Genomic DNA, 72,089 nt, shown 5'->3' with positions numbered 1-72,089 from the left:
GAGCTCAACCTCTCCAACCACTCTTTGTATACAATTTTTCTTTTTCTTCTTCTTTTTTTTTTTTGTTTTTTTTTGTTTTTTTTTTGAACCAATTTTCACATAACTAAATACAAACATGAAATACCCCCACACTTATTCTTTTGCCAAACTCCTTCAAAGTACTTCACAAACATTTCTCATAAGACAATCTCACATTGCTCACTAGCTAGCTTGGAAAGGGTAAGGAAAAATGTTTAAGGTATAAGGGCAGACATATCTGGTGATAAGAAATAAAAGGCTCAACATATACGGCTCAAATTGGCAATCTAATGATATCATTTTTCTTTAAGAAACATGCTTATTTGGGCCATGGTAATAAACCTAATGCCTCTATCCTTTTCAAGTTCATGCAATCAATGACAAACATTTCGAAAGATCGTTACGTAAGTTTTAGAGATGTAAGTCACATAAGTTCATCACACATGAAAGAATATGAGTGTATGAAAAATGCACACACTATCAATAGGCTCAAAAACTCACATAGGTTGTATATAGTCACTATGTTCATATACGAAGCTTTAAATCATGCTTTAGTTTCACATCAACAAGGCTACATGCTTTTGGTTTTTCAAAGATGATTAAACATGTACAAAACTAACAAGAGAATAAGGAATTTCACACAATACATGCTTACTAAGTTCTTGATCACCGTGGTTCAAATTCAATCCAATTATATCATTGGGTTGGGAAACTAACAAAAATCTAATTCAAAACAATAAAGAAAATAAGACTATTTTTGGATTTTCAAAATTTTCTCTTTTTTTTGGGGTTTTTTTTAGAGTTAACAAAACTAATTAAGAAAACAAAAAGCAACAACAAGGAAACAAATGAAACCAATTCTTAGTCAAAGGGACGAAAATTTTCAATTTGGTCATTTTTCCAATCCTTACCCCCAAACTTAAACTGGACATTGTCCCCAATGTCAGAAAACACAATAATGCATAAAATAAAAATAAAATAAAATAGTAAGAAACAAAATAAAGCATTTGGATTAAAAACTTCCCCAATTTGTAGTAAAAGCAAATGATGACCCCCAAACATCAATTCTGCAATCAACTCCAAGGGTGGACATAACCAAATGTTCCAACACATGATGCTCCGCAAAAGACTCGTAATATGGGTTGAGTATATGCCCATTCACTTTTAACACGTTTCCGGTCTTCGTAGGAAGTTAGGCCAATGCTCTTGGACCTTTGAGTATGCATATACTACAAAGAGTACCTGAAATAAAAACAAAAACAAAAACACTAATTAGACAAGAAAAGAAAACAATAGAAAAATGAGTAATTGGAAATAACAATCCCCGGCGACACGGTGCCAAAAATTTGATAGGATTAAAAGCACACCACAAAGTAGCACACAAATGTCCTATTGATTTTCCTTATCAACACTAATATTTGTCAATTGTAGCATATGAAAATAAGGGTCTTTCCTGCAGAAGATTGTTTTATCTAGCTACTTAAAATGTCACAAAAACTGGGCTGCTGTCCCTACTGGCCAGCCACCGAAAAATAATTATTAGACTGACTTAAACTTATCTAAAGTCTACAAAATTTTATATGCAAACACTAGACACACAGAGCTACACTCACACAAATTTTTGGGATTTTTGGAGTTGATTTGCTATTTAAATTAAATCAAACAAAAACAGAACAGAAACAGATTTTAAATAGTTCACAAATTAAGAAAAACGAGTTAGGGGAATTGCTATCCACCACCAAATAATCATACAAACATGTTAAGTTTCATTCAAATTCATTTTATTTTTGGATGAAGATGCTCAAGTTGGCTCAATGTTAGAACTCAACCTATTACTCTTTCTTATGTGGTATGTTAAGAGAATGGCGTTTTCAACTTAACTTAGTCCCTAACATTAGAATGGCGTGTTCATAGATTTAACAAGTAGAAATCATTAAGAACGAAAAAAGTTTAAGTCATCACAAGGCATCGTAAGTACTGACAAGGGCAGAGACACATATGTTAATCGCAATTAACAAGTACTACTCTAGAACATATGTAGGTCCTCATTTGACAAGGGCAGACACACACATATTCATAGCATTAGAATCCTAGATATGCTTACTAAGTATGCATCCGTAGAGAACACATAAAGAATTCATCAATGAGACTAGTAGTGAACCAATTTTTATTCATTCATAAAAGTAATTCAAACGAAATGTCATAACAAATTTGCAATCATATTCGGGGCTTCAAAACAAAAGATAAAACAAAAGATAGACTAAAGCTAGACATGAGTTTGAGAAAATAGCACCGAAAGAAATAGACTAAAGCTCTCTCTTTCCTTCATTCCCCAACATTACTTTTAAACCAATTCTTGCTGCATCATTTTCTTCTCCTTAACTGACCCACTAATAGCCATTTAGTGATGACAATAATTGAGAGGAAATGGTATAACAATTGTAACTCCTTAGGTAGCCTTTATGCCAATTACTCCCACTTAATCCTCATCTTTAATTTCATTTCCTCTGATATTTGAATAGGTGTCAGCGGGTTTGTTCTTAATTGCATTAGTTTTGGCTGCTAGATTTATTGGATTTATTGCTTTCAATGCTTTCTTGTCAGTTACAAACTGCTCAGCCTCTTAGGAACCTTTTAGTGTTAAAACGGCCATAACTTCTTCTAGAAAAATGATATTAACAATCCGCGAAATGATCCAGAAAATAGACATCCGTAGATTTCCAACCATATAAGGCTCATTCTCTAATTCATTCTGAGTTGTCCGTAACTTTCTTCCAAAGTCAGCTGACCTGCATAGGCAGTTTTGACGAATTTGTTACTTAAAATCCCACTTGTGCTATTTTTCTTTTATTTGCTTGACAAATCCTACAAAACACAAAAGCAAAGTAAATAACTAAACAAATATAAGGAACTAGCTAAGAAAAGACAAGTGAATTTAATATAAAATATATATAAATATAAGCTTATCACATGCATGGTCATCTATACGTACTGAAAGTAAAAGGTTTATGTTTTACTTACGCGCCACACAAGTTATCTTTTATCATTAAAAACTATTTTTTAGTAAAACAATTTTCGTAATAATTCGAATCTGGGAGTTAATTTGTATTTAAGATGGTCAAATTTAACCAAGGGAGTTTAGTGGATTTAGATTGTGTGCTTGTTTTCAGAGTAGCGTCTTCACAATTCATAAACCATACTGTTATAATGTTTCATGGAAAAACAATGATAAAGGAATGACAATTAAGTGCTAGCTATATGAACCTAAGAACTTATGATTCCATATGCAAGATGCAATGAATCAAAGGCTCACAAACAAACATGTCAATCCTAGGTTTGTTTGATTGACTTCGCTCTGAACTCCACGTGTTTGTTAACCTTCTTAGGAAAAGGAAATAACTAAGCCACTTAATTATTTTGTTAAAGAAACAAGAACTAGCCAATCCACTTTTAGTATAGACAAAACTATGTGACATCCTAAGTAACATCCTAATAGTTTTTTTAATTATGCATACCGCAATATAACATACTTTGTGAAAAATATATAACATACTTTGTGAAAAATATAGACAAAACTATGAATTCCGTCAACACACTAAAACAAGCAAGATATGATTGAGTCCAAAGCAAAATTCAAAAGCACCAATCCAGTTTCAATAAAGCATGAGAACAGAGGGTAATCACAGCTACAATCAACTCAGATTTAGTTCACTATTTGATGCCCGTGTACAATAATAAGCCAAGAAAATATTTTTCTTTTAAATGAAAACCGTGAATTACCTGAACCTTCACTTGCTTCTTCCCTTGCGCGGTAGAAAAGTTCCTGGATGACTACAAATACAAATGCGAAACAATTAATCCACATTCTATAAATTCGACTAAACTTCAAATAATGGCCTCGTAAAGCTTATTTTCCCAAACCTTTAAGAGAAACACACGCACAGATACACAGTGTATATACTGCTAAAGATGCGTTTGGTCGAAAACAATGTGAAAAGAACAAATTAATTAAATATTAATCAGAAATTTTCATCCTTTCAAATTTCTAACCATCCTAATAAAAAATTGTGTCCCAATAAAACACATTTTTCATTATCTAGAAACACAATACGAATACATATTTATAATCAAAACTAATTAATAAATTAATCAATAACCCAAGATTCCTAATTCAAACCCTAAATCCTTAACCCAGGATTCCCAATTCAAACCCTAAATCCCTAACCCAGGATTCTTAATTCCAACCCTCAATGCCTAAATGTTATGTAGATGCGAGAGGGAGAGTGTCAAAGAGATAAAGCAACAGAGAGAGTGCGACAAAGGGAGATAAGGAGACACTAAGATAGTGAGTCAGAGATAGAGAGAGAGGCTTGAGTTCGGACAAAATTGAGAGAGAGATTGACTGATTCTGAGATAGAGAGAGATAGAATGAAGGCGCCGAAATAAAAACGCACCCAATTTTGGCAAAAAAGATCAAATTTTTACATGTTTGTCTGACTAGGGTGTTTAAATTTTCGCGCGCCACCACTTTTTTTTTTAAATGAATTTTTAAATATTTGTGCGACAAACATTTTTAAAACATCATCGCGCATATATGTAAATTTAATTTATTTTTTGGTTTAAATAAATAAATATTTTTTTTAATTAATTTTGTTACAAATTTTAAGGGAAACTTTTGTTTGTATACAAAACAAATACCATTCAATAAACATCATTACATTTACATCACAATTTTTCATTAATCCTCATCTGAACTAGAATAAATATCATCACTATCGTCAGATTCAGACTCTCATTCCCCCTCATCTGTAGGCACCTCAACATCGTTGTTCGCACACTTAGGTGCATTGTATCGTGGTAAATCCCTAAGGTCAATCATAACGGAGTCGATCGGTATTTGGATTTCAAGACCTCTGGCTACCTGATATAATTCTTGTACAATAGTCATATCCCGCAATGTATATGCACCAAGTTCGGTTGAAGTCTCTAATAGTTGGTCAGCAAAGTCACCATAATTGTTATTTGCAGCAGGATATCGGTCTGGAATATCATACAGCCCTATTTGCTTAATCTTTTGAACTATTTTCCATCCCCTCCCGCCTTTAGGGTCATCTATATAGAAAATTTGTTTGGCCATCGTTGCCAAAATGTAGGGATCATCGTTATACCAACATCTGTTAGTGTTGATCGATAGCAAACCATCGTCTCGCTTAACACCTCCAACCCTACGTGTTTGCAATGTTGCCGACACCTGGGATATATACCTATTTTGCGTACAAAGCTTGTCATCGCAATCAGCTATCAAAAACTTGATGCCATTTACATGACAACCGGAGTACAATTCTACGCTTAGGGGCCCAATAGTCAAGTTGTACAATTCTTCAGTGTAAGCGAGCGAATTCATTTCCTTCAATTTCTTCACCTAAATAAATGAGAAAAAGTTGTCGTGTTAGTTTAACATTTACAATTATGCAAATAACTCAAAACACAAACTTACATTTTCACGAAACCATCGAGGAAACAATTCACGATGTTTTTTGGCATATAAATGTGAAGGATGCTCCCGCTTCATCAACTGTTCATGCTCATCTAGGTAGGTAATTTTCTCGTCACAATTGTTAAGTACAAACCAATGTGCTACTTCCATATCCATTTTGTCAAACGACTCCCTTCTGATTGGTTCGTAAGGGTCATGCAATTTGGGCAAAAAACAAAAAAAATTTCACTTCTCACACCACCGTCATTATTGCATTGTTGTCGGTTGAATGTAGTCTCAATGTCTTGCAGGTACATTGCACAAAATGTAGGCAATTCAAATGTGACCCATGCCTCCGCGATTGATCATTTGGGCTTTGCCCTGTTCCGTACACTCTTTTTTAATTCACATAGTAGTCTGCATCAATAAACAAAATATCGTATAAAATTAGTCAAATCATACATACATCACGAACTAAAGTATTTATGGTGATTATATATCTTTCTATCGGGTACATCAATAGATAGTTGACGGGTCTGGCTAAAAGTGTCTTCTCTAGCAAGTGAATCATCACGTGGATCATGCTTGTGAAGAAAGTTGGAGAAAATATTTGTTCAAACCTACATAACATTTCCATAATATCATCGCACAACTGTTTAATATTGGACTTACGCAAAGATCTTGCAGTTAATTGAGAAAAATATCTCACCAACAATATAATCGACTTCACCACATCTTCGGGCAAGAGGTGTTGAATTCCCACTCGGATAAGGCATTGAAGTATGACATGACAATCATGACTCTTAAGGCCAGAAATTTTTCCTCCATCCACGTTTGCGCAACGACCGATGTTTGAAGTATACCCATATGGAAACTTTACAGAAGATTGAAACTGCAAAAACTCTTTCCTCTTATCCAGTTTCACCAAGAACGATGCGAGCTTCTTTTTGGCTATGTCTCCATTCCTCGTCATTCATAAACCTAGCCTAATGCCTATTTTTTCCAGATCGATCTAAGCTTTTATTGTGTCCTTTGTTTTTTCCTTGATGTCTAGTACAGTTCCGACCAATGTATCAAACACATTTTTCTCAACATGCATTACATCGATGTTGTGTCTCAATTTTAATTTGGACTAGTACGAGAGCTCGAATAACCTCGTCTTGTGTGCAGTTGAGATGTGTGTATGGTTTTGTCATATTTACAGATTTGCCCAACAAAGCAAAATCCAACCGATTCACGTGAGCCAAAATTTCATCGCCAAACCAATCTTTGGGCTTGGCCGAACCTCTATGCCGTTGAAGAAAGTTGTCTCGTTCTAATGCCACTCTTGGTCCTATGGCAACCATCTACGATACCCTAGGTAACAAACATTTTCCGCATGCCAACTAGACATTGTGTTCTCTTTGCAAACTGGGCATGCGTAATAGCCCTTAGTGCTCTACCCAGACATCATAGCGTACACAGGAAAATCGTTTATAGTCCACATTATGGCTGCTCTCAAAGTGAACATCTTCCCGGTAGATTTATCGTACATGGGAACACCGTTTTCCCATAATTCTTTTAATTCATCAACCAACTATTGTAAATACACATCAATAGAAGTGCCCGGATCTTTGGTTATTAACAACGTCATCATCATATATTATTTTTTCATGCACTTCCAAGGCAACAAATTATACGGAATTACGAAGATTGGCCAATCTAACGTATTAAACCCGTCTGTCGCAAGTCCCAATCTAATGTTCCGAGACTCACTTGACAAATCGAGGTACAAACGATCAAACTCTTTCCAAGCCTCCCATCTGCAAGATGCCTTTTAACATCGTCATCCACCCGTCTGTCCTTATGCCACCTGTTGCTTGCAGTATGCGTTACCATATGCAATCGCTGCAACCTGGGCTTTAATGGGAGATAATGCATAACTTTTTGTGAAATCTTCGTTCTTCTATTCTGAAAGGCCATTTTAAACGTGACTCATTACATATAGGGCATTTATCCAACGCTTTATTCTCTTTGTAAAACAAAATGCAATTATTTTTGCACAAGTGAATTTTTTCATATCCTAATCCAAGACCACTCAACACCTTCTTTGCACTTTTATAATCTTTAGGAAGGCAATTGTCCTTTGGAAGCATCCTTTTGAAAACCCCCAAAAAGTAATCAAAACACTGATTTGACAGACGAAACTTTATTTTGCCATGCATCAACTCAACAATGGCCATAAGCACCAAAAATCCTTCGCAACCGGGGTATAATTCTTGCTTGCCATTTTAATAGGTTTTCATATTTTTCAAATGCTTCACTATCCATGGTGGGAGGGATGTCATCTTCTACTTCCTCATTCGTATTCAAACTAGCGGTTGGAAAAACATTATTGATAATGTCCATAATTTGATCATTTGGCTCCACAACAGATTCAACTACATCCACAACTCGAGTAATGTGGGAGGATGAAGTATATTGTATCTGTTCTCCATGATGATTCCACGTAGTATAGGTTTCCATTATCCCATTTCTGACTAAATGGTATCAAACAGTTTCAAAATATTCAATCATTAAGTTGTTACACTTTCTACAAGGACACAGAATTTGAGTTGAACCGCGGTTGTTTGCAATTACGAAATCAACGAACTTATTTATTTCATCCAAATAATCACAGCACATTTGTTAGGATTATGTATCCACTATTTGTCTATTTCACTTGCAAACAAAAAAAATTTACAAGGGTTACAACAACTTCAATTATGACACACCACCTTATGCCTCCGGTATGGGCCCTATCTCATTTGAAAATGCACAATTTCGTGCTGTAATTTATGGTTCCAACACATTAGAGTTTGATCGTGGGAAAATTTCGACAGCATCTACCCGTAGTTCTTCAAGTGCATGAAGTAGATACAAAAAACTACAATGCACCCAAAGAACGCAAAGAGATGCTACCACAATTCCCACGTTCAAACTCAAATGTGTGAACCGCAAAATACAACATGTAACTATGCATTCTCAAACTGTCCAAAATTTTGGGACAATTCAAGAATTAATTGGACCACAGTCATACTTTCGCATCCATTTGTGAAATCTAACTAATTCTCAAACGAAAAACTAAGCTCATATGAACATTGCAAACCTTTTTTTGTACATCCATACAAATGTTTGCATACAAATACATAAATTCACAACACCTATAAACTACATACAACACAATTTAAATGAATGGAAATTAAATAAGGTAGTTAAGAAAACTTATACCTCCAAGTGTTTGAAACTCCTGCAGAGGAAGTCAGCTATTGCAATTGTTTTGTAGCTTCTACCTTCCTAGATTATGGTTAAGTTTAGTAAAGTGAAAGACTTTGCACGACGAAAGCATAGTCGCGCAAAACCATGCGCTTCAACTTTTTGCTGCCATCCATCTACGCTTTGCCGTGTTTTTATAACACATTGTGCATTTTTATAAATATGTATCTTACTTTTTCTTTTTTAACCTTTGTTTTTCGAAAAAAAAAAATTAAAAATTTTCAAACCATATAAATACTTAATAAATCAAGTTTCATTATACCATTTGTGCATAATTAATTAATATACATATTTATTAAAATGCATTAATTTTAGGGAACTTTAATGAAAAGTTCTCGGTACTGTTCACTTTAACGAAAAACCACATTTTTACACTAAAAAGTCAATCCTGGTACTATTCACTTTACCTTTTATTTTGTCTTATCGTTAAAACTCAAAGTTTTCAAGTCATTTTCATTAGTTTTCCTTTAATTTTATTCATAATAAACATTAAGCACATATTTAATTAAACTCTTCATACTAAAAAAAAATTAAAATTCAGAACGAATTATTAAATAAGAAATAAAATTAAAATAAAAAACATATTCTACTCATCCGCCGATAGTTCTGGCTCTTGCGGTACTTCTGCCACGAGTTAATTATCAAGCTTCCACTCCTGGAAACGCGACTTGAACATGTTGTCGATAGCCTTCATCATATTCAGGTCACTTTTGTCAATGTCCCAATTGGGCTGTCATGCAAAAATCAATAAATTAAAAGCTCACTATTATATTACATTTAACAAACATTATTATTTAACTAATAAAATTAACACATAATCTAACTCATCAATCATGCGCATCTTTAGCTCATCGGGGATGGCACTCCAAGACTCCTAATTTGTAGCACATTTGGTATGCACCAATGCTCCAACGTCAGACCAAAAGTTGGCACGCTACTCTAACTTCACAACCCCTATTACTTCGTCAGCAATGATTTGGTAACTACTGTGATCATAAGTGTGTTAGACCCGTACCGCAACAAATTTCTTATTGTCAATTCACAAAATATGTTTTCATAATACTGAAGCTAAATAAAAAATTTATACAAAATGCAAAATTTACAACACAAACCTTGTCCGAAACCTTCGCCATCCGTTGTTTTTGACAAACGCGCACCACTATTGGCCATCATACCAACAATCAAAGAACGAATTGATTATAATCTACAGACTTGGTAAGCGTTTCCGAAATGAATTGTGAAGAATAAGGAGAGCAGAAGCGCACATTTATAGGAAGTTTAGGGACTTTGCGCAACAAAGACTTTGTCGCGCAAACATCTGCACTAAATATGGTATTGATTTCTCTTATTTAGATGCACCAAATAAGCTGACCTAAAACTGAACGCCATTTGTGCGACGAAGACTTTGTTGCGCAAGGTTTTGCACAACGACAAGCTTTGTCGTGCAAACGTTCTACCGACGAACATGATCAATTGTAATTATGAAGTTTACGTAAACATAGATATCCATGTTTACGTAAACTTCATAATTACAAACAAATTTTCAGTTATAATATTTATTCTAAAAATAATTAAAACCTTAAATAAATTGATATTATATTCCATTAAATTATTAAAAAAATCAAACGGGAATCAAAATTTAATTAAGTCCAAATACAGAACTTATAAATAAAAACCTTAACCTTAATTATTGTCCTAAAAACATAAATTTAAAACTACTAGTTCGATAGTCCTTCATTTTGCTCGACATCATAACACTACCGCTTGTAACCTCCCTTCAACGTCGCCTCCATCAACTTCATCAACTCTTCGTTCATATCGTCATGAAGAGTATACTTACATTGTTACACATATATGCAAATAATTAATTCCAACATATAACAAAAAATTTCACAAAATTAATTAATGATCCATCAATAGTATACTTACTAATAATTCATCCATCACCACCTTCTTCACATTCTCGGGCACATATTTCCAAGAACGCCACTCAGCAGTAAGACAATTATTCCACATGGCTACACCAACCGCATGCGCGAACTCCAGATGTGACCTCAAATCATACAGGTTGGCGGGCACACTCTAATCCTTGTTTTTATCCTTCATCGTAGCACCAACAGAATTATGAAGAATAAGGAGAACAATATTGTGAAGAACAAGGGAAGCAGAAGTGCATATTTATAGGAACGTTAGGGCCTTTGAGCGATCAAGGCTTTGTCGCACAAAGACCCGCACTAATACTGTCTAGATTCCTCTGATTCACATGCAGTGAACGGTCTGACTCAAAACTAACTGTAACTTGCATGACGAAGCCTTTAATGCGCAAGTTTTCCTCTGATTCCCATGCGTTGAATGCTTTACCCCAAAAACTGAACGAGCTTTGCGCGACGAAAGCTTTGTTGCGAAAAGGTTCCGTGGGAAAATCTTCGTCGCTTATTTTCGCGCCAAAAAAAAAAAAAAAATCACCCGCGGTTTTCTTGCTAACTTTGCGGGACGAAGATTTTTTTTTCTTTGCGCAAAACGTCTTTGCGCGATGGATTTTGCTTTGTCGCGCACATAGTTTTTCCTACTAGTGTAGCCCATTGTGAGGCGTAGCCCCTCCCTCACCCTCTTAGTATAAATCATATCATTTGATAAATATATATATATATATATATATATATGTAATCTAACACCATGTTTTAATTAAAATTTTCAATCTTTTCCAGTGGCTTTTGTTTTTTTTTTTTTTTTTGAACAAACGATATTATCTACACTAAGGGGAAGGGAATGGCTAAGCCTCACAATGTGTTAGCAATCATGTGGTTCAAAATCGTCTTTGATGAGAATCGAACCTAAAACCTCTCATTTACAAGTGAAGAGGAATATCACTAGACTAATAGGCTAAAATTTAAAAGCTGAATTTTAGTCCTTAAAATGATTACTTTTACATAAATACTGCAAGTAAGATTAAAAACTAATTTTAATCCTTTGACTCATGTCCAAATCAACATTTATATTTCACGTCATATTTTATGTAATTTTACCATGTTTTTTCTTCCTATATAACCCCCAAATATTGCTATTAAATGGTTTTACAATTGAATGAATTTTTGTTTTTTAATTCAAAATGAGCATCCGGCAATTAAAGATGCAACATCAAGGGAATTAGAGATTAGGCTTCTGCAATTGAAAAAGAGATTAGGCAATCATCTATATATTGGCTGATTTCTTCACATACATCTGGTAATTACGATTTTTCCCTTTTTTCTCATCATTTGCATTAGGTCTCTCTCCATTTTCTTTCTGTTGGTTTTGAATGGCATATGGCTTGTGTATCTAGATGAATGCCAACAATTTGCAACGAAGCGAATGGGTTCAACTTCAGTAACTTTTTTTTGTGGCATTGTGCTTGTGATATTTCTTTTTTTTATTTTTTATTTTGTGTTGGTTGATTTTATTATCAGGTTTTGATTATTTTGTCAGCGTGTGAATTGTTGAGTTGGAATTAGGATTGATCTATTGCATCTGTATTTGATTAGGTACGCTAAACGATTAGGTACGATAATTTAGATAAATTCGATTAGGTACGATAATATAATATAGATATATTTGATTAGGTATTATAATTTAAGTGCATTCAACTAGGTATTATAATTTGGCCCAGGATCTTCGCCGGATCCTTCTCTGCGGATCCACTGGGAATCAACCCATCCGAACCGTTCAGCTCATATCCTACGGCCCAAGTTTATTTTGAATATTTTTTTTTTTTCAGCTTCCGTTTCTCACTCTCCCCCCTCCTTGGTCCCCAAACCCCTCGGCATTCTTTTGTCTTTGCCAATTCCAAAAGGCAAAAAGGAAGGATTAATCAAAGAATTAACCCATCAAACAACCCAAAAGACTTCTCATATACCCAATAATTAATCCATCAATTTCCCAGAAACCACAAATAAAATCTTTCGCGCCTGCGGTGGTTTCAATCAAGAATAGGGGAAAAATTAACGGAAATGGATTTGGGAAAATTTTCAAGGGCAAACTCCATAGATGAAGAATTCGAATTCTGCAAATCGGTCCGATAGGCATATCATTCGGACGGCTTCATTTTCCCCTTCGATCCATCGGCCGGTGACCGATCCGGTCTTCGTACACCATCATCGCCGGTGGCAGCGAGAGGAAGACGGGCCTGCTGGTAGCGAGGGCGAGGGTAACGAGGTCTGCGCTGAACCTTTCCCTTCGTCCCCCAAACCTCTACTGAGGAATACTTGGTCTTGAGGGCAAGCTCGCAAGGGTTGCTGGGTACTGAGAGGTACTGAGTTTTGGGGTGAGAGACGAGGAAAGAAACCAGCAGGAAGAGGCAGCGCCGCGGGCGCCTTCCTTCCTCGGGACATAAATTGAAAATATTAGAGGCCGCACGATTTGCATCTGTTTTGAATCAACGACTATGATGATGTGGTCCGTTGGCTCCGTCTAGAAAACATCCGGATGGGATCTGTACCCCTATGATTTAAGTGTGTTTAGCTAGGTACTAATATTTAAATACATATATTTTTTTTGTGTATTAAACGCGGTGCGATACCTTTGACTTTGTGGTGACATGAAAAATCTTTCCAGGCATTCTAAGCATGGAAGAAATCAAGCATAAATTAATCAAAGTCAAAATTGGACCCTAATAATGAGGAACCATACCAAGAAGGTCGACTAATTAATTATAGGAGCACAATGGGAACAAAAAGAGCCATTAAAGAGTTTCAAAACACCAAAATATGAGTTATAATAGTCATGATGACATGGAGGACTAAGATCAAATATCGTCACTTATTACTAAGGTCTAGTAGTATGTCTATTCATTTATAAATAAGAAGTTATAAGTTTGATTCTCTTTTTTTTTTTTTAACAAACCATATTATCTACATTAAGGGGGAGCAGATGGGTTAGCCTCACTGTGAGCTAGCAATAATGTAATTTAAATTCGTCTTTGGCGAGAATCGAATCTAAGACCTCTTACTTACAAGTGAGGAAAAATACTACTAAACTGTAGTACTAAGTGGCTAGATTCGATTCTTTAAATCACATTATTAATGGCTCATTATGAGATTTAATCTAATACAAGGATTAAAATTCATTTACCCCTTATTTTATTCACTTTGCAAATACGGTCGCAGTAATTGACACATTAGGTTACAGTTCATTTAGTTCTTGAGTCCATTCAATATTTGAGCCACTTCAGCAAGAGACTTGGCAGACGATCCCTCTTCTGCCCAAACCAATTTGGCTGCCTCTTTATACTCTTCCATTTTCTTCCTTAGCAATTTCCCTTCATCTCCTTCAATTAGGTCCCTTACATACTTAGCAATATCTTGGCTCCCCACTATGCCTTTCTCATCCGCTTTGACCCCAAATGCAACTTTCAAACCATCAACTAGTAGCACCTTATTCATTCTTTGCTCTGCATAGAGCGGCCAAGCAATCAGAGGCACACCATGCACGATGCTTTCTAGTACCGAGTTCCACCCACAATGGGTCAAAAATCCCCCTGTCGACCCGTGGCTCAGCACTTGGACCTGTGGCGCCCATGATGACACAACTAAGCCAACATCTTTGGTCCTCTCCAGAAACCCATTTGGTAGAAACTCAAACGGGTTCTCCCCGCCTTTGACAGTAAAGTAAGAAGCATTGTTAGCTGTCTCGTTTGGGCTCCTGACAACCCAAATGAATCTCTGCCCGCTCAATTCAAGCCCTAAGGCCAACTCATTCAGTTGCTCTTGTGACAGTGTTCCACCACTCCCAAATGAAACAAATAGAACTGACTCGTAGGGTTGCTTATCTAGCCACCTCAAACACTCATTTGCATCTAACCCATCTGTTGAACTGGTTTTTATAACCGGTCCAATGGGATAAACCCGTGGAAGACATGGACCTGCCCATTTTTCCTTGAAAGCCTTGAAAGCACCAGGTTCCAAGTCCGCAAAGCTGTTGACCATAATCCCGGCAGCCGACCTGCACTTCTTGAAAATATGAACTACAGCTTTATAGACCGGATTGGACCGATCTTGAACAGGGTCTAAGAAATCTCCACCTTGGATCGGCACACAACCAGGAAGTAAAACCGGTTCGGGCAAGTCCCTGTACTCGCATGAAGTGGTCTCGTCAAGATGTGGCAAATGAAATAAAAGCCATAAACCCATAGCGTTAGCAGAGAAGAAAATATAAGGGGACAAGTGGAACTCATTGGCCACATCAAATGCCTCCGCACCGAAGACATCAACAACAAGTGCAACTAGACGAGTTGACTCGTTTAGGACCTTGAGTGAGTCGCGAAGAGCCAAGAGGGATCGAGTCAAGGTTAGTGTGATCTTGGTCTCGATCATGACGTCGGCAGGGAGGTCATGGAAGCTTACAGGAGGGAGGAAGATGTAGGAAATGGACTGGGAATCGAGGGCTTCAAGGACTTTCTTATGGGGAGCCAAGTGCGAGCCGTCGTTGGGGATGATGAATGTGATGGAGAAGTTGTGCTGGACGACGAGTCGTTTGGCTAACTCGACGAGGGGAATGAGGTGGCCTAGGCCTGGAGTTGGGACGATGGCAACATGCGGTGGTTTGATCAGTTTATGGTGGTCGTTGTGGTGGTGGTTGCTGCTTCGGTGGCTTCGGGTGTCTAATGCCATGGCTCTAGGGATTTTAGTGTTCAATGAAATGAATGCATGGAAGAAAAAGAATATTTATTAGGAAAATTGTGGAGAATAATTGAGAACAATGTGGCCGTTGACTTGTAAGTCTATTGCGATCAATTGTATTTGTAAGAGGTTTTAAATTTGATTTTCGACAAATGAGAAGTTAGACTACATTATCATGGCTGACTCATTGTGAAGCTTAACCAATTTCTTTACCCTAGATAATACTGCTTCTTTGAAAAAAAAATGCCCCTTCTTGTTAATATATTGAGTTTGGAATTTTTGGTGGCGTAGGTAAGAATTAGGTGTGAATATGATAAAGTTGATGGGGCTCACGACGGAGAGAGTTGTGTTTGTATTTGTGTTTTTTTCTCTTGATGGGGCTCACGACGGAGAGAGTTGTGTTTGTATTTGTGTTTTTTTCTCTCGCTTTAATCTCAGTTTACTACTCTAAAATTTCATGGTTTTCAACATTTGGTACATGAAATTTTTTTTATCCTAGAGTCATACATCAAGTTTCAATTTTTGAACAATCTCATACATATGTTAAGCTGACTGTTAAGTCAGCTGTTAACTGATGACATGGCACCCATGTGGAGAATGACAGGATGCCATATGTCGTTAAGGGTCCACGGGGATCCTTAACAACATGTGGGCCATATCATTCTCCACATGAGCGCTACGTCATCAGTTAACGGCTGACTCAATAGTCAGTTTAACGGATGTATGAGACTATCCAAAAATTGAAACTTGAGGTACGACTCTGAGATAAAAAAAAATTCATATACCAAATGTTGAAAACCACGAAACTTCAGGGCAGTAAACTGATATTAACCTTTTTTTTATTTTTATTTGTTTGTTTCTGTTGCCTTTTATATTTCGAGAAAACCTTTCATGCTTCTTTAAACAATTCTATTTGTGATTTTTTATTTTTTATTTTACAAATTCTATTTGTGATCTTTGTATATCTGTTTGTTTGTTTCTTTCGCTGTAGTTGACGCTTCCCTCTCAAATCTGACATCACTGCTAACATCATGCACAAGCACACGTGATACCTGTTGCGGAGGTAATGAAATATAGGTAATTTGGGATAATAAATGTCGATATAGGTAGGTGTATTTGAATCATTTGATACTAAATCTGGCAATTCTTTACACAACCTATTAATCAGACTCAAAATTATATGAAAATAATGAATTTTAGGTCAACCGTTAACTAATTTGATCATTATCAGGTCACATGTTTTTTTGTTAAGTATATCGATATTTTTATACTAAGAAGAGAGGGAGATCGGCTAGCTATATGATATGTATGATGATGGTGAAAATAAATCACCAATGGACTCAAGATATCAACGTAATTTAATTAGATATAAGTCTCCTCAAAGACTAATAGTAATAATATTCATACGCATCGACATATAATAATAACTTTAAAACATATTGTTTTGAAGGGATCCACTCACAGGTAAACAGAGTGCCCATCCTCAATATGCTTATTGCCTAACTCCCTTTTAATCTCAAAGTCACATGTGATTTCATTATAAGCTACTATAAGCTTTAAATTGGACTTTACAAAGTATTGTCTAAAACTACTATTTAGACCTCAAATTAGCACAAATGGAACGTGCCACGTGATTCAAAACATCAAAAAACCTAACGTTAGGTCTCGGGTCTTGCACATGCAGCCGCACACGCACCACCATGTGCCGTGACAGTGGTGTCACGCGTCAGGGAGCGCACCGCTGTGCTCGCCGTTGCCAATGCATGCGCCAATCATCGATGAGAATCTAAAATGATAATAGAATATACCTTTTCTGTCGCTGAATTTGGTTAAATCTAATGGAATAGTAGGCCTCGCTGTTAAAACTAATGGTGGCCACTGCCTTTCACTGCCGTCTGTCGCTGGCAAGTCACCGGAGATTGTAGAGAAACCCAGAAAATGATCAGAGGCCTCCCTAGTTCGATGTTTAACGAATTCCAAGCCAAAGTTCATTAATACAACTCAAATAACATGCATGAGCTTACCCCACATATTAGAGGTTGAAAATTAAGAAAGTGCACCAAGTAGCCAGAGATTGTAGAGAAACCCAAAAAATGATCAGAGGCCTTCCTAGTTCGATGTTTAACGAATTCCAAGCCAAAGTTCATTAATACAACTCAAATAACATGCAGGAGCTTACCCCACATATTAGAGGTTCAAAATTAAGAAAGTGCACTTAGACCCGCTTAGGTGTTCGCCTAGCCCGCTTAACCTATCTACGCACCTGCCTAGGTTGTGACTCTTACTTACACAAAAAATCGATAACTTTCATTTTGCATTTTAATTTTTCAAGAAAGAGACTTGTTGAATACTTGGATAAGCACTCATTATATGTTTGTTCCCCATGTTTTCAATATGCTCAAATACTTTATTATTTATACGACATTTTATTTTGCAATTTATATATCCTAATATAATTTTGTGTGTTTTTTAGGTATAAATAAGTATTTATTTATACAATATATAACAAATTTACTTAAATCCGTCTAGGTTGCCTAGGCGTTAGGCCCCAGCCTGTCACCCGACTAGTGTCGTTTAGCGTCTTTTAGAACCTTGATATTTTCAATAGAGTGCTTCACGAGTCCGAAAGAATTTTACAAATTTTCTACTTTTACTTTTGTTTAGTTACGCTTTTTATTTATTTATTTATTTATATATTAAATTATGTGTTTCTTTATAAATATAAATATATATATATATATATTTTTTTTTTTTTGTGGTTTGGTATACGGCCTTTTAAACTTTTTTTTTTTTTTTTTAATCTGGGAAAAGTAATTTGGCGACTTTCTTTTTATTTCTTCTGCCCAACTAAATAGATATCATTTACGTTTATTTTCGCATGCACTCAAATTCATGGTTGTGGTTGGTGACAGTCCATAATTCTAATCATGGGGGTCCTATGTAAAAGAAAATAGTGCCCCATTGTGCAATTTTTTTGAGGATTTTCAATTCGACATCAAGCACTTTGTGTGCATGTCATTCTATGCCAAGTTATTATGTGTTTGTGCTAACATATATCGACATAGAGTGTTCTTGAGTGACCTTAGTAGTTTTTTGAGAATCCCCTGTTGAGTGCTATTGAGATGTGTCAAATATGTATTTTATTGAACATTTAGTGAGCACAACAAGGTCTCATACAAGACATTCGAAGGGTTCTCGAAGGGCTCCTGGAGAACATTCGCCAGTTATTTCTCCGATCTCTAGAGGATTTCGGGGCATCAATCAGATCACCATATGGATTCAACTCTGGTAGTGGAATAAGCATGTCATGAAAATTCTTCTTTCGCAATAGACATCCAAGTTATATGGTACAATTGTAATTACATTGATAATACCATCAAATATTAGGATTATATATAAATGTAGATCAGAACTCGAAACCGACGTATTCTTTAGTTGAATATGTTGAGTTAAACTACTAACAAGAAAAATGAGTGTTTTTTACTTTTTTTTTATCATTTCATAAAGAATAATGTTTGGGAGATCAAAATTTTTAATCAGATTTGCAAACGAAATAATGTGGTTGTTGATGATTTGATTATTACTTAGGGAATGATTAAATTGCTTCTATCTTATTAGTGACACATCATTTGACTTGTAAATTTGGTTTAAAATTTTAGTTCTCTTAGTTCATTTCATAAAATATAATATTTCGTAAGCCGGCTTTATTGTGTGTGTACAATTTTTATTTTTTATTTTTGTTATTAAGCACCATGTAATGTGAGTATAAAAAAGATCATATTTTGTTGCTAATCCAACATGGAGTAGGATTCACTTTTCTTCTATTCTCATCCCCTTCTCTTCTCTTGTCTCACACTTTATTTTTTGTCTTATTGTCTCCGAAAAAAAATCAATATAAGATATTAACGTGATTTAATAAGAATCGTTTAAGTAGAAGGGGAGGAAAAGGGAGAGAGACTGTGAATGAAGAATCCTCCTCCGTCCAACATTGCTGCTTTGGAAATGAGAGCTTTTCTCTCTTACGCACGTGGACTGTAATTAAAAGTGAATATTAACGTATTTGGTAACTAATAAAAATAAGTTTTAAAAAAGAACTTAGTTCTTACTAGTTCGGATTTGAGAAGGATGAAAAGCCCAATCTTGCTCGAAATACTTGTTGAATTTTGGGGAATTAAAAGATTTTTTTGGCCAAAAAAATAAAATAACTTCCTTCGTTCATTGCTTTCTTTTCAGTTTTATTAAGGTATGAAACTTGGGCTTCAAAACAGACACTCATTTGGAGACATAGTTAAAGAACCACAAGACTTTTATTTCAACAAAAGAAAAAAAAAGGAATTTTAAAGAGCGGTTTAGTAACCATTTTGCTTCTTCTTCTTTTTTCTACCACATTTTGCGCTAGTAATAGAGAAAACTACATAGGAAAAAATGACGATTGAAAGTGTGACTGAAGGATGATGGGGAGATGCAAAATAGAGTAGAAAAAAAGAAACCAAAACCCATTTTGTACTCTTATCATCAGAGACTTATAGCTCAACTAGTTAAAATGTCTATCCTAATAACGGTTATTATGGACTTAAATATTTCTCCCTCAATATCGTATGTACAAACCAGTATACCGAAATTTGAAATTTTGAAGTGAGTACTTGGCCAAATTATAGGTCGTTCATTTACTCACCTTTTCACAAGATTTGATGAACACCCTTAGGAGAGAATCCTACTCATTTTTAAGTTATTTAGTACTATGGTCTAGTAGTATTCATCTTTACTTGTAAATGAGAGGTTTTAGGTTCAATTCTTGCTAAAGACAAATTTGAACCACATTATTGCTAACTCATTGTGAGGCAAACACATCCCTTCTTTCTAATGTAGATAATATCGTTTGTTCAAAAAAAAAAAAAATTCTGATGAACACCCGTTTTAGGAGGGACACCCCTACCGATGGTCTGATACTGCTGGGTCATTTAAGAGGCTTTACCGATCTAGAGGACAGAGGCTTGTATACATTAAACCTGGCCCAATTTCCATCCAACATGGAAGCCTTCCAGCCCCACTCCATTAAACTCACCAAGTCGATATCATTATTTCCCTTTATTTTGGGGCCCATCGCATCACCCATAACCAATCATGATAAATAGTGAGCTAAGCTTCAAATTGGTTTAAATTCACCTTTTGCCTGAATCGAAATTAAAATATCTCATTTATAAATGAAAAAAAATACTACCACTAAACTAAAGTACTAAGTGACTTGAGTCTTATTTTTGAGTTTTGTTTCTAGTACTTCAAAAAAACTAGCACATAATTTTTTTTTAAACAAACAATAGTATTTACACTAAAAAATGAGGGGAATAACTAGCACATAATTTTACATATGAATAATCCTAAATAGCGGTTTGTATCATAATTGACTGAGCTAAGAATGTCATTGCAGCCAACTAGAAGCAACACTACAAATACTAGGCACTGATTGATACCTATATGAAAATATTATTTTTGATACTGTTGAATGGCACAAGTAGACTACTAAATTACAGGCGCAATTGAACTATCCTAAATGCAAAATATTTTTTTGAACAACGATATTATCTACACTAAAAGGGAGGGGATCAGTATAGCCTCACAATGGGCTAGTAATAATATGGTTTAAATTCACCTTTAGCAAGAATCGAGCCGAAGACCTCTCACTTATAAGTAAAGAGGAATATCACTAGACTGTAATACTAAGCGGCTCTTGAACACAAATTTTGGCATCCATAAAAATCATAGTTACATTAGGGACCAGTGGCAATCTTCTTTATGTTCTATAGAGACTGATTTGCATTAGTATGTAATCATCTTTTTGTTGTAGTTGTATAAACTAAACTACATATTAAAGGGTAAAGTGAATAATATCAGGATTGAAAAGGGCTTGAAAACTTTGAGTTTTGACGATAAGGGCAAAATAAAGGGTAAAATGAATAATACGATGATTGACTTTTTAGTGTAAAAATGTGATTTTTCATTAAAGTGAACATTACTGGTAGTTTTTCGTTAAAGTTCCCTTTATATTATAAATGGTCTCTAAAATTGATCTACACCATTAAGATGGTCTCTTAAATTGAAAATCAATTAATATAGTTCCTGAAAATAGGTGTTGCAAATCATTATGGTCCTTCTGTCACAATTCCATCAAAACTTCTGTTATGTGCTGATGTAGCACATAAATGGGGCTCACAAGATATAAGAGTTTTTATCACAAATTGTCCCTAAAATTGACCCACACCATCAAGATGGTCCTTGAAATTGACCCACACCATCAAGATGGTCCCTGAAATTAAAAATCCATCAACGTAGTCCTTAAAAATAGGTGTTGCAAATCAATGTGTCATCTTGTCACAATTCTGTAATCTTCTGTTATGTGTTGATGTGGATTTAATAATTAATTAAAAAAGTAAAAAAAACATTTTTGCACAATGAGATAATCTCAAGGTAGAGCTCGTCATTCTCTGAGTTACTAAGATCACAGGGGGAGCGCCTAACAAGCTCTCCAAGATTAAGGTTGTGAGGTTGTCGATCGCCCAAATATTAACCGTAGAGTCACAAAAGTCATCACCAATCCAAGCTGTCGCCAAAGGTGGTCTCGATCCTTGTCCAATTTGATGAAGGGTGTCAAAAGGTGTGAAAATGAGTGTCTTAAGATTTTTTTTTTTTTCCAGAGAAGAGTCGACGAAGGCTACCATAGATGGAGGTAGAAGAGTATGGATTGGAATCAGAGGTGATTGCGCGACCGAATTTCTGGGTTGACAACTTTTTTAATTCATTATTAAATTATTAGACATATTTCTAATTTATTTTTTATTTAGTTAGATTTGTGGGCCCATTTATGTGTCAACTGAACACAGAACAAATTTTTTGACATAATTGCGACAGAAAGACCACACTGATTTGAGACATCTATTTTCAATGACAACATTAATCGATTTTCAATTTTAGGGACCATTTTGATGGTATAGGTCAATTTCAGGGACCATTTGTGATTAAAAAAAAAAAGACTATTGAGATCCATTTATGTGCCACATCAACACATAACAGATTTTTTTGCAGAATTGTTATGGAATGATTACATTGATTTGTAACGTCTATTTTTAAGAACTACATTGATTGATTATCAATTTTAGGAACCATCTTGATAGTGTAGATTAATTTTAAGGACTATTTGTGATAAAAACCTTTAATAGAACTTCTTTTGTCAATGAAAAATACTAATGAATTTACTATTATAACCTTTTAAGACATAAGTGAAAAAAATATTAGAAGAGGAAAAAATATGGGTATTAAAGTAATTTCACACAACAAATTTTTACCCTTTTTTTTCAACCTCACAACTACGTCACTCCATCACTACCCACTAAACTTATTATCTCTCTTTCTCTCTTTCTTTCTCCTTAACTGCCAACCCCTTTTTTTTGACGCCTGCCAATCCCCTTAAAAACAAATAACTCCTCCCATCAAAAAATTGAAAACAATATTTATGAAAAATAAAATTATATTTCTCACCCAAAAAATGTGTGGCATTTGCTAGTAATTATATCATAATTTCTAGAAATATAATTATGAATATGAATGTAGGGACGAATTCCAGACCTATATTTCACAAATCACGTCCTGGGTCCAATTCATGCCGTTGATGAATTGCACGATAGTGCCCAGGAGGAGGTTGAAATGGCTCTGGGAATCTTTCCGGGCTTCGGAAGGGTGGACTACTATGGCGAAATTACTAGATGATCTCTTTTTTAAAAAGAAGAATATGAATGTGCCTATAACGTTAGTGTACTTGTGCGTATACAAAATGAACCTAATCAAAATATTAAAATTTGAATTCAGTGTAACAAATTTTTTTAGTGTTGATTAACGTACTTATTTTCTACTGATAACATATCATTTGGTTTGTAAATTTAGTTCAAAATTTGATCTTCCTAGCTTTATTTTGTTTTCTAGTGTTATCACAATCATTCATCATCATCATCATCATCTCATTAGGTCCCTCCTCAGCAGGTATTGAATTCGGACCGCTTAGATGGAAAGAGACATTGGATAAATGCATTTCACCAACTAAGTATCTCCATCATCAAGTTCTAATATTATTTTGTAGTCCTATCTGTAAAATATCATGGATTGTGTGTCCTTTTATTAAACAAGCACCGTAGCAGCCACGGAAGTGGGGAGCACCTTGTATAAAATTAGTCTGTCGTTTTGTGGTGTCATGAACCATAATTTAACATTACATTACAAGAAAGTACACATAATATTATATTATTATTATAATTAGACTGAAAGATTATGATGACTGAATTCACTCTATTCTCCAAGCAGACCCGTGCTAAATTAACAAGCTAAACAAAACCCGGATTATTAGAGGTTGTGTAATCAATGTAAGAAAATAGCTACTGCACAAAAGCAAAAGTTAAGAGTGCGCAACCTAAAAGTTTAGGGTTTAGGTTGATCGATAACCTAAAAGTTGAAATATTAGTGTGGTGTTACCAACTATCTCACGGCCGTATATATATTTATATTCATATATATTTTGGGTTTAAGAGATATCTATTATGTTGTCATAGTTGCTAATTAACCCCTAAACGACATGATAAATTGATAAATAATAGATTGGATTTTAGCACAATATATAATGCACATAAAAACTAATAAAAATGGTTTATAAGTTTTAACAATAAGGACAAAATAAAAAGTAAAGTGAATAGTATTATAATTAACTTTTTAATGTAAAAATATGATTTTTCGTTAAAGTAAACAGTATCGGAACATTTTCAATCTATATACATATCCATAGAAAAAAGACTATATTATATTCATATGAAAAAGGTAAAAACGTATTACATACAGACACACACCCACATATACGTCAGCAAAAATTCGTATTTATTCATATTCTACAGCTATATCTAATAAAAATATTAATTAAGCACATGAAATACCAATATTAGCAGTACTCGAAGCTGTAAATCGCTCTGATCCCGTTCTTCTTACGAACGCCCTAATCTCTGGGGAGAGACCACCGAAATCAAACTCGTGAGGAACAACTTCTGGAATTGTCGTAAGTGCACCTGTCGTGTCGTACACAACGTAAAATCCATCCTTGGTATTTGCTTGCTGATGATCTTGGACTTTAAAAACGACACCAGAATTGTTACTGTTACTTGGTTTGGTATTAGGCTTGAACACAGAGCGCAGGAGCTTTTGAATCGAACGGGAGAGCTTGTTTGATGAGGGTTTTTTGCTGGAGGCTGTGATGGTGGCTGGTTGCGGCGGCGGAGGAGGAGCTCGGTGGTCGGATAGATGAGGCATTGACATGGTTCTGCATGACATGGCCGAGTCCAGTTGGCGTTTGAACGAGTCGAGCTCGAACGAGTCGTATAGTGAGCTGCCACAATCCCATACAGGCTTAAGCTTATTGGTTGCTACAACTTTGGGTTGATTTGCTTTGGAGTCAAACCCTTGCTGCGAGCGTCGACGAGGGTTCGAGGATAAGTGCTCTTTGGCCCCAACGCTATAAGCCCTTCCTCCGTGCATTACTTTAGATTGGTTTATTGCTTTATGCTCTCGATCATTTTTCTTTTGATTCAGCTGAGGGGCAGGACGAGAGTTAAACTCTTGCTGTGAGCGCAGCCGTAGGTTTGAGGATAAATTCTGTTTAGCACTAACGCTATGAGCTCCTCCTACTTCCGTTGCTTTAGATTGAGTTATTACTTTGTGCCCTTGATTAGCTTTCTTTAGAAGAAGGGCATAACGAGAGCCGAAGTCTTGATCTGATTTTCGACGCGGGGTTAACGATAGGTGCTCCTTACCGCTCGAGCTATACACACCAACCTCCATCACTTTCTTGATTGGTCACAGAGAAAGATCTAGAGAAAGAAAAAGTAGAGAGAAGAAGGGGTGGTGGTGGTGGTGGTGGTGGCGGTGGTGGCGGCGGCGGCTGCGGTGGTAAGTTGAGAAGGTTTGAGAGAGAGGTTGTATATATATGTAGTCGTTCGGGATTTGAAAAATGGTTGGTGAAGGATCAAACGCGTTAGTTATGGTGACATGAAAGTAAAAGAGGGAGATGAGGGTAGCTGCTTGCAAATTGCAATCTTCACGGCCTTCATACGTGGACCATTACTTTTACTTTCAGCCTTTTGCTGTGTGGTGTGTGCATCCTTTCCCAATATAAAGAGAGACTGAGTTGGCCTTTGACTTTTCTGTGTTTCATAGTTGCAGTCTTGTGTTTTCATTAGTATTATGATCGTGATTATTATTAATATTTATTATTATTCATTACCAAAATGTGGGAAGCAAGAAATAGAAATCAAAGAAGAAAGAAATATTTTAACAATAAACAATCCTTTAAAGTTATGATCATATACGCTCGATTGAGCTTAATCAAGTTGTTTAGAACAATTTGCTTTTTTCTGCATCTAAGTTTGAATTTTTCTTAACATAGTTTAAATGTATTTAGCGTAGAATGTCAAATCTTCCTTCTATCTTGACAATTTGTTCTTACGTCATCGGATGAAAATGATCTTTAACTTCATAAAATAGTTGTTATGATTAGATATGGAAGGTAATGGAAGCAATTGGTAAATACATATCTTTAACCGTAATATATGTATTTACCAATTTTTTTAATATCAATTTGCTGATTGGTATGTTGCATATACTTTGTTTAGAGATTCCATTCAAGTAAATAATTGAACATGACATGCACGATCAATTAAAAAAAGTTGTTTCTCTTGCTTAAGATAAAAAGCCAATATAAACCAATTTTCATTGCAAACAAAGGGACAAATAAATCATATTAGAAGATTACTAAAAAACAGAAAATCGTATCCAAAAATAGAACACAAATCCTAACGGAGGAGGTTCCTTAGAAACAAGAAAAGCAAATAGACATACAGTTATGAGTCTTATGACAAATAATATCTAGAAAAATGAGAGAAAAACAAATAAAGAATTGTTGAAATCCCACTGATCGTATCTCCGAAAAAAAAAAAAAAATTAATATCATAACCTCATTCTATTTAACATCAAAATATTTTGTACATCCTTCTGATAATTCTATCCGAATAAGATTTATTGTTCAAAATACCGTTGTTGGAAATACATTGGGTTATGTGATGTCGGTATTCAACACAAAAGGAAAAAAAAAAAAAAAGGCGCGTGTTCTTGGATAAAAGTAATAGAGAGACAGAAAGAAGTCGTACTCAGAACTTTCGGGAAAAAAAAAAAAAAGTGTTTTTAAATAACTAAATTATAAGCTTCTTGTAAATCAGCGTGTGTTTGTGTGCGAACATTCATGGGTATTAATATTTTTAAATTACAGCATCAAGTTAGCCAATAAAAAAATTACAGCAAGAAGATTATGTACCCATGACGTGACCGCATTGTGCAATCATTTCTCATTTTTCAGATCAGTATATGGATTTTCACATGCAGTTGGTCCATAAAATATTAAATTAATCATCAATAGGGAACTTGCCTCGAAGTCACCTATTAGATTTATTTAATTGAATTTTAGTTTTTTATTAGTTAATAAATAGTGTCATTCCCAATTTGGTGGATTATTATAGTATTTAAAGCAATATCTCTTTGATTATTTAGATATAATATGGATAAATTTTCATTGTGGCCAAAACTTGATGGTACATTACATATTTTTAAATAAATAATAAAAAAATTTATTTTTTGTTGTAGGCCTATTTGATTGAACGATCTAGGGTTTAGAGAGAGAGAGAGGGGTTCGGCAATATTGAGAGAAAAGAGAGATTGATTTAATTGTGATGTGTGTTTGATTCACCCCATTGTGCCTTTATTTATAGTAGTAGAAATGGTAAAACCTTTCCCTTTAGGATTACAACATTTAATAGGCAATCTAATCCTAATAGAAATATATAATACTTTCCCAGATTCCGTAGGATTTACACAATCACATTCCTATTCTAAATATGACTGCAACACTCTCTCTTGAGTGTGTAAATACTCAACAAACCATCGCATCAGATCTTCAGCAGATAAGGTAGAAAGTTGATCAAGTCATTGGCACAACGGGTGATCGCGAGTCTCAAATTTACTTTGAAGTATGCATTTGTAAAACTCACAAAAACCTTGCTATAGTAAAACCCAAGGAATGGGGAAAACCCATAGACTAAGGAGAAAAGTAAGAAAATATGCATAATGTCTAAAACGCTCGTCAAACTGGACGAAGGTAGTGAACTCAACGAAGTATGATATAGTTAGGTAGCAAAAATCCAGTGGGAAAAATGCTCTTAATCGTATGGAAAAAGAGTACATTAAGATCATGTGAGTATGCTTCAAGATACTGCCTCTGAGTTAGACATAACTTCTAAATAAGAGAACTACAAGCGATTCAACTCAGATAATTTACGCATACCGATTCCTTGGTCGAGCTTCTGAAATGTAGACTTGGGCAATGACTTGGTAAAGAGATCGATCAAGTTGTCTTGGGAACGGATTTGCTTGACTTCAATGTTCTGATGCTGCTGTTACTGGTGTGAGTAAAAGAACTTTGGTGCTATGTGCTTAGTGTTGTCTCCCTTGATGTATCCCTTCTTCAGCTACTCGATGCATGCTGCATTGTCTTCAAAGATCGTCGTAGGAAGGTCAACGACCGATGTAAGACCACTAGTGCTTTAAATATGTCCCATAACTTCTCTTAGCCAAAAACACTCACACGATGCTTCATGCAGGGCGAGAATTTGAGGATGGTTAGACGAAGTCGCAACTAGCGTTTGCTTGGTAGACCTCCAAGATATAGCGGTGTCTCCTACAATAAAGACATAGCCCGTTTGAGAACGTGCTCTATATGGGTCAGACAGATATCCAGCATCTGCGTATCCAACAAGGCGAGAATCAATATGAGAGCTATAGGGGCGGCAATACTCGGAGATTCGTGGGTATAGAACAATCCCAAATCCGTAATACCTTTTAGGTAGCGGAAAATGTCTTTAACACCATTCTAATGTCTGCGTGTGGGCGCATTGCTGTATCTAGCCAATAGATTCACAGCGAAGGAGATGTCGGGTCTAGTGCACTGAGCCAAGTACAAAAAAACCCCAATTGCACTTAGGTAAGGAACTTCGGGTTCCAAAATCTCTTCTTCATCCTCCTTTGGACGAAAGGGATCTCGTTTAGCATCTAGAGTCCGAATGACCATGGGTGTACTCGAAGGTTTTGCTTTATCCTCAATAAAACGACGCAATAACTTTTGGGTGTAGTTCGATTGATGTACTAGGATTCCATCTGAACAATTCTCGATCTCCAGACCGAGACAGTATCGAGTTTTCCTAAGATCCTTCATCTCAAATTCTGATTTCAGGTGTACAACAATTTCCTCAAGCTCTGCGAAAGTCTTAATGAGGTTCATGTCATCGACATAAACTGCAACAATTGCAAATCCGGAATATGACTTTTTTATGAACACGCATAGGCATAGTTCGTTGTTCACATAACCCTGACTTGTCAAATATTCACTTAGATGGTTATACCATATCCGTCCAAATTGTTTCAATCCGTATAGTGACCTCCTTAACCTAATTTAGAGAATGTTCCGTGGTCTAGAACTATTTAAACCAATCAATGGAAGTCCTTCTGGAACTTTCATATAGATTTCCGTATCTAGATTCCCATAGAGATATGCTGTTACCACGTCCATAAGCTGTATATTCAATTTTTTGAAAACTATCAAACTAATTAGGTAGCAGAACGTTATTACGTCCATTACGGGGGAATATGTTTCCTTGTAATCAATCTCAGAACGCTGAGAGAAGCCTTGCGCTACAAGGCGTGCTTTGTATCGCACTATTTCATTCTTCTCATTACACTTCCTCAAGAAAATCCACTTGTAGCCAACAGGCTTTACACGTAGAGGTGTAGGAACGATAGGTCCAAACACTTTACGTTTCACGAGGGAATCGAGTTTGACCTGGATTGCTTATTTCCAATTTGACCAATCGGTTCTACGTCGGCATTCATCGACGGAACATGGTTCGATGTCATCACTAAGTATGATGTCAGTAGTTACTGAGTACGCGAATGCATCGTCGACGATCATCTCATTCCTATTCCAAACCTCATCCAATACTGTGTAGTGGACCGAAATCTCGCGATTCTCAAAAGGCCGACATGTTTCATTTGAAGCATCACTGTAATCTAGAATAACCTCATGCGTTGAAACGGATGAGTGAGCGATGGTCAAATTCAAACTGAGGTCACTAGTTGGTGCCATTTTCCTTTTCCGGGGTTGTGAATCCTTTGAACAAGAGGGTCGGAGCAGATGATTGGCTAGCCGCCAATGTACCTTGTTGTGTAGAGGGTGCGACTTCCCCACCTTCGAGGACTGTCCGGCCTTCCCAGACAGGTAGTTGACGTACGCGGGGTACATTTATCTTTGCAGGTGTGTTTGCAACGGGTATATGTGATCTTGTCACCTTTGCTAGATCATTAAAAGCATCTGGCATGCTTTGAGCAATGCTCTGAAGATTTATAATTTGTCGCACCTCAGTTTCAGACCGGGCAGTGTAGGGATCTAAATGAGACGTAGTGGGAGCATAACATGACAATTTGGGGCGTTTTATAGGAACATTGGCATGCTTATATGACGCACCCATTTTGGTACGTAGTGGCGACGCTATTGACACAAATGGCGCACCCAAACACTTGTAAATACAAGATGTCAGGCTCGTATCCAGTGACCAATTGTAACGGTGAATGTGGTTGGGTATTGGTGGGCCTCAGGCGGACCAACATAGTTGCGTGCAATATTGCATAGCCCCAGGCATATACTGGCAATTTGGTTCACATAACTAATGTCCAAGCTGTCAATTGAAGGCGCTTTATAAAAGCTTCTGCCAGGCCGTTTTGGGTGTGAACATGGGGCATATGATGCTCCACATCAATCCCTATTAACATGCAATAATCGTCAAAAGTCTGTGACGTAAACTTTTCAGCGTTATCCAGTTAAATCGACTTAATCGGATAATCAGGGTGGTGAGCCCTTAGCTTAATTATTTGAGCTAGGAGTTTAGCAAACGCGGCGTTGCGTGTGGACAAAAAACAAACATGTGAATGCATCAACCAACACCATAAAAAAACATGTGAATGCATCAACCAACACCATAAAAAATTTAAATGGTCTGCAGGTTAGTTGGATAGGTCCACAAATGTCCCCTTGAATCCTCTGAAGAAATTTAAGGGGGTCGTGAATAATCTTTGTATATGACGAAAATCCAACATAGGGATATAACTTATGCTCGTGAGAAGATTTGAGGATACGGGGCATCATGTCACGTTTAGGATGTCCAAAACGATCATGCCAAAGCAACAAAGTGTCCTGGAACTCAGGCATAGGGCTGGCCACACTGTGGGCTTCTATGTCGCGAATGGTTATGATGTACAACCCACTCGGCAGACGTTTCAACTTTTCATGAATATGCTTCTGGCTATATTCGTATGAAGTGATACAAAGAAATTCAGAACCATGATCTTCAGTGGTTTCAAGATGATATTTATTATCTCGAATATCTCTAAAACTTAGTAACGTTCTGCCTGAACGTGGAGAATAGATTGCCTCCTTAATGGTCAAGATTGTACAATTAGACAACATGATACGTGCTTTTCCGTATCCTTCAATCATGTTGGATGGGCTTAAGAGAGTTGTCAAAAGAGCTTTCTTGGGTATTAAGTTAGTAAAATAGTGTTGTTCACACAAGATGGTGTGCGTGGTTGCACTATTTGCCAGACAACTAACTTCCCCACTAGACATACCTAGAAATAAATTGATTGAATTGGTCACATGCAAAAATATAAGTCCATTCATTCAATTAAGCAATTCAAGAGAATAATATCCATTCAAATAACAACCATAATTCAAAACCAAACAAATTATTCGAAATACATAGAAAAGTTGTTCAAAATTAAACCATAAACCTAAAAAAAAAGGGAGGTAGGGCCGGCCACTCCTAGTGGGTTCGGCCACTAGGGGTAAAACACCCTAAAAACATGTCTAATTTATTCATCTATAGGCGTTGATGCCTCCTGAAAGTCTGATATCTCCATTGATGTAGTTGCATCTTCCGGATGATCCACATGTGCAAAGTGAGACTCACGACGGGAATGATACTTAGCAATAGCCTCAGGGAAGCTCGGCATGCTTGTGACCAATGATCCATTGATCCACAGCGATAGCACATGTCCAGTTCAGTAGAAGTAGCCTGAACAGGAGCTTTGCCCTTGTTCTTAAAGTTTAGGGCCTTAGGGGTGAGTGGTGGGCGCTGCTGGGTCACATTTCTTCCCTTAGGTGGGGCACTTTGTTCACCTTGGGCCTATGGTTAGGCTTACCGCACATTGCCACGCCCACGACGGTTTTTTCATTGTCTACGGCTGCTAGAATTGGTCGCATGCGCTTCAGGCGCGGCGTTCGAGCCAGTGGGTCAAGCTTGATGATTCTTCATAAAAAACTGGTTCTATTTTTCAGCGAGAAGTAAAATAGAGATCAAATTCAAGAACTTGGTGAATTTCTGTGCTCGATATTGTTGTTGCAGGACAATATTGGTGGCATGGAAGGTCGAATATGTATTCTCTAGGATATCTGATACGGTTAGTTCCATTTTGCAGAATTTCAACAAAGAACGGATTCTACAAACTTTAGAGTTGTATTCATTCACGGACTTAAAGTCTTGGAAACGAAGATACTGTCAGTCGTGTCTTGCTTCAGGCAAGTATATGTCTTTCTGGTGATCGAAACGATTGGCCAGAGCAAGCCAGAGGGTGCATGGGTCTTCCTTAGCAAGATACTCAGTCTGCAGTGCATCATGGATGTGTCTTCAAATGAAGATCATTGCAGTATCTTTCTGAGCTTCGTCAACAGGTTTGTCGGCGATATGTGCCTCAAGGGTGGCTCTAATGCCCTTTGCAGTGAGATGGAGCTTCACATCTTCAACTCACTTTAGATAGTTTCTTCCAGATACTTCTAGAGCGGAGAAATCAAGATTGTTCAAATTCGACATGTCCCTAAAACGGAGGGAGAAAATGTGATTAGTCATATGGAAGCCATAGACATATATCGTAGAACATACATGTTTTATAGACGTGTAGTGGTTTAATTTATGCATGAAAACTACGGGTTTCATGTGGTATGTTTTGAATGAAAACTTCAGGTTTCAAATGCACTAAATTTGAAACTACAGGTTCAATTTAGTTTTTATGAACAATTAGTTCATAATGAGAGGTTCCTGCAAGAAACATAGAATGCAATATGTTGATTTAAGTATAGTGGATTTGAGTTTCTTCAGGAACTCAAGTGTGAGAGCTTCGTTACTACAAAAGTATGTGACGGTTCAAAGTATAAAAATAAATTATTGAATCGTTAATGTCCAAAAGTGATCTTCAGGTCAATAATTTTGGATTCATTACCAGATTAATGGATTGCAGGTCACTTTTAATTAATTCAATAAATTGGGCCATACTGGTCGATTGTAGAAGCAAAATAATATTAAAATAATATCATTGGATCGAAAATATAGCCCCAAAATAATATTGGGCTTGGTGCCGTGGGTTAAGTGGCACGGGTTTGGGTGATTTAAGTATAAGGCAATGCCCAAAACATCTCGGGGGTGGGTTGTAGGCCAGATAGGTGAGGGAGAAGCCTTAGCCGCAGTTGGAGTTTGGGTTAAAGGGAATGCACAGGACAAGGCCCAGTAGGTGCTGGCCTTGTGGGTGATGCACGAGGGAACAAAACCCAGCCCCATGGCCTGGTGTGTGGGTTCGAATGGGAGCCTAGCCACATAGGCTGGCTTCCTGTGCTGTGAGCCGCAAGGAAACAAGGCCCAATTGAGTGGGTTGGCACCAAAGAGAACAGTTCTGTGGGCTTGGATGCGTGTGAGACAAGGACCCAGCAAGCAAGGCTTGTCGTGGGTTTGGTCTAGATCCATGAAGGCTGCGAGCCTCCTTAATGATAGAACTAGGGTTGCAGGCCTATTCTAATCAATCAGGCTGAAGGCCTGGTGGTCCAAGTAGGTGCAGCAACACTCCCCCTTGTTGTATCTAAATCTGCTTCTAATTTATTTTATATAATTTGACTCACAAATTCCACATAACAATTTAATTGTGCGATGCATAAAACAAATATATATATTGAAAAATATATGAACATATACAATATATATCGAAAGGAAAATGTAAACATATGGGGGTTCATGCATCATAGGGAATGTTTTCATGATTCGCGAACATTTCAAATATCTTCCTTTATTTTAAGTGTACCTGATTAGCAGAAAACGAATAAGCCTTTGAATGTGGTGGATGATAGCTTCCTCCTACAATGTGTCAATTCCTCAGCTTCTGGCAAGAGCATGCTGATAACATGTTGTAGGCCTATTTAATTGAACGATCTAGGGTTTAGAGAGAGAGAGGGGTTCGGCAATATTGAGAGAGAAGAGAGATTGATTTAATTGTGAGGTGTGTTTGATTCACCCCATTGTGCCTTTATTTATAGTAGTAGAAAGCGTAACCTTTCCCTTTAGGATTACAACATTTAATAGGTAATCTAATCCTAATAGGAATATATAATACTTTCCCAGATTCCCTAGGATTTACACAATCACATTCCTATTCTAAATATGACTGCAACAGTTTTAAATTTATTAACTTTTTAAAACATACATTTCATCATTTATATAATGACACGGGGTTTGCCATCCTATATTCTTGTCACACTAAAAAAATCTCTGATAATTAAGGAGACAATCTCCCTTCGAATGTGCCAAGCATGGAGGGATTGACTTACTCTCCAAGCCAATGCTTCTACACCCTAAGCCTAGCATGACCATTATTAAATAGACGTCATAAGGTGAGGGTTATAAAGGTTATGAAGAAAGTGGAAGTTTCACTATTAAATTAATTGATAATATGAGAAATAACTTAATATTTTATAAGCACATGAAAGGACTTCTTTTCCTCGACAGGGGATTGATACTCTCAACACGCCCCTTAAGTGTGACGGAGTTTTAAGCCTAGCAGTTGGATAATACAAATTGGGTGATGTAGAGCAATAAAGAAACTAGCACGTGGACAACACAAATTGGGTGATGAAGAGCAATAAAGAAAGTTGAGGTTCCACTATAAAACCAATTGGTAATATAGGGAATAGTCCGGCTTCTTATAACCACATTCAAAGTCTCTCATTTTCCCGATGTGGAATTGATACTCTCAACAGGTTAAAAGGCATCCAAGAAACAACCTCCTGGCTGAAAGTTTTAAGTGGAATTTCTCCCACCCTTCACACATATCGCTCCCTACAAGTTCAAGTCTAGCAAGGTGTAGGCGAGAGGAATATGTCGATTGGATCCATGAGCTAAAGCACAAGGTACGCAGGCAATCTAGCTGGGCTAGATGCAACCAAATCCTACAAGTGGTGGTGTTTGTGCTCACAAACAAATAAGTCTTGTAAGAACAAGCCGGTGATCCACAATTCGTTACTTCCACTAGATATAATCCTAGACGAATTCCCTTTAATATTATAATTTTCCAACTTCACCTAAACTAAGGGACACATGCCAATATCACCTAAACTAAGGGACACATGACAACTGCATGTTGTCCAATATCTTGTGAATAAGGACATTGAATTTCCATTCATGCATTCCGGGTTTAAAACTCTCATTTTCTAAATTATAATAATAGTTTCGAACGCTCTCCCTTTTTTGAATAATAATAATAAATTTGTTTTGTTAAAAAGAAAGACACGACAGTTAAGCAAAAAGTCATATAATTAACATCTTCTAGGAGCCTCTCCTCAATGACTCATCATAAAATATCAATACCAGAGAAAACAAGCACAATACTATTGAAATTGCATTTACTTCTGTATCGTAAAAGTCGTCACTTTTTCGTTACATTAAAAATAATCGAACATTGAACCTATCATAATTCTGACGTTCAGAATATGTACTAATCAGTAACTAAATACATCAGTCAGTAATTTGTAATTAAGATATTACAAGGCCAATAATGGGCCTTGTAATATCATAATTGCTACAGCTTCATCAATGATACAGCTTCTTCAGGGCCGGGGCCGTGCAATGGCGGTTTGATTAGAGAGCTTAATCAACCACATCATCACTAAACAGCTTAAACCGGTTGGCATCAAGAACCAGTTTCCTTACAGAAGAGAATGTTCCCAAAAGTCCTGCACCTGTGAACACAATGATTATAGATATGTTCATCCAGTAAGTGAAGCTTGATTTTGCAGGCTTGTAGGTTTTGTTGTACAGAAGCATTGGGAGGATGAAATCTAAAGGGATGAAGCCGACAGCTCCAACCACACCGCTTATGTCTCCAAAAAACGGAAGCATTGCTGCGAAAAATCCGCAGAGTGCCATGTACAGCGACCGAAGAATTATTCGGGGAATGAGATTCCTTTTTGAGAACATTCCTTGTTTGACATCTGCTGATTTCTGTTCCATGATCTCATAAGCAACTTGGGAATAAACCTGCATCGTATTAAAGAATGGCTACCTCAATACAAATTTACATAGCCTAGGACATAAAAAATTTCAATTTTCTTATAAGTACAAGCGTAAGCTTACGAGGCCAATGGCGAGAAGCTGAAGGAGTACAAAGATCACAGTAAGTCCAAGAACCCAAGTTGGAGCCAGAGAAGGTCCCTCATCCGGCATTAGGCTATTGAGAATGTTTGAACTAGATTTGTTCCCAAACACCCAGTATCCGGACACTGCAGTCGAATAGAATGTAATGAAAATTACCGTGTAACACATCACGAGACCTTTGACCATCTTTCCAGTAGCTGGTGGCGCCAAGGTTGCCTGCATTGATCCATTGCATATGATACATTTTACAAAGAAGCATATGTTCTTTTATGTCCACAATTTCTCACCAACACTAGATGGAAATTCATGAGATTCACACTAAAACTAGAAATTCACATGGTGTTTCCAAGCAGGCTACCAGATCATGCGACAGTCGTGCATACTAGTATTTGAAAGTTTGGAATTCTAAAACTGATAAAAACTTGCAAAGACTCAGTATTTACTTGTATTTCAGGTAGTATTCCATTCCCGAAAATAGCAGCAAATATGGAGATGGAAGTGAAGGCGCTGAAGAGCCTTGTTGAAGTCGAAGATTCTAAAGAATAGTCTCTTGCAGGGGGATTCTTAGAGGCACCTAGAGGAAAAAAGACATGTTTACCACACAATTAGAACTTTCAATTCTAGAATAGATAAACAAATTTCATGGTCGAATAAATCAATAGGTTACGTGGCCCCTTATTGACAAATAATCCGTCGTTACTGCCGGACAATAGAAAGCTAAAGAGGAATGAGGGTTGTTAATGACCAATGCAAGTTTTGGTACCGAGAAAAAAATTTGTTGTTCGAACTCCTCCGGAAGAATCAAGTTATTTACTCTCTTTATTTTTTCCTGGTGAACATAATGAAACTTTGAACTCGAGAAAAAGCACTGCTGCATGAAAGATGGCTAGAAAGATACATGTGTAATTTCTTTGTATAAGCAATTCATGGAAGTAAAATATAAATGAGGATGTTGAAGGGATGTTGAAGGATGAAGTACCTGCATAAACACATGCACCGACCACCAGGAACGAGTATCCCAAGCTGAGAAGCAGCGAAACAAAGTTGATGTGCCTGAGGGAGTGGAAAGTTGGAAGCTGAGAGATGACTATCATTACCACGGTAACCATGGCTATGAAGTGGTACAATTTCAAAGATCCATTGGGAGAAAGCTCCGAGTACATAATCTTACAATAAAACAAGATGACAATAAGACAATGCAAGGTTAATAGAATCTAACTACTGCACTGAAATGCTGGAAAAGAGAAAAACGAACACATCTCCTACGTAGTAGAAAGCAGTTTCTGCATGCAAATCTTCATTGATCCATTTAACATTGTTTCCATAGAAAATACTAGTAGTAACTGATTTGCCTGTGCTGAACCAGCTCAACATGCAAAAGTGATTAACAAAAAAGTGCTTTTCTGTTAGTCGTTTTTAATATTTTGTGTGCGGTTTGGATGTGAAACTGGGAGATTGAGATGAGGCTTAGATTCGTATCCCTATTGGTTTGAAAGCGGCGACAATGGCAAATTTACGTATTATCTCTATCTGATCATTCTCCCCACAAACACAAAATGTGCTATTTGCTTGATCAAATTAAGTTTTTTCCAATTTTAATTTATTAACCTTGGGCCTCGTTTGATAGAGAGGATAAGCTTGAAAATGGCTATTCACTACATTAAAGACATTTTGAAGAGAGAAATGGATGAGAACTTCCATATTTTGTCCAAGCTGAAGATTTCTCATCAAGAAAAGTTGTCCCTTTAATCCTACCATTTTATGGCGACTAGTAGCGATATTTTTTCTTCAAGAGTATCCTTCAACTTGGACAAAATACGGAGGTTCTGATTCATTTCTTGCCTTCAAAATGCAGCTAGGTGTGCGTAGATAGTAAAGGAATGTGACTAATTGATTGCTGTGAAGCTAATTGCTTGTGGGATTGTGAATGTGTTTTCAGTAACTGTGGGTGAAGATTATGAAAATCTTGGTCACTGAGGAATTTACCAGACCTTAATCTCCTCTACGGCTATGGTACGGCTATGGCTGCTCAACGAGAAAAAGGTTGCAAGCATAGAGAAAAAATGTTGGGAATTTAGAGATGACTAACTTATTACCTACAATTTCTACCAATTACAATTTGTGAAGAAACTGCCACAACTCTTTGCAAACCAAAAGCAGCTGAATTCTCTTTTGATTTTGTCTATCTGTTCATCTATAGATGACTAACTTATTACCTGTAGTTTATCTATCTGTTCACATCACTGCTTTTTAAGACCACGAACACATCATCAGTCATCATACACCCCACTAAACTTAAAAAAACAGACATACACTTTAAGATAGAGAAATGATTTCGTCACACCATTTATTCTCCTTCTATGGACCGAGTTTATTTTTGTCCCTTAATTCTCTTTTGATTTTGTCAATCCAAAGTTGTGCAGAGAGAAAAAAATGAGCATGCATATATCACTTTCCTTATAGAACCAACACATTATTGCACGTGTTGATGTGAAGTGATGAACATGATGATGCAAAATATACCTTGAGGCATTCCCCAGAAAGCAAAATAGCTCCTATTCCAACGCCAGTGTTTATAGCCGTTTGAATGAATATGACGAAATAATACATCCATCCTGACCCTATAAGGAAAAAGCAAAAGCCAAAATCCCACACTTAATTAGTTTACCATCCAAAGATTCCATATATAGAATTGCTTATTCAGCAGAAGCATCACATGGCTCAAAAGTCAAAAGCAATGCTTAGTCAAATGCAACTTGTTTAGCACTAATTACAAATTAAGAAAACCAGCTTCCTTTATTTAAATATGCAGACTGTCACATGCACAGAAAAGTCAGAGCTCAAACCATTCAATCCAAGCTTACGAAAACATTCCCAAATTACGGAACGATCCCAGCGATCCAAAAAAAAAAAAAAAAATCCCCGGATTTTTTATGAGCACGGAAGCAAAGATTTTTCTTTTACCTAAGACGTCGGCGGCGAGCTCACGGAATCGGATGTGGCGGCGACCCTCCCTCTCACAGTGGTCCAGCACCATCGACATTAGGTAGTAAGAGTAGAAGGTCACCAGGCCCATGATGGTCAGGCAGAGGAACCCCGAGCCCCATCCCAACCCCCTGAACGCGTACGGCAGCGTCAGTATTGTGGGCCCCACTATCGCCGTCGTCAGATGGAACCCCGCGTGCCACCACTGCCCTGCATATTTTTAACATAATGAGAAGGAAAAAAAAACAAAATTAATTGATTGGAGGAAAATTGAGTAAACGGCGATGGGAAGGGCTGACGTGTGACCTTTGGATTGGAGGACGAAGACGGCTCCGGCGTCGGTTTCGCGGCGGGTCTCGGGGAAGGGTTCGGGGCTGGGAGGTTTCGCCATCTTTTGATTCGAGAACAGCCGAGAGAGGAGGAGGAGGAGGAGGAGAGGCAGCAGAGGGTGTGCAGGTTAAGGGATGATTTAATGGGGGAAGGAGGCGGGCGTACGTTAGTGAAGTTGTTTGGAAGTAGCTGATTCCAGGTGTGTACTAAGCTAAAGTGCGCGGGGGAGAGCATTTGCCGCCCGAGGGAAACATCGACGTTCTTCGTTTGATCCCTGCAATGAGGTCGTTTCTTTTAACTTATTCAGTTATATTCTCAAACTGAAACTTCTCACCCTGAATTTACATAATTGCCCCTTCCCGCTGGTTGTTGTGAGTGTTTTTTTTATCCTGTCACCTAGCTTACGGTGGTGTGTAGGAACGAATCTAACATATCATAATTTCTCCAAAAGGTTGGCGTGCCGCACATGTCACTTTCACATTGTTTTGTTCTCTTTTTGCGGAAAGTTTGGTCACTTGTGGCGTGAAAAAGTGGTGGAGTTGGAATTATGGTGTTTTCATCACTAGGTTGTTATTTATTTGCAAACACTTACATGTTATCCAGTTATATAACTGACGCGTGGTGCGTTCAGTATTTAAACTGTAATATACTTGTGTGAGATGTAACAATTTTCTTTAACTATAAGACGTTTAATTGATTTTATGCACTACATGTCATGTAATCAATACAACCTGTTTCAAAATCGTAACGTTCTCGATGACATGTAAGAATTCTCTAATTTGTAGGGCGTTGTTTTGAATTGATTCTATGAAGCCGTTTGGAGTAAAGAAAAAAGATGCATGTCTTGAATTTCAATCATTCAAATATTTCATTCATAATTTGCAAACTCTACGGTATAAAAAAGTCAAATTAGGCCATCAAAGTGACGGGCAATAAACGACTACAACACATCAATTGGCGGAGGAAGATGCGGCAACAACACTTTTGTTATGTTCCCATACCACCTTCTTGTATGCTTCCATTGCTTCAGCTGCCTTTTCATTCCATACCTTTTTCTCTTCTTCCTTCATTTCCTATATAACCCAACAAGTGAAAGAAAAACTAGGATCAGTTTAATTAATTTAGGGTCAAGAAAATGTTACCAAACGCGTCTTTCGAACCCAAATTCAATCTCGTACCTTCCATTTCAATGAAATCATTGCAGTGATGGTGGTGCTGTTAGTCCCTGGTCTCTCCTCCAACAGAGCCTTTCTTGCTTCCTTGCTGCATTATTCAATACGACACCGAAATCAGTTTTTAGTCTCTTTTACAGCAGACATCCTACCATGAAACCGGAAATATTCCCTCCCTACTCTATCGCTCTCATAACGTGACCAACATTTTGCCCTTTAAAGGGTTTCATGTATAAGACATTACAGGACTAGTGAGGAACTTTACCTGAACAAGAGATAAGAGGATGCAGGCTTCTTGGGCTTGTTAGGGTCAGCATTTTCTCTTTTCTTCCTTCTTCTTCTTCTGCTCCTCCTTCGTTCTCTGTTAATTCGTAGAACCCAATCAATAATCAACTAATCATACAAAAGAAACGAAATTAGTAAAAACAATGGAGATCACAGCTTGCTTAGCAAACCTTGATTATGTTTTCAGTCTTCTTCTTCTTCTTAAGCAGCTGCAAGGCTTCATGCTTTTGCAGTTTCATCAGCTCTTCCTCTTCCTTCATCTCCTTGTAAGCCTCCATCTCTTGCATATACTTCTCCTTGTTCTTCCTAGTCATCTCTTCATACGGCAACTTTTGTTCCTCTGTCATGTTTTTCAATTCTTCACCCGTGATCTTTGCAATCTACGAAATAGTCCCAAAATTGACAAGTTAAAAGAGATCAGAATAACTAAATACAGATAGAGATTATTCATGTGGGGATGGTGATTTTCAATTACCTCAGTGACAGTTTTGTTCCCTGCAGCCAGAGCCGGTCACCTGTCGTTTGTGAACAGAAAAAAAGCCGACATTGGGTGCTTAGGTTTCAATGGATCCTTTTCCTTCTTGGATTGTTTGTTCTCCTTTTTGGCTTCTTGCTTGAACTGCATATATTGTTCAAGCAACTCCATAGCCATCTTCTGCTTGTGCTCCTCCTCCAAGGGATGCATTGCTTCAACCTCACGCTTCTCTTTCGCATTCACTTACAGATAAGCTTCTTTTTCAACCTGGTACCTCTCTTCATAAGGCATCTTCTCTTCGGGGCTGACGTTCTTCCACTTGGCCCCCAAAATGTTTGAGACTTCCTTAAAATCTGCCTCAGGGTTCTCCTTCTTGATCTGCATCAAAAACCACAGGCGGATTCGGAAATTGTTTCGCATTTAAATCACCGGACAATCATAGTGTTCTAATCTCTAATTTACCTCAGCCCACTGATCTTTGCACCATAGGATATAAGGAGGAGCTGGCCTTTTCTTCTCAGTGCACCCCTTCTTTTTCTTGTCTTCAACTGGTTGAGCAATTGGGAATGCCTGATGAAAAATAAGTAACCATTATGTCAACTCCATTTCAAGATCATTATTGGAAGAAAGCATGGGTGTATGGTGATGGGTGTATAGTGACAGAAAGCATGGGTGTATGGTGACCTTTACTTTTCCATGTTTTCCTCACCTTTACTTTTCCATGTTTTCTGCTTGTCCTCACCTTTCTTTCGGCTTCTGTTTTCTTTTCCCTTCTTCCGCTCATTTATATGAGCTTTCCTTGTACTTGGTTTTACATAATACAAAAATATAGACATTCAAAATTCAATATGGTATCAGAGCAGTGACCCTAACCGGCCTGTCTCTATGATGTTCTCTTGAGAGATTTGTGAGCTTCTTGTCCTTCAATCATGGCTGAAGAAAGCTTAGTAAATTTGGAAGGAGACGGCTTTCATGCTACTCCACCATCACCACACTCAGATATTGATATCAACCCAAATCAACGTCTTAGTTCTGTCTTGCTAAATGAGTATAACTATCTTCCATGGGAGAGAGCAGTTTCTCTTACTCTGGGAGGACGATCAAAGCTTGGTTATGTTAATGGTGCTATTCCAATGCCTGAGACTACCTCACCGGAGTATGATGCTTGGCTATGCAAAGACTACTCAATTCCATGGATCGTAAGATTGCAGAAATTTTTAGCTATGTTGAATCCTCCATGACTCTTTGGAAAAATCTCAAGGAAATGTATGGAAATCAGAACAATGCGGCTAGAGTGTTTCAGTTAAAGAAGGACATTGCTGGTTTGCAACAGGAAGGGAAGCCATTTGTGCAACATCTTGGAAAGCTGACCACTATGTGGAACGAGCTGAATGTGTATCGACCACACACCATCGACGCTGCTGTGCTAACTAAAAGAGTCGAGGAAGACAAAATATTCCAACTCCTAGCAAGCCTGAGTCCTGAATTCGAAGATCTTCGAAGTTATATCCTCATGAACCCCGACCTGCCTTCTTTTTCAAGTGTGTGTGCCACAATTCAAAGAGAAGAGGTTCGAAGGAAAGTCATGACCTTGGACATGAAGGCAAATATACCAGAAGCTAGGGCTTACTTCTCTAACCAAAAACTTGGTGAGGAGAAAGGCTACAAAGGAAAGAAAACTGGCTTAAAATGTAGCCATTGTGATGCTGGTGGGCACTCAAGAGATCGATGCTGGATTCTTCATCCAGAGTTAAAACCAAAGTTTCCTAGGGATAACAAAGGTGTCTCGAAAGGCTCGTACAACCCTTCTTACAAGGCAAATCATGTTGCCACAACTTCTTCTGATGAAGCACTGAAGTTCACCACTAATCCAGCTGCACTGATCAACGAGTTTGCTATGTTTCTTCACAAGAAACAAGGTCTTGGAGATAGTGAAGGACCACTAAATCAGTGTGACAACAATCAAACTGCACTACTAGGACAATTTGCTGGCTTCCTGGCTGGAAATGAAGGCATGGTACAAAGGGACATCCCAGGGATCTTACACTCCTTCTCAACTGCTCTCAACATTGGTAATGTGCATGATTATTGGATTATAGATTCTGGAGCCACTGATCATATGACTAACAAGTCTACAAACTTGCATAAATTTGAAAAATTTTCTATTCCATCCCAAGTGTCAGTTGCCAATGGAAAAAATGCTATGGTTGTGGGAAAAGGAAAAATACATTTGATCTCAAGTGATGTCGAGTCTGAGGCTCTTTATGTTCCCTCATTCCCTTTTCAACTTTTATCTGTTAGCAAGATCACAAACTCATTAAATTGTCTTGCCATTTTCTCTCCCAAAAATGTGATCTTTCAGGATGTAGTCACCAAGAAGACGATTGGTGAAGGATTTTTCTTAAATGGTCTCTACTATCTTTCCAAGCATATTCAAGTTCCCAAGGTTTTTCAAGTCACTTCAAGCTTAGCTCAAGAACAACAACTTTGGCACCAACGTCTAGCACATCCTTCTGAAAAAGTTCTATCCACCTTGTTCCCAAATATGTGCAAAGTTACAAGTCCTTGTGATGTTTGTCATTTTTCTAAGTTTACTAGATTACCATTTACTTCCTCTTTGTCTAGGGCTAGTAACCCTTTTGAAATTGTGCATTCCGATGTTTGGGGACCAACTATAGAGTCTTTTGATGGATACAAATATTTTGTAACTTTTGTGGATGATTTTACAAGGATTACTTGGTTGTATCTTTTGAAATTTAAAAGTGAAGTGATGGAAGTTTTTCAAGATTTTCATAGACTTGTGGCCACCCAATTTGCTTCAAAAATTCATATTTTACGATCAGATAACGACACAGAATATATGTCTCATAACATGTCACACTACTTGAGCACGCATGGTATATTACACCAAACAAGCTGTGTTGGAACACCTCAACAAAATGGGGTGGCCGAGAGGAAGAATAGAGATCTACTTGAGAAGACTAGAGCTCTTATGTTTCACATGAATGTGCCTAAGAAGTTTTGGTCTCAAGGAGTCCTTACTGCGGCATATCTCATCAATAGATTGCCTAGTAAAGTGTTGAATTTTAAATCACCTTATGAGGTCTTGAAAAATAGAAAGATCAACTTTTCCCATTTGAGAGTCTTTGGGTGTACATGCTTTGTTCACATTCAAACTCAAAATCGTGACAAGCTAGACCCAAGGGCTGCCAAATGTGTCTTTCTAGGTTATTCATCTACCCAAAAAGGTTATAAGTGCTATAATTCAACAACTAGAAAAATGGTTGTTTCAAGGGATGTTAAATTTGAAGAACATGTTCCTTACTTCTCACAATCACTGGATTACTCTAGACAGGGGGAGCATTTGATGGACTTATTTCCTTTTCCATATCCAAACGGAGAAGATGCAACATGCACTCCTAGTGATCATGTGCCGGATGATGTTAACCTTCACTCGGTGGAACATCTTGAAGATGAAAACCCTTCCTCATCAGAGATTCACACTGCACCCTCCAGTGATCCTTCCAACCATGATGTTGTTCAAATACCTGTAGTTCAATCTCCTACAGTTCGTCGCAATCCTGCACGAGAGAGGAAACTTCCATCCAAGTTGCATGATTATGTGACCTACACTGCCAGGTATCCTGTGACTGATGTTATTGATTATAGCAAAGTCTCATCTTCATTTGCTACATTCCTAAGTGCCATTAATGAAGCTCGAGAACCTCAAAGTTTTCAAGAAGCCAATCTTCACAGTGAGTGGAGAAATGCTATGGCAGAGGAGCTTCAAGCCCTCCATGAAAATAACACATGGACTATAGTGAAACTTCCAAAAGGAAAGAAGGCAGTGGGGAGTCGTTGGGTGTACAAAACTAAGTTTCATTCAGATGGCATAATCAAAAGGAATAAGGCTCGCTTGGTTGCTCGAGGTTTTACACAAACCTATGGCGTCGATTATAAAGAGACATTTGCTCCGGTGGCAAAAATGAACACTGTTAGAGTATTGTTGTCGGTTGCAATTAACAATGCATGGCCTCTCTTTCAAATGGATGTTAAAAATGCTTTCCTGCATGGTGAACTTGAAGAAGAGGTTTACATGAAGCTACCCCCAGGTCATCCTCAATCAAATAATCCAGAAATGGTGTGCAAACTCCATAAATCCATTTATGGTCTCAAGCAAAGTCCACGTGCATGGTATGCCAAGCTCAGTCATGTTCTGGAAAGGGTGGGTTTTTGTCGAAGTATTGCGGATTCTTCCCTATTTGTTCGTTCCAGCTTAGTGGGTAAACTAGTTGTGCTCATTTATGTTGATGATTTAATTGTGACAGGTGATAATATGTCAGAGATTAATGCTCTTAAACAGTATCTCAACAACAAGTTTGCTATCAAGGATCTTGGCACTCTCAAATACTTTCTGGGCATCGAGATGGCACACTCTCACAAGGGTTTCTTCCTCAACCAACGCAAGTATGTCATGGATCTTTTTCACGAAGCAAAAATGACAGATTGCAAGCCTGCTCGTACCCCCTTGGATAGCAACTTGAAGCTAAAAACTCACGGTGATCCAGTTCCCAATTTAAGTTACTATCAAAGAATGGTTGGCAAACTCATTTATCTGACTATCACACGTCCTGATATATCATATACTGTCAGCATTGTTAGCCAGTTTATGCACTCTCCAAGCATGGATCATTTGAAGATTGTTCATCGTGTGTTACGTTATCTTAAGGGTTCCATTGGTAGAGGAATTCTTATGCGCAACAATAGTCACACTCAGATCTCAGGCTATACCGATGCTGACTGGGCAGGCAATTCTCTCGATCGCAAGTCTACCACTGGGTTTTGTACGTTTGTGGGAGGCAACCTAGTTACCTGGAAAAGCAAGAAACAAAGTGTTGTTGCACGCTCTAGTGCAGAGGCAGAGTATCGTGCTATGGCGTCCACTGTTTGTGAACTTATTTGGCTCAAAAGCCTTCTGTTGACTTTAGGTTTTCCTCATCAACAACCCATGTCCCTACACTGTGATAATCAGGCTGCGATGCACATTGCATCGAATCCTGTATTCCATGAGCGAACTAAACATATTGAAGTTGATTGTCACTACGTTAGAAATCAAGTTCAGTCCAAGGTGATCGACACTCACTACACGCGCAATCATGATCAACTTGCGGATATTTTCACAAAAGGATTACCCTCTGCTGATTTTCAACGTCTTTTGTTCAAGCTTGGATCAATTAATCCCTTTGATCCAGCTTGAGGGGGAGTATTGGAAGAAAGCATGGGTGTATGGTGATGGGTGTATAGTGACAGAAAGCATGGGTGTATGGTGACCTTTACTTTTCCATGTTTTCTGGGTGTATAGTGACAGAAAGCATGGGTGTATGGTGACCTTTACTTTTCCATGTTTTCCTCACCTTTACTTTTCCATGTTTTCTGCTTGTCCTCACCTTTCTTTCGGCTTCTGTTTTCTTTTCCCTTCTTCCGCTCATTTATATGAGCTTTCCTTGTACTTGGTTTTACATAATACAAAAATATAGACATTCAAAATTCAATAATCATCGAATCGATTAGATCAAACACCTAATAACCACACATCAAGAACCCTAACCACGTTTTCTCCCAATTTCCTAGTAATCAAACAAGATAGAAACCCCAAAGCAAGATTCCCCCAGCCAACTTTCATCTGAACCCTAAAACCTAATCAAGAATCATCAACTTAATGTACAAACAATCAGCCAGATCCCAATGCAGCAAAACAAATTCCAGGAAAGGAGATCGAGAAAAGAAACACTAGGAGATCATAAATCCCCATGAAATTTTTTCCAATTTTTCACAATTAATATATAATCAAACAAATTTACAACAACAACAATAACTAAGTCTTATCCCACTAAGTGGGTCGGCTGTATAAATCACCTACCCAAATTTCTGATCCACAATACATTTTCTCAGCAACCAAATAGAGGATTATGCAACAGAAGAAGAAATAAAGACGCAAATGAAGAAACGAAAGGGGATCGAGAAAACAAACCATGGTTGGTTTGAACTCCTTGAGCTTCTGCAGCTGCTTCAACTCCATCTGAAGCTTGTCATGCTTTCGGCCCTTCGTTTCGAGCTCTTCCACCTTAGTCTTCAAGATTTCGTCCTTCTCCTTCAGGAGCTCTTCGGTTTTCTCCTTCTCCAGCCTCATCGCCTGAAGTTTCTCTTGCATTTCTTTGAGTTTCTTCTCGGATGACGAATGTTGGGTCTGCTTCTGCTTGGCCTGCTGTTTGAGAGCCCCAGCTTTCACCGACTTCTTGGGGGAGGTGCGAGGCTGAGAGAGGCTGTCGTGGTTCTCCTTCGCTGGGTTGGAGTCCGATGGTATTTGGATCGGGCTCGGTGCGGCGTCCGAGACCTTTCCGGCAACAATATTGGCTTCGTTTCTAGATTTTTTGTCCGTCAATGCTCTTCGGCTGGCTTTTGGCTTCCTGTTGGGCATTTCGGCAATTGCAATGTCAGCCATGGCAGAGAGAGAGAGAGTGGAGGTTGGATGGAGGGGTTGTTTATAAGGAGGGGCAACCCCAACGGTAAGATTTTCAAATTCAAATTATTAAATTTTTTTTTTTTTTTTGTCGAATTCAAATTAATTTTCTTGATTGAATAGTTGTTCGACGTCCGGTAGTTAGCCTTTTTACCGTTGGTAGAAGGCGGGTACAAGTTCCTACCATTTTTTGTTAAAGCGAAAAAGAATTTCATTGATCGAACAAACACATACAATTAACGTTACATCAAGGTGTCAAATGAACATAATTTTTTAATAAATTTTTTTTGATCTGGAGATAAATCTACACAATTTCACGAATAAAGAAAACCTTTACATGGCTACCATAACATAATGAGAACCATAAGCCCGGTGTAGGTCTGCCACAAAGACGGTAGATGTAACAGACCTAGCACTGGAGCCGCCAATCACAACACATAAAGAACCATAAGTCACCGATATAAATCCACCACAAAAACGGCAGACATAATAGACCTATCACTAGAGCCACAAAAGCCATCACAAGAACAAAGCCACAAATGACTCGTCAAAGTGCTAAAACACAGCTTGCTAAGCACAACAAAACAACAGAAAATGAAAAATTACCTAATCCTCAACCAACAAGTCTTCATGGTGAGGAAAAAATTGATTCTAGAGAGATTTATAGCAGCCGTGTGAGGAGGAACCGATGTAGATTAGGCCAAGTAAGGTAGCTTAGTCACAGTCGGTGAAGTAGCACACAACTACGATGGAAAACGAGTAGTGGGAGGTGGATCTGACCCACAACAACCATAATCCTAACCCAAATCACAAATAATGACCAAAATCAAAGTGCATATCTGGGATTTAGGAAGAAACTCCAACAAACGTCTGAGGGTTGTCAACAAAAACGGTGGGAAAAGAAGGGGCATTGGGCATCCCAGGAATCGGTGAAAAAGAATAAGAGAATGAATGATGGGGGCAGGCAGAGTCGCGAGAGAGATGGTGGTAGAGGGAAAAAAATTGTGAAAAGGTTTGCTGGTCAAGGAAGGAGAAAGAGAGACAGAAGAACAGTGTGGGTACATGATGAAATTGAAGGAGGAGAAGAGATGATGAGGAGAGGGTAAGAAAAAAAGGTGGAGGGGGTGTCATTGACCCTAAGTCGGAGCAAGGAGCTCGCAGCAGTGGTGCCAAATCTGGGGTTTTAGTAGGTAGGTGAGAGAATAAGGGTCTGAGTGGTTGTATTAGTTTTAGAGATGAATTACATTTTGCACCATTTAAGTTTGGGACCATTTGCAACTTCATAGATCATGTATAAACATTGCAATGTCATAAAAAAAAAAAACTTGTGTTTTAGTTGCAATTTCTTACATTAGTTAGACAATCTGTTAAATTACTCGTTGAGTGATAACGTGGTAATAATAAGTTCTACATTTGTGCTGACGTAACTATCAAACTTGTGACACAAGCCAAACAACTAATAAAAAAATCAATTTTTTATAATTAAAAACTTAGAAAATAGAAAAGGCAAAAAAGGAAAATTCCTAAACCCTCCCCAGTCCCACGCCTCACCGTACTTCCTCTCCCTTATCCCACCATCACCACCTTCATCCCTTTCCTCAACCACGTTGACCTGACCCAACAAAGCAACATTATCCAACATAAAACAAACCAAGATTATAACTTTCTGTACTCAACTGAAAGAAAGTTCAATTCCCAGCAAGTCCAATACTATCACACCTAGGCTCACCCTTTTGCATTTCAAATCCCACTCAATGAGTCTCTTTGCTTAATTATTGTTTGGCAAAGTGAGGGGGGTGGAGGGGAAATATTGGTCTAGAATTCTACTAGTTTTACCCCTCCTTGATTCCACATATCATATTTTATGGATTTCTAGAATTCTACTAGTTTTACTCTTGTGTTAAATTTGAATAACCATACATTCTGTCTCAAATTCAATTTTGTTTGTATCATTCAATTGCTTATGTGTAGAAGTTCGAAAAGATCATGTCTTTCTCTTCTGCCGGCTTTTAAAGTTGTTTTTCTCCATGTAAGTTTGTAAGACTAAAAGCACATCACATTTGCATAATCTGAAGTCAGGTGCATTCTGTCTAAAAAAAACCTCTATAGTTTAAGGGTAAAAGAAGATAAATTGGAACAATTCAAAAGAGTTTGAACTCCATCAATCTTACCCATCTTCATTTGGAATTCAACGCCTAAAAAAAACCAAAAGGAATTTCAAAAACATTGCAAAATCAATGCGAGCCCAGGCATTGCGGAACTGCCTTTTTGCTTCTGGTGGAAGAACACCGTGTCTTAGAACCAAGAAAAAAAGAGGATATTTTAAGCCATCTCATAAGGGGAGGGGGGGAGGGTGAATAAAATCTGCACCTCACGTGGAGAAGAAGTGAGGTTGTTGAAATTGGAGGTCCAGTCCTGTTCGAACTTGGAAGCCTTAAAGTCACATAAAAATAATAATAAAGCTTGATGTCGGTTGAAAGTTCAAAAGAAATATATATATATATATATATATATATATATATATATATATATATATATATAAATATATAAAATAAAAAAACAAAGTGGGGAAGAAATTAGAAGTTTGCTGCAAACGAAGTTCTCAAATTAATTGGGAATGTCGCTTGCGCGGGACCCTTAAAGAAAATGCATCAGAAGAAGTTATGTTGATCAACCTTTCCCAAACCATGTGGGATGGTGAGAAACTCTTAAAAATGCCCATCACTAAATGAACAGGCATGATCATTCACTTGTGCCCAATTACAAGCGTACCAGAGGAAGGTGTAGACAAAAAAGTATGGTAAATTAAATCCCACCATGGAAAACAATTCTACAGAAAGAGAGGCTCAATACATTGATCCAAACTCACTTTTTCAAGTTTGATTGATTTTTTATCAAAAAATGTCCATCAAATTTTATCCAATGGCACGAAGTCTGGACAAAATCTCAAATGGCACGAAGCCGTATCAAGTGTCAAAGCGCACGAAGCCGTAACAAGACTTAAATGGAACGAAACCACGACAAATGTCAAGGGGCACAAAGCCGCACCAAGATTCAAATGGCACAAAGCCACATTGTGCTCCAATGGCTCAAAGTCCTCACCCGCATGAGCTAAAACTGCACAAGGCATCAAATCCAAACAAATACCAAATACCAAGGACCTACGAGTGACTTGATCCCTCAACGAAGGTACGTAGGCAATCTAGGGCTCTACCTAGATGCAGTCACAAAATCAAATAAACACTCAAATCCTCAAGTTACGATTTATTCATATTAGAATCAAAGGGTATTCCTTTCCCAAAAGAAAGGTTGTAATTCATAGGTGCGTAGCCTAGAACGGGTCAAACTCAAATTAATAAAACCCTCTTCGAAAAAATGAACAAGGTTGAAATTGTGTTGAGTGAATTATTTGTTTACATATTTTGTACAATTTTTGCTCAACAAACACGGTTTAGAAAAGCAAGGATGAAAAGCACTAGGATTTAACCATTACCATTACCAATCAGACGTAATTCTACCAATTACTTATGAGTTTAACACATGCAAACTTTGAAGGTTAGGTTTTTCTAATGCATATTCTACTTGTGGCATTCAAGCTAGAATGTACATCATTCATGCAATCCGTCTGTGGTATTCATATCAAATCTAAATATGCAAGGCTCATTAGTTTTGTGAAAACCCTTTAAAAAACCATGCAATACTTAAGAGCATAGCATTCGCCTTAAGTGAACTTACAATTATCATTCACAAGAAGCATTAATTAATTTCAGGGTGGCACTTTAACAGAAATTGCATGCGATTACTTGTTTAAATATCCTAATGGTAATCAAGGATTAAGACATATGCATAGTTTAAACGCGTAATTAATAATTCCCAGCGTGCATGTATAACATCATAAGCGAACTGAAAAGAAACTACTTGTTCATACTAGCAAAGATAATTAATTACGCATAAGCCTAATTGAAAAGCAAAATATTATTAGAAAAAAATATGAATCCTAAGTCACCATACAAATAGACTAATAAATATGAATCCTACCTAAAATAGGTCTCTGAAAAAATCTAGAAAACCCAATTAAAATAATAAACTAGGAAACAAAATCCTATTCAAATCGGGTAATATGGTCAGCTAAAGATTCCCCACGTTTTGTGACCAAATAAACTCCAAATCAGATCTGCAAGGTGGTGTTGGAAAAATAAAATGTCCATTACAATTTTGCAGAATGAACTTTCGCCCCAAAAAAAAAAAAAAAAAAAAAAAAAACAGTTATCTACAATGGCTTATAGCTCAAATAAGCCCAATGTCAAACTGACAGCATTGCGCGATCAACCTTCTTTTATTCATGATCAAACGACTTAGAAATAAATGTGAAATTTTGATACAATCATCTTAAAAGACTTACGAACCCACTCCAATTAGAATTACTCCACAATTCCTTCGTTTCATCACTTTTTGCCTAAAGTAAATTCACATGTCCTACAATTGAAATATAGAGAGCAAGGTATCAAAATTCTATCAAAATAACAAGTAAATTATAACTAAGATTAGAATAAAAATATAGATTAATATCGATTCATCACTGCACTACCAACAACACCACGTGCAAAAACTCTGATTTTAATAACAAAAATGGGTTTTTCCTGATTTTGTGAATTAGAGTGTAACAATTAAAGCTTGCCTAGTAGAACGTAGAAGATGACGATCCAATAGTGAAGGAGATGGAATCTGGAAGCCATGGCCCTGGTTTTAAGTAGGTTCGGTGGTGTCGAGGAACTAGAAGGAAACGGCAAGATTCTGCAGAGAAGGAGATGGGTGGTCATGGGGTGCAATGGTGGTGAACTGCGTTGAGTTGGAATAGGCAGGGATGGTTAGGCCTCCACAACAACCGCGCTCGCCTCTGAAATGGTTTAGCCAGAGCCCAAAAAAAATTATGAGGACAAATTTGTTCTCTTTTGCCATGTGGAACAAATCTAACAACCATGTCATAAAAAAGGGAATAGGATCCTTTTCGGATTCACTTTGTGGGGATTCTAGGGACCCCCACATCCTAATCGTTCATCTTATATCGTGCGGTCAGTTTTTGTCAGGTACTATTTGTGTTTAATTTAAAAATAAAAAAAGTTAAATAATTTCTAACCGCACGATACACAATAAATGGCTAAAATATGAGGATTCCTAGGATCCCCACAATTTGGATGCAAATGAGATCCAAATCTATAGAAAAGAATCCCACATTGTCCATGTCGTCACTTCATGGTCAATTTAACGGATTGTCAACAGATGTATGAAATTAGAGTGTAACAATTAAAGGTTGCCCAGTAGAAGGAGAGATTTTTCAGTGTAACCGACATTTGAGGTGGTACATCACGTCTCACTATACAAATAGTGAGATATGTGTGTTAAAAAGTTAATAACTTAAAAAAAAAAAAAAAAAATTTCCACCACTTACATAAAAATACGTGGTGTACCACTCGTGATCATGTCACAAGAAAAAAATTTCTCCAATGGAAGGCAGAAGATGACGATCCAGTAGTGATGGAGATGAAATTTGGAAGCCATGGCCTCCAGTTTTAAGTAGGTTCGATGGTGTCGAGGATCTGGAAGAAGACGACAATATTCTGCAGAGAAGGAGAGGGGTGGTTGCAAGTGTAAGGGTGGTAGTCGGTGTTAAGTCGGAGTAGGCAGAAGCCTATTAGGCTTCTGCAACTACCGCGCTTGCATCTAAAATGTTTTGGTAAGAACCCAAAAAAAATTATGAGGACAAATTTTTATTATCTTTTTTGCCATGTGGAACAAGTTTAACAATCACGTCATAAAAATTAAAGATCCTACATTGTCCACATTGTTACTTTAAGGCCAATTTAATGGATTGTATAACGGATATATGAAATTACAACTAAAACACAAGTTTTTGCATGACATTGCAATGTTTTAAAAATATTGTATTAAGTAGCAATTTGACCCAAACTAAAGGGTGCAAAATGTAATTTACTCTAGTTTTGGTTTTATGGTAAAATTCTCTGAACTACAAAAAATGTCATTTCGAATTATTGATTATAAGAATTTTTGTAGCATGCGGCGTCAAATTCACAATCCAATATTTTTATATGCAAGTATCAAAATAGAAAAGATTACACTGCAACGTATTAGTTTTAATTTTAAAGTAAAATTCTATGAATGACAGATTGTTAATCTAAACTGCTAAAAAATTCTATGAACGACAAACTGTTAATCTAAACTGCTGATTAAAAAATATGACACCTTAATGTCCCATACAAATGAATTTAGATTATTGTAGCCAAAGTCTCTGAATAGTTACAAAATAATCAGTATTGAACCATGTTTGTAATTGTTCCCCATGAGAATGTATTTGGATAATTTGCAAGCTTTGCATAAAAAATTGTATGATCCTTCATATTTATTGCAGATAAAGTACCATATGACTTGTTTTAGGGAAATAACAATGAAATTAAATTAGAAGAAGAAAAAAAAAAAACAGGTTTCTGAAACAAGATTATAAAGTTACAAGTTTATAGAATATAATAATGACCTAGGTTGCGGCTGTGCTCGATGGAGGGTGTGCAGGTAACTGCTCTCTATTGGTAGATCTTTAAGCCCCCACACGGTAGATGATGATCTGTTTGCAGTGTTCTTTTCTTTGTAACTACAGATGAGGATCTAGATGACAGGTCAGTGGACAGTAGACACTGGTAAAGATGCAGTCGTGGCAAAGATGAACCGGTTCATCCGGAGAAGAATGAAGAATTGTGATATACGCAAGGCAGGAATGGAATTTACGATTCATCTGAAACTTCTGCAAAAAACTTTACCAGGATCCATTATATGCTCTCTCATGATCTAGAAGGGAAAATAAGAATTCCGGCAGCGAAGTAGGCTGATTTTCTTAGCCATTTACTATCATCTCCATTAATATATCATTCCAAGATTCTATAGGTCCTGGTAAGCACCAATGCAAACAATCAGTCTGAAGCTTCGCGTCTTTGCCTTGTTCAAATGGATGATACTTTCTATATGGACCTGGATGTCCATCAGGCCTCAACAAAGAAAGTTGGAAAAGGTCAAGGAGTTTGAGATTCACCCCATGTTTAGAAGCTTCTGCAGCTGCCTTCTGAAACTCCTCTAGTTCAATGTTACGCAGAATCTTATTTACTTCCTTCACTTCAACCTCACCTTCTTTAGCTGGGGCCGTTCTGTTGCAATTTCCCCCAGTATTCCACTCCCCGCCCTCAAAGTGATCAGGCGTGGATGTTCTAAAAAAGATTGTGCCCTTGTAATCTGACTTTACTATAAAGTTCATCACAAAGCTCAGGGCTTTGCGATAAGAAAAATCAAACCCCAACTCTGTCAGATTCCTTTTAGGACAGTAATGGCATCCCAGAACTTCATTGCCCTCGTAGTAGATTGCAGTTTTGAGAAACCATTTCCCTGTTGAAATTACCATGTAGTCCCAACCATGGTACTCATCCACCCATTTCTTATCAAGCTTGTCAAGATGCAGCTCAACTTCAGATGATGCCACACCATCAAAGTCTTCAAAAATAGCAGCTTCGACAAGGTATGGGGACCAAACAACTGCGACGCTAAAATTGTAAGACGGGAAGTGCCATCTTCTGGACCTGTAATCCTTGTCATGGTACACTTGGACGGCTTGTTCAACCTGAAGGGCAATGTTTCAATCAAATTTGAAACAACCTCTTAAAAGAAGTTAAATTCTAGGCTTAAACGGTATAATAAGCAACCATTTATTCTATCAACCCAGAATCTCAAACATTAAAGATGGCATGATGTAAACAGATGAACCATGGACCAAAATTCCAGAGACAAAAGTAAGAAATAAATCTACACTTATTTTTTTACAGCTATAGTGGAAACTATATGCGTGCGGGTGTGCACGCACAGACAGGGATAGAGGGTTGGAAAACAACTTTATACCACCTCAATTAACTTTTCTAGATAAAACAATTTCACTGGCAAATATTTGTATACCATGGCCCTATATCTGTATATGTTTATATTTCCCTTCTATACTTCATGTTGTGGGGTTGCTCAACCCCAATGAAGGCACAATGACTGGTGCAGCTATAAAGTGGGTAAGCTGGGAAAAGTGCAAAATCAAAATATTATGGAAGTTCTAGTGAACTGAGAACAACAGATGAGCGAACACTAGCTATAATGCTTAAAGAAGTTCTTCACAAGTTATTTGAAACTTTATCAGAATTAGTCCCAAACATTCTCAAGGGGATCAGAAACTAAAGGTTTGTTTATGATCAAAAGTTATTGACCTTGATCTATGATGAACTAACTTGACTTTAGATGATAGCTTATTCAAGTTCAGTAGAAGAGGCAGGCAAACCCTGAAAATGTGTTACTTGAAGATAGGAAGGGTAGCAAGGGAAGTATCTGACTGAAATAAACACATTCTCCACATCCTAACACGTTAAGCTTCTAGGAGAAATGGAGGCTTTAGCATTTAGGATATGGAGGGTTATTTTCTTTTTTGTGTTTCCACACTAAACCTTCTGTTCATTTATCCAAAGCCAACATTTAAGAATTTTAATACATACTGTTGAGAGCATGCACAGCAACGACTGGATATGGTTGCGAGATATCGAATCACCAATCAACGCCCATGATTTATTCCTCATCATTTCAAGGAATCTCCCTGGATCAAATTTTGGTATATCACAGTATCGTGGCTTCCACTTCCAGTACAGATACCCTGTATCAGGCCGTCCATTCCTTATGCAATTCTGAGGGTTTTCAATCGTGGGGCAGCTCTCATTGTAAGCTGCACCCGAAGTACTTGGAATCCAATCCCCAATGAAAATATCACACTTTCCTGCACAGGTGCGCAAACTTTATTTCCATTGAAAACTCACTCACTCAATGCAATTACAATTGAATTTACTATCTGAAATGACAGATTCCAGGAAGAGTAAAAGGGGCATTCAACTAATAGTATCAAAATAATTAGCGGAATAACAGAACATTAACCGAAATGATACCAAGAAAGAAAAACTATACTTCGAAAACCATCAAAAATTCCCAAGCTGCAGATCTCAAGTAAACTAAATTTCAATCATACAGAAAAACTTTCCAATAACAGCAATTCTCTCCAAACTAAATTCTCATGCATACAATACAAAAATAGAAAAACCAACAAGAACCCATTAAAGAGAATCCAAGTATTACCATTTGATGGAGCTATCTGGTCCTGATCACCATCTTCTGGAACTAGCCCAGATATTGGCGGCTCTGAATCCACAGTTTTCTCAGGAAAATGGGTTTCTTTCTCGGGAAATTGTGTTTCTTTTCCAGGAAAAGGTATCTCATCGTGATCTTCGTTTTGTGGAAACTGCACAGCAATTGGCTGCTCTGAATCCGCAGTTTTCTCAGGAAAAGGGGCTTCTAATTTGGGCGAGAACCTATTGGAGGTGGAGAGAAGGAGACGAAAAGCAAGACCCATCAGAAGAATTGCAACTCCAAACTTCACTACCAAATGCTTGTGCTTGTGATTGAACCAGTGCATCCAATTTAGCTTCATTGCATTCACTGCTTGCTTGTTGCTCTCTCTCCCCCTCTCTCTCAATGTAGTGGGTGAATGATCGTTTGATTGGGACTAGAAACAGATTAAAACTTTTGAGATGTAAGATTGGATTTTGGATCGAAGAGGGGTTTTCTTGTGGTGTGGTTTTAGGATTTTTTGGCTGCTTTGGAGACTCGTTAGTTCAGTGTGGACTCTAGTAATATTATTTTGGTTTAAGTGGGAGTGGGAAAGGAATCTCTCTTTAAATCCCTTCCACCAAATTCACCAAATTCTTAAATTTGGGTCTTTGAAATTTGATTTAACTGTTAAAATTATTATAACTTTTAAAATGTCTCCTGTTTGTAGCCGTCTGATCAAATTTCAAGGGTCCGAATTTGGAAATTGGGTGGATTTTGTGGATGGGATTCGGAGAGGATCCCTTTTCGTGGGAGTGAAGATAAAGTGAGTAAACCATGAGCTGGTGATCCAGTGGTCATGGGCGTAAAGATAAAGTGAGTAAACATGAGTTAGTGATCCAATGGTAAAGATGTCACACCTAAATCCGAAAATAAGGATGATAATTGAAAGAGGGCATGAATAGTATCTTAGTAAAAAAAATTGTAATATTACAACAAAAGTATGATGAAACCAGAGCCATCTAAAATTTCATTTAGATCTGTTTATTTAATACATCTTGAGTTTAAAGAGTTAAACTCTTACAACACACTCTTAAGATACTAAGACACTTTATTCTAAGTACAACTAGGAACCAACACATATATGATATGGCTATTCATTTAGAGATGAATCATCATCCTGTTCCACAATACCGGTACCTGCAATAGCTAATAGGGTGTGAGCATTTCATGCCCAGTATGAACCATATACCCCTCAAGTTCATTTATCACAGTTAATCAAAGTGTTATGCATCAAACAATACGGTAAAATACAAATGATATGACAAAGAAGTACCCATGAACTCACTCCCTTCTAATCCTGCTAACCTATATTTATGGCATCCAAACTTGCACATCCCATACCATGCTTATACCACTTGGTTTCGAACACCATAGAATATAAGTTAACTCCCATTCCTCCTTTAACCCCAAATTTTATTAGTAGTTTTAGTTTCATTAATATAGGTCATTCCCCCGAAGCCCAACTATATGTTCAAGCCCTTCCCCCGACGCTTGAACATATAAAGTTTAACCAAAACTTTACACAACCTAACACTTGACTCTGTATCATGTAATGCAATCTGAGCATTTCAATTTCACAAATACAATTGTAAACCTCAACATATTTAATCCAGCAACTCTACATAGCTCAACCATTCATCAAAACACAATAACATTTAACATAGTCGATATATAAATTACACCAGAGAGGAAACTATCAACCCATAACACAACCATGACAATCAAATGATTCAATTTCATACAAGCATTTTATTACTACTGTATTAGGTATAATTACTAATATCACAAAGATTAAACATGATATAGACCTATCATCAGGAAATAGAGTCCTTACCTCGTGTCTAGCTAACTTGAATACCTTTCTAAGCCTCTGAAGTGTCCGGAGTCACTCCCAGGCCTAAAATCATATAAATAATAATAAAAGTTAGTATAAAACTGAAATGAAAATTCAATTTCAGCCTATCAAATGTTTACCCAAATATACCCTTCTGTCACAATCTCGTGATGAACCAAGTTTAAGTCCCCATATTGTGACCACATTTTCATCCCTCAAAACTCCATGGGAAAATGATGAAATTACTTGGATTTTAAAGCTTAACAAACCTAGTTTCTAATCTAATAAGAGTTTCTCAAAACGGATTTAAGAGGAGAAAATAATCAAGCTCCAGAATTAATTTCACAAATAGTTTTTCTGCAAAGAATCTGCAGATTTCCAAATTCTTTTCACATTTTCAAATCATATTTTTCCATAGAAGATCTTAACCAAAATTGATGAAATAAATTGGGTTTTGTTCCTTGTCATGTCTAATTTCAAATATATAAGAAGACTTTTTAAAAATGTGTAATGGATTCAGGGAAAACAAGAGCCAAAGTGAGGCTTACAAACTGTAGTTTTCTAGAAATCAAAGTTGCAGTGGTAAGAAAATAGAAAATTAACTAATTTGAGCTAACCTTTTCTACCAATTGAAGAGCACAACAGGCACACTCTTTGCTCCCTTCTTTCCGTTTTCCTACTTTTCCCTCTCCAAAATCTCTCGCTTTCCTCTAGTTTTTCAGTGAGAGTTAGAAATACTCTCTAACCCCATCACTACATCTCTGTTTTAGAATGCTTACTCACCCCTGTAGACTACCCACATCACCCCAAAATTTATGAACAAAATCAGATTATCTTGGTTCCCCACCATGTGATGGTTGGGAAGAAGAGGAAAAGTTTGTGATGTCTACAAGTATATCTCATCCTTTGTCTGTTTTTATTTATTTATTTTTATTTAATATTTAAAAGCTAAAATAATTTTACTCCTATAATTTACACACACACACACACACACACACATATATATATATATATATATATTCCAAGTGTTGCAAAAGGTTGGATTGCGAGGCTTCTTTCCAATTAAAAATTGGAGGTCTCGAGTTTGAAACCGGCTGCTAGTGTGGAAGCCAAACTTGTGGCCAGGGAAGGCTGGAATGTCTCTATGAGTCTTCTCGGCCATCGGAAGGGGTGGATAACCGTGACTTTTCACCAGTTGTCCCTCTTTAAAAATAATAATAATAATAATAATAATAATAAAAGAAGAAGAAGATAAAGTGAGTAAATCCAGTGATTAATTACTTTTAGAGCATTTAAACTAATTATTAACAAAATTCTCTTAGAACAAGTGAAAATATAATTGGATTGTTTATATCAAAATAAAATTATGGATAGTAACATAATTTTGCACAAATTAAATTTTGTTGTATTTTTTTTCACTTACATATCATCATAGCATATCTCTAATTTAAAAAAAATAAAAAAAATATAAACATCTTTCCAATAGTCCAATCCAATGTTTTCTCTATCACTCTGTTTCTCTTTCAGATTTTTCTCTCCAACTTCTCACTCCTATATATTTTCCCAAAAAAAAAAAAACAAAACAAAAGGAGAGCAAGAGAAAGTGGCTGGTAATTACAAATTTAATGCTCATTAAAAAAAGATTAAAAATTAGGCTTAATTAGATTATTAGTCCACAATGTGATATTATAGTTGGAAGATAACCCATGTGGTAAAAAAAAAACAAAAAAACAAAAAAAAACGGATTTAGCCCTTGTGGTTGAAGTCTGTTAGGTTTTATGCCCAAAATTGAAAATTTCATCGTTATGTTAAATATTAGCACGCGAACCACACATATTAGGCCAAAACGGAACTTTCCATTAATTGTTAGTAGACTAGCTAGGTCCTTATTTTCAGTAAAATAATTCAATTTTGTTGTAGGCATAATTTACTGAACAATTATGGAGACCATAGATAGAGAGAAATGTGCGGCAATAGTAGAGAGAAGAGAGATGTGTAATTGTGGGTGTGTTCTATTCCACCCCATTGTGCCTTTATTTATAGTAGTAGGATAGGTAAAACCTTTCCCTTTAGGATTACAACATTTAATAGGTAATCTACTCCAAATAAGAATGTAAGATACATTCTCATATCTACAAGGATTTACACAATCACATTCCTAATCTAATAGGACTGCAACATTTCCCTTTGAGTGTGTAAATACTCAACAAACCATTGCATCCGATTCTTCAGCAGATAAGGTAGAATAGTTGATGAAGTCATTAGCACAACGGGTGATCACGAGTCTCAAATTTACTTTGAATTATGCATTTGTAAAAACTCACAAAAACCTTGCTATGGTAAAACCCAAAGAATGGGGAAAACCTATAGACTAAGGAGAAAAGTAAGAAAAATATGCATAATGTCTAAAACGCTCATCAAATTGGACGAAGGTAGTGAACTCAACGAAGTATGATCATCTCGGGATGGGTGCCTCATTAAAACCTAGTTAGGTAACAAAAATCCAATGGGAAAAATGCTCCTAATTGTAGGGGAAAAGAGTACATTAAGATCATGTGAGTATGCTGCAAGATACTCCCCCTAAGTTAGACATAACTTCTAAATAAGAGAACTACAAGCCATTCAACTCAGATAATTTACGCATATCGATTCCTTGGACGAACTTCTGAAATGTAGACTTGGGCAATGACTTGGTGAAAAGATTGGCCAAGTTGTCTTGGGAACGGATTGCATGACTTCAATCTCCTGATGCTTTACTGATGTAAATGTAGGCGCAATATGTCTTGGCATTAACTTTGTTGATGTATCATGGCTTGATTGGGTTGATACATGCAGCATAATCTTCATGGATCGTCATCGGGATTCAACGATGGATGAAAACACAACAAGTACTTTGAAATTCTCAACAAGAACTCCTAACCATGTCTCGCTTATGGCGTAGTGAAGTGAGGTGAGTCTTAGAACGATTCGAAGATTTGCAACTAAGGTCATATGGTGGACCTCCAAGATATTGCGATATCCCTAACAGTAAAGACATAATCATTTGGGCATTTTGCCTTGTGCGGGTTTGATAAGTAACTAGCGTTAACATAACAAACAAGGTAAGCATCATTCCAAGGATGTGATTGGATCCGTTAAGATGCGTTGAGATTTGCCCATGGAGTACCTTCAGGGTACGTCTTTAATACCAATTCAATGGATGCGTGTAGGCGCGGTGCTGCATCTTTACCAAGATCAACAGCAAATGAGATGTCATGTCTAAATACAATAAGCTAAGTACAACGAAGCGCAAAGTTGAACTTTGGATATGGAATTTCGGATTCCATAACCTCTTCAAGGTCTCATGTGCATATAACGTATAGACGATCAAAGGTATACTCAAAAGTAACATATTCGGGGTGTAGTTCGACTGGTAGACCAAAATACCGTCAGAACAATGCTTAAACTTCAGGTCAAAGCATAGACGAGTTTTCTTAAAATCCTTTATCTCAAATTCCATCTTCAGGTGTGAGGCAGTTTTCTCAAGCTCTTCCGGAGTCTTAGTGAGATTCATGTCAACAACATAAACTGTAACTCTAGCAATTTGGAATAAGACTTCATAGTTTAACACGCAAGGGCATAATTCATCCCTGACTAATCAAATAATCACGTAGATGGGTATACCACATCCGTCGGATTTTTCAATCCATAAGTGAACGCCTCAAAACTAGTTACGAGGGTGTTCCGTGGTTTTGGAATTATTTGAACCAGTCTATGTAATTCTTTGGGAACTTACATGTAAATCTCTATATCTATATCCCCATGGAGAAAACACTAACCACATTTCATAATGCTGCTATTAATCACAGGACGTTTGAGAGAAACCTTGCACCATAAAGCGTGCATCAATACACACTATTTCATTCATCTCATAACGCTTCTTTTCCCACTTGTAACACAACAGGGTTACCTTAGGCAGTGTAGGAACGACAGGTCCAATACACACTTTGGTAAGGAATTTGACCTGGATTGTAACTTTAATTGTCTAATTAATTCTACGTTGTCACTTAATCAACGAAACACGGTTCGATATCGTCGCTTTTCATTTATGTCGGTAGCTACCATATAAGTAAAAACATCATCGATGATAATCTCATTTCAATTCCATTTAGCTCATCTAAACTAGTATACTGGACCAAGAACTTTAAATCTCGGGACAAATCCAGATTAATCTCATGAGATGGAAATGATTTGAGACAGCGATCGAGTTTAGATTCATTGTTGTGTTGTGTCTTCCTCTTCGAGGGAAGTGAATCATACGAACCGAGTGATATGTCGTGCTCCAGGCCAAGATAGATTAATTGTTTATCCGCCGGTGTACCGGACAGTCTAACAAGGGTGTCCAAATCATCCAACGACGGCGGCACACCCTCCAAGGATGTTGACTCGACTTCCGTTAAGTACGTTTATCATTGCAGACATGTTTGTAGCTGATATATGATCTCGTCACTTTAGCTAGATCAAAGGAATGCGTCTAGAGCAACGCTCTGAAAACTAGAATTCATCACACTTGCTTATCACACTTTTGCGGTATGGGGATCGAGATGAGATATAATGGGCAATGTCCACACAACTTCGCACCGTTCTACAGGAATGTTGACGCTCTTATCTCCCCCTAACGATGGGAAAACTGTCTATTAAAGTGACAACCCGCAAATGAACGGTAAAGAGATCGTATGCAAGGGCTCGAAAAGAGCTAGTGTGAAGGAGAATCATGATTGACAAAAGATACACATCCTTCTTTGAAGACCCATGGTGGTACGTTGCGGCGACGCAACTTGACACATGGAATGCTCACCCAAATGCGTAAATACGAAAATCGTCAAGTTCGTACCCAGTAACCAACTGTAACGTCATATAGATTGGGTGACAATGAGCCTTAAGACGGACCAACATAACTGCATACAAGGATTGCATAGCCCTAGGCAAAAACCGAAAACTTGGTACGTTTACCAAAATTCGGGTGATCATTTAAATTGCGCTTTATCATCACTAGGCGAGTCTATTTGGGGTGAACATGGGAATTCGATGTTCAAATTAGAAACCCAAAATGACATGCAATACTTTATCGAAAACCTTCGATATAAACTCTCCGACATTATCCAGTCTCATGGACCTTAAGGGATAAGTAGGATGGTGAACCCAAAATCGGCCATGAGGTTTAGCAGCATTGTGTGTGGACAAACATGTGACCAGTTTGTCGATTCATCAACCAAAACCCTAAGTATTTATATGGTCCGCATTTTGGTTGGATTAGTCCACATATATTCCCTTGAATCCACTGTGAAAAGAGAGTCGTGTCGCATCTTTGCAATGAATGATATAAAACATCAATTTCCCTAATGAGCATGCTTGGCAAAATGTGCTTGTAGGCACAATATCCTTACTTCAAATAAGGAGATGCATTGTAGCATCATTACTTCAGATAAGGAGATGCATTGTAGCATCATTATTCGATCTAATTGTCCTAAAAGGTCGTGTCAAAGCAAGTAAATTGCTCAATCATCAGGCTCTAGGCCAGCCACATGTGGTGTATTCTCAGTTGGGAGACAACTCATTGGCCTTAAATCAAAGCTTCGTGCTCATTTTTGGAGGTGGTGCAAAGATATTTCACTCTATTTTCTTCAATGGTTTCATTTATGATCATTGTCACCTCGAATATTCTTAAAAACTCAACGTCAAGGAGAATTTAAGGTCCCTTAAATGGTAATTCAATACCATACAGCGAGGAGCGTGCCAAATGCTCTTAATCAGGTTGGATACACCTAAAGTCGTTGTTAGAGATATGATTTAGGTGTAAAGTTAGTGTGCGTAGTACGCATTCATCCAGACAACTAACTTTCCCACATTCCAACCTAATCACGTGTTTAATTGAATCGGTCACATGTATTAAGAAACATGATTCAATTAACTTATATTCGAGGACAATATCAATAAGATTATCCATAAGTAAAACATACACCAAGCTTGAATCCAAGAACATGGAAAAATGTTTTCAAAGTAAACCAAGGTTACCATGGTGGATTCGGCCAATAAGGCCATCCATGCCAAAATTATGCTATTCGAATGGTGTTTGGTGGAGTAAAAATTAGTCTCACATATTGACTACTAGAATGGTACTCCTTAACATTGGTAGGAGCACGAACAGGTGCATAACCAATGATCTATTCCATCAAGACGGAAGAAGATTCTGTAGGGTTAAGGTTCGAGAATATTATCCCTTATTCTTGAAGTTTTAGGTTTTAGGTTTTAGGTGCCAAGGATCACGCTTCAGGCATGATGCCACACCTTGGCAGACCCTGATTCTATCATATGTTTGTGGTAGTAATCAAATCTGAGAATCTGGTAAACTTCTACTTTCTACACTGCTACTTCAGAGGCGAGTTAGAAACATGGAAGGACGAGAAAAATATTCTCTAGTCAAAATTCGATCAGATTTATAAACTTCAGAATTGTACTCATTCATGGACGTAATCATGGTGTGCTTTGGGCAATATGTCGCATGATCACACGGTCCGTATGAGCGAGCCAAAAAGCCATGGGATCCTCGTTCCGGAGGCATTTCCATTGATAATGCTTCGGGCATAAATCTTCGAATGAATATCATGGTGGAGGCTTATTCAGCTCTTACTTGCCATTGTTGGCTTCAATGGTTTCTCAACTTCTTGATAGTCAAGTGGAGATTCATGTCTTATACCCCACATAAAGTGGTTTCTATTAGAAACGTCCAAATCAGGAAAATCGAACTTGTTGCAGTTCGACAATCCACTGAATTGGAGGGAACTAGATTGTGATTAGTGCTATGGGAATGAATCAACCATAAGCATCAAAGTTAGAACATTCGAGTGCTAAGACATGGTTTTCATGAAAACTTTGGGTTTCAAAGGCACTAAATTTGAAACGACATGTTCAATTTAGTTTTATGAACACTTATTCATAATGAAAGTTTCCTATAAGAAACACAGAATGCAATATGCTGATTTAAGTATAGTGGTTTTGAGTTTCTTCAGGAACTCAAGTGTGAGAGCTTCATTACTATGAAAGTATGTGATGGTTCAAAGTATAAAAATATATTATTGAATCGTTAATGTCCAAAAGTGATCTTCAGGTCAATAATTTTGGATTCACTATCAGATTAATGGACTGCAAGTCACTTTTAATTAATTCAATAAATCGGGCCATACCGGTCGATTGTAGAAGCAAAATAATATTATTGGTCGAAAAATATAGCCCCAAAATAATTTGGGCTTAGTGCCGTGAGCAAAAAGCTCGGGTTGGCTGCAGGAAAACAGTCTCATGGTGGCTGCAGGCCACGGGCCTGGGTGGGGTGTCACGGGGACAAGCCCAGCTGGCTTGTGGGTTAGCACACAAGGAGACCCTAGGGTCGTGGTCCTTGGTGAAAGAAGCCCAGCCACATGGCTGGCGTCAGTTTGTTGTGGGCCGAGGAGCAGGCTGCAGGCCTGGCAACACAAAACCTAGTAACCTTAAAGGTTACAACGCGCAGGGAATAGATCCTAGTCAATCTGGGCTGGGTTGGATGGCTGCAGGCCGTAGTGCAAACGAGAGAAGGGATGTAGGCCCACCATATTTTCCCCAAGCCGAAGCTTGGTGTCTGTGTGCACAGTGATGGTGCGATGGTGTGCCGCACCATGTCCAATTCCCATATAGTTTTCAAAATCCCTTAGGGTTGAGGAAACCCTAAATATACTTCTAATTTATTTTATATAATTTGACTCACAAATTCCATATAACAATTTAATTGTGCGATGCATGAAACAAATATATATATATATATATATTGAAAAATATATGAACATATACAATATATATATTGGAAGGAAAATGTAAACATAGGGGGATTCATGCATCATGGGGGAATGTTTTCATGCTTCGTGGACTTTTCAAATATCTTCTTTTATTTCAAGCATACCTGATTAGCAGAAAAGGACAAAAACCTTTGAATTTGTAGAAGATCCTTCTCGGAAAGCTAGAATTGTATCTCCAATGTGTTGTATCACGTTCAACACAGAAAAATTAAATTGAATCAATAGCATGTGGATCAATTTAATAAAATAGTAAATTAATCATAAAAAGAATGATTAAAACGTAATACTCCCTGATTGAAGAAGAAACTCTCTTTAGCGTAGTGTCAAGAGCATGCTAATAACGTGTTGTAGGCATAATTTACTGAACAATTATGGAGGCCATAGAGAGAGAGAAAGGTGCAGTAATAGTAGAGAGAAGAGAGAGATGTGTAATTATGGGTGTGTTCTATTCCACCCCATTATACCTCTATTTATAATAGTAGGATACGTAAAACATTTTCTTTTAGGATTACAACATTTAATAGGTAATCTACTCCTAATAGGAATATAAGATACATTCTTATATCTACAAGGATTTACACAATCACATTCCTAATCTAATAGAACTGCAACAATTTTAATATTTTTATAATAAAAAATAGCCAATCGATCGTCAATTTGTTATTTATACATCAATAGTTCAAAGACTAACCGTCTCAAATACAACTCGGATGATTTACAATAGAATGTGTGAGTGTTAATTGCTGTTTTTGTATTTCGAAACGTAGAGATGTTTGGTATTCTGATGTTGAATTGTTGTCTAATATCATTAAATCTTCAAAAATCATGTATTTGAAAGCACCACTCCACCAACTCTTTGATCCAATTTAAGGCTCACTTGATCAACTAATTGGGTAATACAAGCTTGATTAAGATATATTTATTATTTGGTTGACTCCAATAAAACTAATTAGGTAAGAATGTCATGACGAGTAGAGGTTTTTGGGTACTCCACCTCTAATTTGAAGGGTGTGAGAGGGGTGGAGTCAAAACATGAAATAATGATAGGCCTCAAATCAGGAGTGGTGTGCAATGTGAGATTTTTTTTAGTCTCCGGACGAATGAGATGGACTAACTTTTGGACCTAAGACTTTCTCTATGACGAGCCTCGTTATTGATATGGAGCGAGAATAGGATAGTCTATTGCATGTCAATGACATGCTTTCTATCGACAACTTGTGAGGATTGGCATGCCATAGATATGTCGTTGACTTGTCACAACATCATTGGCATATCATAGCGAGACCTTGGCTTGTCATGGGCATTAGATTGCAAATACTCACTAGAAGGTAGGATTCCATTTCAATCAGATCCAAAATTTCCCTCCTCAAATATTTATTTTTTTTATTTTATAGAAAAAAAACCACCCTTACTTTGACAGAATCAGAAACCAGTACGCATATCAGACACTTATTTAAGATGAAAAGTTGAAACCTACTTGGTTGAGGCTTGACAAAACCTGGTTTACATAAGTGCAATATGTTCTGTACCTTTCAATGTATAACGTAGCAGAAATCTCGCCGGGACAACGAGGCTCGATAACGCGAAATCCGAATGTACGGACAAGCACGTCGCTAGTACAGAAGAATTGTATTGTACAAATACAACAAGATAAAAAAAAAAAGGGACAATTGCTGCATCAATTTCAAAATGCCTACAACATAATTGAACAAGTCACCTACACTCGCAGAGATACAAACGTATGAACTAACAAACACCTAGGATCTAAGAACACGCCAATAATGCAATTGGTGATTGACCTGTCACTATCATCTTTAAAGTATCAACAACACACGAAATTTAAATCAGGAAATCGAAGCCAAAAAAGTGAATATTCACACAACCATTCTGGGGACTTTCATGCCGAATCCCCGCTTTGCCTTCTCAACTCTGTCCAATAAAACGTCAAGGGTCATGAATGAATCAATAAGAATACAGATAACTAAATGAAAATAAAACAGGCAAGCTGATACAAAAACATCTTTACTTATGAAGGTTGATATATTAGCAAATGGTGGTTATAGTAAAAGAAAAGCAATTAATAAATGCAAAGCAACAAAATGACAGTAATCTTAGTTTACACTCGCAGACACAGGGCAATAGCCAAGTAAGGATCAAGCCAAATGGTTTTTGATATCAGTTGTGCATTTTTCTTTACGTTGGAATCTTAAAAAGAAGACGGTAATCAACATGCGACTGTAATCAAACTTAAATATGAACAAGGACTTACGAGGGGGCAAGTTTGCCAAGGCTTTTTAACTCTTTCCCTGAGTCCTCATCCACAACTCTCCCAGACATTTCGACGATATAAAATTTATCTCTTGTAGTTGGTAGTCCTCTGCTTGCAAGTAGGTCCAAATCTCTCTGATGTAGCTCTCTCCCATTTACGTAGACACGGGTATTGCCAGCAGCACAACTTGTTGGAATGGGGTAATAGAATTCTTCAATAAAAGGCTGCAAGACAACATGAATGCTTTATTTATAATTCCACATGAACCAAGTACAAGGAAATTTGCAAATCAAAATTTCATTGTTCTCACAGGAATTATGCCAAGGCAAGTTTGGCCCATCACACCCCAGAATCCAGCTCTGAAGTCATACCTAGTTAAAAATGCAGACACGAAACAAGTTAGTCTTTCAGCTAAAGGAATTTAGATATGTCATACACTTAACTTGGGAGGCAACACGCAGACTTACCAATAATCTCCAGGTTGAATCGGGCCAGCGAGCTTTTCAGCTTTCTTAACGACATGATCCGGTATAGGTTGCCCATTAATAAAAACAGTAGGCCTTGTTTTCTCCACAGCTTGATTAGATTTTGAGAAATCTTTAAAGCTCTTTTTGATGAGACCCACCAAGAAGGAATCAGCACCCTTGCCAATTTTGGGGTGATCTTGTTCTTTTCTTCCCTCTGCGGAGTCCTGAGAAATGTTGGTATTGAGATATTCATTGTAAGAAACATCTATGTCAGTTTCCACCGAACTATCTTTCACAGAATTCTGTGGAGAAGTGATCTTTCTAAAGAGTGCCTTGTCTTGGTTCTTGCAGTCACAATCATTTCCCTTCTCATCTCCGCTTACTGTACGTTTAGGACTATCAGACTGCTCCCAAAGAGGCAAACCTGGACGCTTTGGAGAAAATGAGTCTTTTTTTGGCAACTCAGCAGAGTCAGGAACATCTCTATTTGCGATTACACATTCTGATATCTCCATCTCCTCCTCCTCCTCCTCCTCCTCCTTCTTGGAAGAGATGGAAGATGTTGAAGTAAGACCTTGCCTCTTATCAGATTCCTCCACGTTCAGCGTCTGATCTTCTGTCAGTAAATTGTCTTTGGTTTCTATGGATGGCAAGTTATGATCAGAATGATCTAAATCATCACAGCGGGATTCGATGTCACCTGCATTCGGACTACCATGAAGACTTGAAATGCTGCCTTTTAATGCTTCTGTCAGTAAATTGTCTTTGGTTTCTATGGATGGCAAGTAATGATCAGAATGATCTAAATCATCACAGCAGGATCTGGTGTCACCTGCATTCAGACTACCATGAGGACTTGAAATGCTGTCTTTTAATGCCTCGTTAGAACTTTGATCAACCTCAAAAGATTGTTGCTTGGAATCTTTAGGAGCAGAAGTAATGAGCTTTTTACTCTTGATTTCAAGTGAGATAACAGTTGAACAGGAACCACACCGCAGTTTTGACTGATTATTATTGGTATTCTTAAGTTTTCTAGGAAGCTTCAGTACTTCAAAGCAACTAAAGCAAGTGATGAATGGGGCACCTCCTGCTACAGGATGGAAGATTTGTCCACGCCTATTAACTGCCATCGTGCTTCTTGGTTCTGAATCAAAGTCGCTTTGCCATCTTGTGTGCAATGGAGGAGGACTAGCATGTCGGGGATTATAATCATGTGGCTTGACTTGTTGGTAGGTATTCAAACTAACTGGAGCTTTTGGAACCCTTTGATTCCCAAAATCATCAAGCGAGACTTGGGGTGAAGCTACCGGATTCTGGTTGTAGCATCCTAAACAAGAGCAAGCAGGCGAGTGAGAAGTGTTATCATGTGGATTTGAACTGAATTCCATGCGCTGCCCCATAAAGTACTCATGAGATTGTGGTCTTGGGTACTGGTGTAGATGAGGAGGAGGCCTCCATTTCATTTGTTGCTGAGATGGACCCTCATATTCAGGAATTGCATTCAAGGGATGCCTTTGAGGAGGATAGAAGTTTGGCGTATCCATGTTATGATAACCCATAAAAGGAACATGTCCATGGCTATAGTTTAAGTAAGGGGGCCTTGTCATCTGCTCGTCCACAGCGTAAGGCTGCATGGAAAGATTATAAGTTAACCGGTCACCATAAGGATCAGGCGGGGTCCTACTCCTCTCCCTAGGAACCGGTTCCCATGGTTTATCTACCACATCATAAGATCCGCTCAGTTTCTGCTTCAGCTCATCCAACTTCCTTAGAAGCTCCGCTCGATCCTGTTCCAAATTTGCAACTTCACTCATACCATCAAAAGAATCTACCTTATAGTTTGATGGCCTCTCGTCAAGATAAGCAGAAGTTGGGATTCTTCCACGCTGAACCCCGACCCTGGAGCTCGCGTAAAACCCATCAAAACGATCTCTTTCTACACCCCGAAACTGGTCCATACTTCCTTTTGCTCTCACTGACCCAGCAAAATTCTGTAAGTGGGCTGAAACATCTCCTACACTTGAATTTACAGACATAGAGCTACTCATGTTCGTTTCAATCTCATCTCCAGACATCCAATTATCTATTGGGAACTGCGAAATTCGACTGTATTTTTCAACAAACTCAGTTTCTATAGCCGCACCTCTTTGCTCAAACCTTAAACCATTAACCCTTTCCCTAACATTATTACCATAATTATCAACCATAACCTCTTTGTTATCTGTTCTTGATGAACTACCACCAATCGAATTAACCTTTCTATCTCCGAAAACTCTCTCTTTTCCTCTACCTCTCCTCAAATCCATCACTGTCCTCAAACCTAATGCCTCTGGAAACAACAATGGCCAAAAATCCCAGAATCACATCAAATTAGTACCTCAAACTTCTCATAAATCATAAACAAACAGAAGCAAGAAACTGAATAAAAAGATGATAAACTTGGAAGCATAACAATTCAAATTTCCAAAAGTCAACTGTATTTTCTTTCCTAGTTATTTTATTTTCTCAGCAACCGAACAGCATGGAAAAGATTAAAAAAAGAACCAAAA

The 72,089-nt window shown here is 37.4% G+C and overlaps 5 protein-coding genes, 1 long non-coding RNA gene, 1 other non-coding gene and 1 pseudogene across 7 annotated transcripts; 1 reads left to right on the top strand and 7 right to left on the bottom strand.

Annotated features, from left to right (window-relative positions):
• Positions 1-13,879: 13,879 nt before the first annotated feature.
• On the bottom strand, positions 13,880-15,791 carry LOC103943767 (hydroquinone glucosyltransferase). The gene has a single exon (XM_048566759.1). The coding sequence runs from the start codon at positions 15,430-15,432 to the stop codon at positions 13,957-13,959; it is 1,476 nt and encodes a 491-aa protein (XP_048422716.1). The 5' UTR covers positions 15,433-15,791; the 3' UTR covers positions 13,880-13,956.
• Positions 15,792-24,262: 8,471 nt separating this feature from the next.
• LOC103943763 lies at positions 24,263-25,308 on the bottom strand. The gene has a single exon (XM_009354109.3). The coding sequence runs from the start codon at positions 25,306-25,308 to the stop codon at positions 24,394-24,396; it is 915 nt and encodes a 304-aa protein (XP_009352384.2). The 3' UTR covers positions 24,263-24,393.
• Positions 25,309-35,324: 10,016 nt separating this feature from the next.
• LOC125469333 (probable GABA transporter 2) lies at positions 35,325-39,907 on the bottom strand. Its single transcript, XM_048566549.1, has 7 exons — positions 39,384-39,907; positions 39,057-39,287; positions 38,616-38,713; positions 37,072-37,258; positions 36,536-36,666; positions 36,072-36,308; positions 35,325-35,975 (listed from the first exon to the last, which is right to left on the bottom strand). The coding sequence occupies exons 1-7, from the start codon at positions 39,466-39,468 to the stop codon at positions 35,586-35,588; spliced, it is 1,359 nt and encodes a 452-aa protein (XP_048422506.1). The 5' UTR covers positions 39,469-39,907; the 3' UTR covers positions 35,325-35,585.
• On the top strand, positions 37,546-37,632 carry LOC125469426. Its single transcript, XR_007251739.1, has one exon. It is a non-coding gene; the product is annotated as a small nucleolar RNA Z102/R77 (small nucleolar RNA).
• A 283-nt stretch (positions 39,908-40,190) lies between the features above and the next one.
• On the bottom strand, positions 40,191-47,841 carry LOC125469349 (annotated as a pseudogene).
• LOC125469350 lies at positions 46,604-46,887 on the bottom strand. The gene is made up of 2 exons (XR_007251682.1): positions 46,729-46,887; positions 46,604-46,670 (listed from the first exon to the last, which is right to left on the bottom strand). It is a non-coding gene; the product is annotated as an uncharacterized LOC125469350 (long non-coding RNA).
• A 6,405-nt stretch (positions 47,842-54,246) lies between the features above and the next one.
• Positions 54,247-57,618, bottom strand: LOC103928863 (protein trichome birefringence-like 23). The gene is made up of 3 exons (XM_009337965.3): positions 57,073-57,618; positions 56,445-56,719; positions 54,247-55,537 (listed from the first exon to the last, which is right to left on the bottom strand). The coding sequence occupies exons 1-3, from the start codon at positions 57,422-57,424 to the stop codon at positions 54,764-54,766; spliced, it is 1,401 nt and encodes a 466-aa protein (XP_009336240.2). The 5' UTR covers positions 57,425-57,618; the 3' UTR covers positions 54,247-54,763.
• Positions 57,619-68,378: 10,760 nt separating this feature from the next.
• On the bottom strand, positions 68,379-71,678 carry LOC103928865. Its single transcript, XM_009337966.3, has 4 exons — positions 69,541-71,678; positions 69,384-69,444; positions 69,074-69,297; positions 68,379-68,733 (listed from the first exon to the last, which is right to left on the bottom strand). Exons 1-4 carry the CDS (start codon positions 71,613-71,615, stop codon positions 68,679-68,681), a joined length of 2,415 nt encoding a protein of 804 aa, XP_009336241.2. The 5' UTR covers positions 71,616-71,678; the 3' UTR covers positions 68,379-68,678.
• Positions 71,679-72,089: the final 411 nt, after the last annotated feature.

The sequence above is a fragment of a genome, unplaced genomic scaffold, assembly GCF_019419815.1.
Source record: "Pyrus x bretschneideri cultivar Hongxiangsu unplaced genomic scaffold, Pyrus_bretschneideri_v1 Contig42, whole genome shotgun sequence".
NCBI classification, from domain to species: domain Eukaryota; kingdom Viridiplantae; phylum Streptophyta; class Magnoliopsida; order Rosales; family Rosaceae; genus Pyrus; species Pyrus x bretschneideri.
This window is presented reverse-complemented; position numbering and strand designations above follow the sequence as displayed.

What these genes read in the sequence shown, in the direction of transcription:
- LOC103943767 (XM_048566759.1), bottom strand. Translation starts at nt 15,432, where the DNA reads ATGGCATTAGACACCCGAAGCCACCGAAGCAGCAACCACCACCACAAC.
- LOC103943763 (XM_009354109.3), bottom strand. Translation starts at nt 25,308, where the DNA reads ATGGAGGTTGGTGTGTATAGCTCGAGCGGTAAGGAGCACCTATCGTTA.
- LOC103928863 (XM_009337965.3), bottom strand. Translation starts at nt 57,424, where the DNA reads ATGAAGCTAAATTGGATGCACTGGTTCAATCACAAGCACAAGCATTTG. An exon ending in CCAGATAGCTCCATCAAATG is followed by an intron (nt 56,720 to 57,072) that starts GTAATACTTGGA and finishes GCACCTGTGCAG; the next exon opens with GAAAGTGTGATATTTTCATT. An exon ending in TGCTGTGCATGCTCTCAACA is followed by an intron (nt 55,538 to 56,444) that starts GTATGTATTAAA and finishes ATTGCCCTTCAG; the next exon opens with GTTGAACAAGCCGTCCAAGT.
- LOC103928865 (XM_009337966.3), bottom strand. Translation starts at nt 71,615, where the DNA reads ATGTCTGGAGATGAGATTGAAACGAACATGAGTAGCTCTATGTCTGTA. An exon ending in ATTCAACCTGGAGATTATTG is followed by an intron (nt 69,445 to 69,540) that starts GTAAGTCTGCGT and finishes ATTTTTAACTAG; the next exon opens with GTATGACTTCAGAGCTGGAT. An exon ending in CTTGCCTTGGCATAATTCCT is followed by an intron (nt 69,298 to 69,383) that starts GTGAGAACAATG and finishes GTTGTCTTGCAG; the next exon opens with CCTTTTATTGAAGAATTCTA.
- LOC125469333 (XM_048566549.1), bottom strand. Translation starts at nt 39,468, where the DNA reads ATGGCGAAACCTCCCAGCCCCGAACCCTTCCCCGAGACCCGCCGCGAA. An exon ending in CTTCGTCCTCCAATCCAAAG is followed by an intron (nt 39,288 to 39,383) that starts GTCACACGTCAG and finishes AAAAATATGCAG; the next exon opens with GGCAGTGGTGGCACGCGGGG. An exon ending in CGGTGCATGTGTTTATGCAG is followed by an intron (nt 36,667 to 37,071) that starts GTACTTCATCCT and finishes TTTTTCCTCTAG; the next exon opens with GTGCCTCTAAGAATCCCCCT.